General features: G+C 41.6%; 2 protein-coding genes and 1 long non-coding RNA gene across 3 annotated transcripts; 2 read left to right on the top strand and 1 right to left on the bottom strand.

Moving 5' to 3' along the window:
- Positions 1-18,754: 18,754 nt before the first annotated feature.
- Dusp19 (dual specificity phosphatase 19) lies at positions 18,755-34,488 on the top strand. The gene is made up of 4 exons (XM_085680903.2): positions 18,755-19,123; positions 23,109-23,155; positions 28,264-28,416; positions 32,885-34,488. Exons 1-4 carry the CDS (start codon positions 18,901-18,903, stop codon positions 33,089-33,091), a joined length of 630 nt encoding a protein of 209 aa, XP_085537029.1. The 5' UTR covers positions 18,755-18,900; the 3' UTR covers positions 33,092-34,488.
- On the bottom strand, positions 31,911-32,984 carry LOC146890372 (uncharacterized). Its single transcript, XR_014998774.2, has 2 exons — positions 32,847-32,984; positions 31,911-32,770 (listed from the first exon to the last, which is right to left on the bottom strand). It is a non-coding gene; the product is annotated as an uncharacterized LOC146890372 (long non-coding RNA).
- A 10,651-nt stretch (positions 34,489-45,139) lies between the features above and the next one.
- Positions 45,140-65,220, top strand: Nup35 (nucleoporin 35). Its single transcript, XM_048425993.3, has 9 exons — positions 45,140-45,278; positions 48,415-48,585; positions 50,705-50,832; positions 52,900-52,954; positions 58,537-58,678; positions 61,723-61,792; positions 62,520-62,648; positions 63,528-63,692; positions 64,638-65,220. The coding sequence occupies exons 1-9, from the start codon at positions 45,239-45,241 to the stop codon at positions 64,713-64,715; spliced, it is 978 nt and encodes a 325-aa protein (XP_048281950.1). The 5' UTR covers positions 45,140-45,238; the 3' UTR covers positions 64,716-65,220.
- Positions 65,221-71,778: the final 6,558 nt, after the last annotated feature.

The raw sequence follows: 71,778 nt of genomic DNA on the forward strand, positions 1-71,778 counted from the left end.
GAATGGATTATTTTTAGAAAAAAAACATTGTTTCTAGGAATGTCCTGTTGATAATCTCTTTTAAAGTGAACTTGTTTGTCACAACTGTAACATTTGACATTTTGATTTTTCCTCAAACCTCTGGAAATCACCTCTCCTATCCATGTAGCATCATGTTCATGAGAGTCTATATTAATTGTATCTCAGATTCTTTACTCCTTGCCTTTAATGGCCTAATTATCCATTTGCATAGAGAATTGGCATTTTTAGAAGCCAGAGATTTTATTATTATTTGTCTAGCTCCTGAATTTGATATCATTCTGTTTACTGCTGAAGTCAATCTTTGTAAGAAATCCTTAAAGGCTTTCTTTGGGCTCTGTATAACGTTAGTAAATGACTCAATTTTCTTTCCTATTTCTCCAATTCTGTCCCAAGCACTCAAAGCTGTTGTGTGGCATAAATCCAGAGTGCAGTCATCATATACAGTTTGCATTCCTACAGTAAGTAATGTAGTATCCTTCTCCAAAACTTTGATCTTGGAAGACTTCCCTATCTCTAGCTTTAGTCTGTTTTTCAATAATCTCAGTTTCTTCTTTGAACCAGGGACTCCTTTGTAATTGTGCACCGGTCTCTAAAACTCCATTAACCAAATCTTTCCAGTTACTAGGGATAATTCTATTACAAATTGACCATGAGTTTGTCATTTGCTTCACAAAAGGTGAAAGCATGCCATTTGGGACTATTGCTTCCTTGAATCTCCTTCAATCCTACATTGGCACAATAGTCCAGTTAGCTGTAACAGAGACTCTGCCATTTGGCAATTCCTGTAAGGTTCCTGGATATATTGAGGTTGGTTTTCTGAAAAACTTAGGCTGTTCCTTCCTATTCTTATAATTATTCTGTCTGGGTTTGAATCAGTGATCTGTTTTATTAGATTTTTCTGAATCCTATATCTTAGCACTGAGATTAATCAATTTTTAAATTATAAGACAAAAATCATAATACTGATAATGTTCACAATTGACATCACATAAATCCTATCTAAATTAGATATCCTCTAATTTGATCATTCTATTTTTAAAATGTCTAGCATTATCATCATACAGAGACCCAAATCCCTTCATTATAATGTTTTTTCTCAATTTTAATATGGAGGAAAAACTCTTTCTTTTAAGTAATCCCTCCCTTTAAGAATTCCCATTTGTCTTACCAAATCTACTAATGAAGTTGATGAAGATGTGAGGCTGATTGCTGCTGCATAGAGCAGTAAAAGTCTGGCTGGATTTCAAGGAGAGTCTGCAACTGATGGTGGAGAGAGGGGAGGGAAGAGGAAAAGAAGTGGAGCCAAGCGGCTAGAGAAGTCTTGTCTTTACCAAGGCTGGGTGACCACAGACTAAGCAGGCAGCCTCTCTCCTCTAATTTTATATTCCCTCTCGTGCTGGAATTAAAGGTGTAGGCCACCACCACCTGGATTTATTTCTGCTTTGGTCAGGGTGGCCTTGAACTCACAGAGATCCATCTGCTTCTATCTCCCCAATCCTGGGATTCAAGGTGTGTGTCACTATGACCTCCAGTGGCTTTAGCTTTGCCTCTGGTCTCAGCTGTGCCTCCTCTGTCTTCCCTCAGGATCACTTTTGGGACTGAAGGTGTTGTTGGATCAGTTGCTAAGATGGAGAAATGATTTTGGACTGAGGATAATGTTGAAAGGAGGAGGCAAGTGTCATCTTCATCAAAATAGCTCATCCAGAGCTTTGTTCTTGAAAACCTGCATTCAATATCAGCACAGTACGATGGAAGATACAAGTGCAAGGTTTGAGAGGAAATTGGAAAATAGACCTATGTTTCATTTTAAGCTCCTGCAGTTGCTTCTAGAGAGGGTAACCTTACAGTAGTTATATAAATTTAAACTATATATACCTTAGAAATGCAAATTACATAGACCTGAAATCCAGTTTAAGAAATACATTTTATTATGTATGGTGGTGCGTGCTTCTAAACTAGTCACTCAGGAAGCTGAGGCAGGAGGATTTTGAGACTGGCCTGAGTGTAAGATCCTACATCAAATACACGAATAAGTGATAGGGGTGTGGCTCAGTATTGGAGTGCTTCCTTCACCTGTGTGAAGTTCTCAAGCCAAATCCCAGAACAGAAAATTCAAAAACAAGAAATGGGGAGGATAAAGGGAGGTGCCACGGACCGGCTCAGGGGAGCCACTCAGACCGTGGGAGAAGCAGGGTCTTGGTACACAGGAAGGCACGAGGTCAGTGACGGAAGACAGACACAACACACAAGAGAGTGGTTGGAATCTGCTGTGATTTTACTGAATTCGTGTTTTCATTATATAGTATTCAAACAAAGAACAAATCAGAAGGTCATGTATCATTAGTTGGCACAGTAACAAAGCCTGTTTTAGTCACATCAGCGATTTATAAGAAAAGCATATTATCAGGGACAGGTGTTAGACATAAAGCATCCTTAGAAGAGGAAATCTTGTCCTTGGGAACATAAACCTCAGGCAAGTGGTTTCATCTTATCTAAGAATAGAAAGTTTCTGTCTCATCACTATCATTGCCCTTCTTCTTTCTAACTCTTTATCTCATCTAGTGACCAAATATGACTAACAGCTCTCTGCACTGCTGAAATATACTTTTTGTACCTTCTTATGCAGCAGACACCGTGGAAGTTCGGATCTAGCATGCCTATTCATAAAATTCAGAGTATAATGTTGTTTGTCCATCAACATTAACCCATCTATTCCCTTGCTCATCATACACCCCCATGTTGACAAAGGTTGTGCTGTAGTCTTATACATTCCCATACTGTGCTTCCCTATCTCGGAGCTGTTCCTGAAGAGATAACATATATAAAGACTATCATCATTATGAAAAAGATTGTGCAAAGCCCATATCCCGCATAGTCAGCTAATCGAGAAACCCGTCTATGCCCCAACGGCGGCCAATACTGGGCTGTCTGCCATTGACCTCCAGGAAGCCTAGTCCCATAGGACACGTAGCTCCTGTCTGGCATAATGACGTATGTCATGTCACACAGACAACACTGGAGTTGGTGTGGCAGGGAGGGATGGAGTATAGCTGGAAGCTTTTAAGCATTCTGTCAGTCCAACTGGACCAGTTTCTCTCCTACCCACTGGTTCCCACAGCTGCTTATTAAGTAATCATTCTGAGGCTTAATATTCATTGTAATTGTTTGGCCAATGGCTCAGGCATATTACTGACTAGGTCTCACAACTAAATTAACCCATTTCTATTAGTTTATATTTTATCACAATGCTCCTGGCTTGTTAACTCACATCTTACTTCCCCAGCAGCTACATGATGTCTCTCTGACTCCACCTTCTTTCTCTCCATAGCTCTGATTTCTCACCTGGCTCTATTTTCCCTGATCATCAAATGATCAAATGATCAAAAAGGCCAAATCAGCTTTATTTATCAACCAATAAAAGCAACACATATTTATAGCATAAAGGATATCCCACATCAATGGAGGCAAGGAACTGTAGAAAGATTATAATCAGACCTCTTTAATAGGCTGTGCCTAACAATAGCAAGCAACTGTAAACAACCTAAATATTTAACAGCAGGGAGATATTTAAATATATGCCGTCACAATAACAGAGTGGCATGTAATCAAACTTTAAAATATAAGTCAAAAACACCATGAAGCTTCTCAAGTTGTGCCTCCTCCATCTTCCATAAGGGTTGCCATTTTAAGTGGAATATGTGTGAATATGTGGATCTGATGAAGACCTTGAGTGTTGTTTGCCTTTACCAATATACCATCTATATAAATAGAATCCTACAATTATGAGGAGGCCGCTTGTGGATTCCTGGCTGCTCAGCCCCGAAATAATCACACAGAAACTATATTATTTAAATCACTGCTTGGCCCATTAGCTTCCCCAGGACTATGGACTTTGATGAATTAGGCCTTTGTTTTAGTTTTGGCAGGTGGTGCTGTCTACATGTTGCTTTACAGCCTGAGCGATACTTCCACCCTGGAGTCAACTGAGGTAAGGTCTCAGGGCTCACGAGTCTGTGGCCCTGTTACAGCCGGCCCTCAAAAATTTTTAAAGTAAGCTCTGAGACATTTTTTTCAAAGACAATTATTCTTAATTCCCTCAGGTAGGCATTGATGTTTCAAGTAATATTTTCAATATGAGGCTATGTTTTATTACCATTGATTAATAAAGGAGTTGTTTCGGCCTATGGCTTAGCAGAATTAAGCCAGGTGGGAAATCAGAACAGAGATAAAGAAAATGAGTAGGCAGAGTCAAGGAGATGACATATAGCTGCTGAAGGAGACAGACACCCAGGAACCTTACCGGTAAACCACAAGCCATGTGGTAAAAAGCAAAATAATAAAAATGGGTTATTTTAAGATATAAGAGCTAGCCAATAAGAAGCCTAAGCTATTGGCCAAGCAGTGTTGTAATTAACTTAGTTTCTGTGTGGTTGTTTGGGTCTGAGTGGTCAGGAAAAGAAAGAGTGGTCTCTGCCTACCCAAGAAAATATCACTGTGACGTGATATTGAAAATAAGAACCTCAAAATCCATGGAACAAGGTTTCTACTTTCAGGCAACGTAGAGGGTTGAGTAGAGGAGTCTGTGCCTTCAGGGGTCCATCCTTCTATGGACAGTTTCTTAGTCAACTTATTTGAGGACCTCAGAGTATTTCCTGCTCTCTGTGCAAGGGTGGAGGGGAAATCTGAGGTTGAAACCCCAGCAGAGGAATGTGAGGGTATGTTTGTAGAATAAGCACATTTTATTTTAGTCGGGGGGTATCAGTGGATTTTTAATTAGTTTTTTAAGAGTTTCTCACAACGTGTTTTGATCATATTTACCCCTCCTCCAATGTTTTCTAGATCCAGTTCCACTTCCTTACCCACCCAAACTTTGGGCCCCTTAAAAATAAAAAAATTAAGACCAAATTGTGCTACCCATAAAACTGTGTGATGGTGTTTGCCCCAATATGAGAACTCTGAACCCTTTTCAGTCACTCCCCTCTAGAAAAATTAAGATATTTAATATATTTAAGGTATTTAAAATATTCCAACCTTTAAGTAAATGCAACTATTTCCAATAAAAATAAATAAATAAAATCAGACTAGTGTAGTGAGGAGCTGCGAGCAGGCCTGCTTTTCATCCCACCCGGCTCCGGCACGGCTAGCTTAGCCTCGGAAATAACAACACACAAATTGTATTCATTTAAACACTGCCTGGCTCATTATCTCTAGAGAGTTAGTTACTGGCTAACTCTCACATCTTGATTAACCCATTTTTAATAATCTGTGTAGCACCACAAGGTGTGGCTTACCGGGAAAGATTGAGCATGTCTGACCTGGTGACTGGCTCCATTGTGTCTGCCTCATTGCCCTCTTCCTAGCATTCTGTTCTGTTTACTCCGCCTACCTAATTTTCTGTCCTATCAAAGGGCCAAGGCAGTCTCTTTATTAACTAATGAAAATAACAATAGATAGAAGACCCTTCCACATCAGACTAGGGCTGGGAAAAACCCTTGGCCTTGCTAGTTAGTGTTTGACCCCAGAACCCCCATAAAATGTTGAACTTGGTAGTGCGTCCTCATAATCCAGGCTCTGGGGACATAGAGATAGGAGGATCCCTGAGGTTGCTTACTAGTGGGTCCAGCCTGATTAGTGAGCATCAGGTCAACAAAAGACCGTGCTTTGTGTGTGTGTGTGTGCGCGCGCGCACATGTGTATGTATATGTGTGTATTATTTTACATTCCAACCACACTTTTCCCTTCCCATCCCGTCACCTTCCCCATCCACTCCTCCCAAAGGGTAAGACCTCCCATGGGGAGTCAACAAAGCCTGGCAGATTAAGTTGAGGCAGGACCAAGCCCCTCCCTGGTACATTAAAGCTGAGCATGACATCCCACCATAGGGAATGGGCTCCAAAAAGCCAGCTCATTTGCACCAGGGATAGATCCTGGCCCCTCAGCTAGACCAAGCTACACAACTGTCTCCCACATGTAGAGGGCCTAGTTTGGTACCATGGAGGCTCCAAAGGAAGCAGGCAGCCCTCCTGAGGATGACACCTGCAGTTACCCTGAATCCTCAGACACAAATATGCACCCTTCCATCACAAACACACGTTTTTAAAACTAAGTCTTCATCAGATAGTTAGGGCAGTTCTAAAACCCGCCTTAGCGACTGAGGCGTCAGCCCCCAAAGCGTGAAACAGGGTTGGAGGGATGACTCAGGCTGAAGGCTCCTGCTGCCAGTCTCACAAGCCTAAGTTAGATCTCCAGAGCCCACACAGTGGAAAGAGAGAATCTATTCACACACTAATGTGAAATGGGATATAGAAAATAGCTCTCTCTCTAAACCCAAAGACGCTCTTAGACATATTTGCTCTGCAGGTTTGCATGTGTCTGTTGTCCGTGTGCTTGTTGGTTAAGTAATGGACCAGGTTTTTCTAAATTGTTTTTTGCTTCTATGGTGGAAATCTATAAGAATGGGTAATCGCCAATTAGGGGCCCATTGTTCGGAAACACGTTTATCTGAGAAATGGTTGCCATGGAGATGAGCACAGTTGTGTGACTCTACAGCTGACAAGTCAGAATCATCTGAGCTACTAATTTAATTCAGTAATGACCTCTGGGGATAGAGGGACCAGCAAAATCTGCACATCTTAAAATGTGTGATGATGCAATCTGAGTCCAATTCTAAGGCTAATAATGTACTTGTAGCCAGACAATGGTGGCGCAAGCCTTTAATCCAAGCATTCAGGGAAGCAGAGGCAGGTGGATCTCTGTGAGTTCAAGGCCAGCCTGGTCTGCAGAGTGAGTTGCAGGATAGCCAGAGAACCACAGATACACAGAGAAACCCTGTCCTGAAAAACAAAAATTACTTGTAAAATAAGAGCTCAGAGTGGTGGTGTGTATCCATAATGCCTGTGCTTGGGAGCTGGAGCAAGCAGGCCATTTAATACAATCCTTTGTTACATAACCAGTTCAAGGCTAGCTTGCCTACAAACAGAAGAATAAACAAACAATAAAATACACTGTATAGATTAAATGTTAATGTCATGTTCACTGACTAGACACAGTCATGTTATCTTTGATAGGCTTCTGTAGTCTAATGATCTTCAGCAAAGACATCACCCTAGCCATTTTGAAGCAAGGCACCTGTGTTGACCTGTATAGGACCCTCATGAGATGAACACTCTTTTATGGAGTGAGGTGAGAGCAATACAAGACTCAGGAGGTTCAAGGGATCCTCATTTGAGCCCTCTCCACCCCAAGATCCCAATCATGACTGTTGAAGAGACAAGCCGTTGACTGGGGTGGGCGTCTTGGTGGAGTTTCTTAATTAAACACCTCTGTTCCTGTAAGTGACACAAGTAACGTCCCTGGTTCACTCGACTGAACTTGGAGAGAATCCCTTCGATCCCTTGGTACTCCTCTGTCTGTAGAAAAAAGATATTTCTTTATGCTACATGGATGTGTATACACATGTGTACCTGCTGTCCATGGCGGTCAGACGAGGAAGTTCAAGCTCCAAGAACTGGATATATGGATGGTTGTGAGCTAACCATGTGGGTACTGGGAACCAACCAAGGTCCTCTGCAAGAGCCGTGAGTGCCCCGAGTCATTTCTTCACCCCCATTAATTATTCTTTAAAACAGTGCCTTGTGAGTCATTGCTTTTTAAAGGGGTTTTTAACAAAATCAAGTTTTCCATGCCCCTTATAATTAAATTAATACTTTAGTTTCCTAGCTGGTCCTCAGATACATTTTCTTCAGCTCTTGTAATAACATTTGATCGTGACATCCTCAATGATCATAAACACTATAAACCCAAATAACTCTACATGGTTTTTAGACCAGTCTGGCCTCGAAATCACAGGGATCCGCCTGCCTCTACCTCCCAAGTGCTGGAATTAAAGGCGTGCGCCACCACCGCCCGGTGTGACTTTTAATCTTCACCGTCAACTAAGACACACAACTGTGTGGGTCTGCAAGGACATTTCTTGAGAGGATTAAATGAGGAGGGAGACCTGGTAGCACAACATTTTCCAGCAGGGGCCCAGAGGGAAAAACACTGCTGACTTTTGCTTGCTCGCCTCCACTCCGGCTGGTGAATGTGTCCAACCTGTCGCGGATGCAGTGGCTGTCACTTCACGATAACCCTAACCCGGCTTTCTCATCCTTCAGCGTGAACTGAAGATGGATATCTCTCCAGGAATCTTGCTGTCCTTCTTTCAGAATCAGATTTCCACCAACTTCTCAGCCTCCCCGGCATGCAAACAACTCTTTCGGACGGTCTGTATCCTGTAACTCAATCTACTAAATCCCCTTTGTACTAATATAGTCGTCCTTGAAGATATTCGTCTAGGGACACCTGATTAGTACACTATGTAAATATTAATTGAAGCCTGTACTTTTTATACCCAGGATGTGTCCCTGCAAACATGTTTTAAGTTTTACATCTATGATTTTGCTAAAAATGAAGATTTCTTTCTATGACTTCCTTTTTTCTTTTCTGGGTTGTTTTTTTTTTCCCAAAACAAAATTTATTTTATGTACATGGGTATGCATACGCCTGACTGTGTCTGTGTGCAGCACAACAGTGCAGGGGCCCATGAAGGCCACAAAGAAACCATCACATCTTCTGGAGCTGGAGTTACAGAGTGTGGTGAGCTGGTGGCTATATGGGTGGGTGCCAGGAACCGAACTCTGGAAGAAAATGCTCTTACCTGCTGAGCTGTTCCTTCAGCGTCTCTGGATTGGTTTTTACCCCTCTCCTATGGATCTGTCGGTTCTTAAAATACAGTGTTTCTTTTTTTTCTTTGTTTTTGTTTTTGAGTTTTATCAATTAGAATGTACATTTTAAAAAAATTTGCTAATTTTTCTGAAAGTAGAATACATCTTATAAACAACAACGTCTTAAATCTGCTGTTGTTCACCTGGAAATATTTCTTTTCTGCTAATGATACTATGCCAAATAATGGATGATCCCTAAATTTCAGTGAAATGTATTTTTCTGTACCTTCCTAGCCTTTGATGAGGCACTATACTCATTGCAGATACTCCAGAAATATATTGATTGATTTCCTGGTCATGAGGTTTGTTGGAGCATAAACCACTGTAATATAGTCCACATAATTAACATATATATCATATAATTATAACATATAAATTAACATATCATTAATTTCAAAAGTAAGTTATAAAAATGTCCTTTTTTGAGGAAAGAACAGATGAAAAAGAAATCGACAATTATGCTAAGCCTACTTTTATATGTATAAAGTGTATCTCAGAAAAATTAAAATTCTGAATTATGTCCTAAGCCAAATTTCTCTACATTTTGAAAAGGCCTGCTTTTTTTAGGCAACGCAAAGTACTTAAATATTACCCTGAACGCTCAAATGATTAATATTTGTAGGGAAGACAGAAGTATCTATTTCTGTCCTATTGTTTCTTTTTACATTATTATATAACATAAATAAAGCCATGTAAAGAAGACAAAACCCCATTGTGGGACTAAAATGTCCCGTTAACAAGTTCATTTAGGAGGCCTTGAATTCACAGAGGAAATTTGCACTCAAAGTGGCTTTAACTTAACTGATTACTGAATGCCTGTGAACAGATCAGGGAGCAGGTGCCAAAAGCCGCAGGAGGAGCTCTTCCCCTGTGTTCATTTCAGGCTGCGCCTTTGCTTCCCCAGTGATTGCAGATGGGCTCGCTAACGCGGGCCAGAGACTAACGCAGTGAAGGCTTCTGGGTGCAGCGTTCACAAAGAGACTTCACCCATGCAGTCATTCTGAATTAATAAAGATGACATATTTCCATGGCAGACTGTCATGCAAAAATGTCAGGCCGCAGAGGGAACGCGAGATCTGTGGCTCACTAGTTTTTGCATTTTAGTTACTTTGTTGAAACTGAGGTTTTCATCTAGACTAGAGCCAATGCTGGGAAAATGCCCGGTGTTCTACTTGGCATAGGCGGTCTAAATCTGCCAAGACAAAGGAAGCCAGACCTGGTGGCACAGGCCTGCACTCCCAGACACCCAGAAGTCTGAGGCAGAAGAACACCGGTTCAAGGTCTGCGTGGACTGCGGGTAGTAAGTTTAGAGTCAGCCTGAGCATCTCAGTGAGACCGCCTCTCAAAACAAAGCAAAACAAAGCAAAAACCGGGCTGGTAGAATACTTGGCTGGCATGTTCAGGAATGCAGGCTTAATACCTAGTGCCACAAGAGGAAGGGGGAAAGAAGAGGGTAGAGAATATGAGAAATTATCTGGAGAGCAGAGAAGCGTGTTATCGAGTGTATTTGCTTCTCGTTTCTTCCTGCTCTTCATTCCCAGACCCTTTGGCCCTTTGTTGTGTGACTTCTCCTGAGAAGCTGTAAAGATAGTCATCCAGATAGAGAGGGTACAGAGGGCCACAGAAAGAATTCCATTCACGTGCAGCTCAATGAATCGATTGGTTTATCAGAGTAATTCAGAGACAACTGTGTCCTCAGAACACCACTTACCTTACCTTACCAATAATACCACTTACCTTACCAATAATACCAATAATACCACTTACCTTACCAATAGCAACCGGAGATCACTCCGCCCCATTGGCCCATCTATTGTACATTGTTGATACTTCTTCAGGAAAGGTTGCCCTGGGAAACCCAACAGCTTTGGGAACCTCAGCCTTCCCTCCATGAGGGAAATTTTTTTTGTTTTGTTTTGTCGAGATGGAATCTTTATGTAGCTGACCTGAAACTCTGTAGACCAGACTGGCCTCTGCCTCCTGAATGCTGGGATTAAAAGCCTGTGCCACCACACACCCAGCTCACAAGGGAATAGGCTTGATTTCATGAGACTCTGATGTGGGTAATGGCAGCCAGTCTGGCTCATGATGGGCTTCCACAAACTCTACCCCTTCCTTTGACTCTTACAGTCTTTCCATTTCTTTTCCACAATAACCTCCAAACTGCGTGTGTGTGTGCGTGTGTGCGTGCGTGTGTGTGTGCGTGCGTGTGTGTGTGTCTAACATTTACGATTCTTCCTGTGCTACAGCGCTAGACACTCTCAGCAGTTGGAGCAGTTGTCTTAGTTGTCTTAATGTCTTAGTTCCATTGTTGTGAAGAGACACCATGACCAAGGTAACTCTTATAAAAGAAAGTACTTAATGGGGGGGGCTTGCATATAGTTTCAGAGGGTTAGTCCATTGTCATCATGGGGGGGGGATCCTGGCAGCACATAGGCAAGCATGGTGCTAGATAAGTAGTTGAGATCTACGTACTGATTTGTAGGTAGCAGGCCTCATGCCAGTGACATACCTCCTCCAAAGAGGCCTCACTACTCCCACAAGGCCACACCTCCTAATCCTTCCCAAGCAGTTCCACTAACCAGGGACCAAGCATCCAAATATATGAGCCTGTCAAACCACCAAACCAGAAGGTCATATGCCTTCACAGTAACCAGTTTACTGCAGAATGGAAGCCACCTTTGACTGATAACAGAAGTAATATGCAGGCGTCTTGGGGCCGATGATTTCTTCAGTCACAGACTTCTGCCAGGGCTCTCAGTACCAAACGTGGGTTCCTTCCTATGTGCGTGCCTGAGCTCTACTTGGAAGAGTTGTTTTCATTCACAGAAGTTATGCACTAATTGCACAAGTGAACACATCTTACCTAGTGTATTGTAGCATAAAACATGCCAGACAGTCATGAGGGAGCTTCCAGCTCTGTCCCACCCTGATATTTTTCATTGTTCTACATGGTTTGGTGTCTTAAGCAATAGTGATAATAGCCTGAATTCTGATTCTGGGTGGGGGTAATCAATCAATGACTACTCCCAGCATTTGGGCTTTTGCACAGTAACCTTATCTTAAAGTTCCTTTTCCAACCCATGCAGACCTCTCACAATGCTAGCTTCTTGTCTCTACTAATGTCACTAATAATATTCACTACATGAAGAAAGCTCAACTTCCTTAGAAAACTTTAAGGTTAAAATATGTTGTTGTTTAATTTTTTTTCTGTAACATAACTGCTCATTTAATTCCCCAGGTTGGAATATGGTATAATGCCAAAATAATAAAACAAATGAAATTACTAGTCATAAATAAAAGTTATAATAAATTGGATATTGTGGAGGTTTGAATAAGAGTGGTCCCTATAGGCTCATATGGAGAATGGAATTATATGAAAGGATTATAGGAATTAGGAAGTGTGGCCTTGTTAGAGGAAGAGTTTTACTTGTGGTGGGCTTTCAGGTTTAAAAAGCCCATGTGTGAAAGTTTGAATGTAATTGGTCCCCATAAACTCATAGGGATTGGTATTATTGGGAGGTGTGGCAACTGTCTGCAACTCTAAGATCTGATACCTTCACACAGACGTACATATAGCCAAAACAACAATACATATAAAATAAAAATAAATGTGTTTATATGTAAAGGAAATGAATATATGATCACTTCAGACAGAGATGGCAATGAATCTATTCAAGTCCCTTTTGGTGAATCAATGGGTTACAGAAGCCTGGGTGACTCAAAGACGGCTGCACCACTGAGGGGACCCCCCAGTCTTCTGGGGGACTCATGAAGAGCTGCACAGCTGGGGAGTCCCGCCCAGAGTCAATGCTCACATGATATAATTTTAGGAAGGGAGGAGCCTTGTGGGCCTCCACCCCTCCACAAGGGAGTGTTACTAGCCTGACCTCATCCTAATCCTTAAGAGATCCTGCTCCCGTTAAAGTTAGCGTGACTGTGTGCAGCCCAGAGGTTAAACGATGCTCCTGAAGGGAAGGGCCCCTCTCCCGGAATGGCCCCTTTCTGATCACAGTGGAACACAGGTGATGCCTCCCCATGGGTGAAATGCATCCTTTTCTTTCTGGTCTGGTTCTCATAGCGTTTGCTTCTTTCTTTCCTGCAAGCACCACAGGCCCAAGTATGGTGCTTCTGCCCACACCTCTGTACCCAGGCTAGCTTTGCGAATAATTTTACCAAAAATACTTCCGATACAAAGACTCTGCATTGTATGCTGAATCGAGGGATCTGGGATCACAAGTGATGTGATATTTGGAAAATTGGCTTATTTCCCTCTGGACCTTATTTCCTCTCCCAAGAAACAACACATGAAACTAGATAACGCAAAAAGATCAGTGCTCTGATGTCTGCCCTAGTTAGCCTAATCTGTCAATTTGAATACACTTAGATCTCCCCGGGAAGACTGGCCTGGGGACGTGTCTGTGGAGGGCCCAGTATTGTCAAGAATGACTACAGCTATCTAAATGTAAGAAATAATCCTATACAACCTCTACAAAATGTGTCAAGTCCACAGATTCTTACGTTGCAGAGCTGTATTAAATCAACCTTGTTACTAAAACTTAACAAATCCCAATGTGTGACCAAGGGCTACTCCGTTACTATCCAGATTAAATGAGCTTTTTCTATAAGTACAGTGTATCTGCTTCACTGAGTTATCTGGCAGCATACATGGGATGGTGCTAGTACAAGGCTGGACATAATACCTGTTTCATTGGGGGTGGTTCTAAATCTAGTGATCTAATACAAACCTAATAGTCTCATTGTCACCTTGATGGCATTTATTGGCATATGACAACACAAGCCACATTGTTTCAAAAAAGTTTTTTTTTTTTTTGGTTCGGTCTCAGGAGTCTCTGTTGCCACTCATTCCTGGGCCTCTTCTCACATCTCACCCTTGCTGAGGGCTCCTCATTTTTCTGATGCCCAAATAGGACCATACATGAGACTTCTCTGCCACTTGTCTGCACCAGATCCCCTCATTCGGTTCAGTAACTTGACTGGCATCGTTAAGCTCCAAAACATCTATTTTTAAAAGATAACTTCTTGGGAAGTTCAGACCCTGTGAATAGTTGCCCACTGGACGCCAATACTCCAACAACAGTTACATTAAACATAGTGTCTTAGTTAGGATTTCTATTGCATCACAGAACTGTTTGATGAAAAAAGCAGGTTGCGGTGGAAAGAGTTTATCTGGCTTACAGTTCCACATCACTGGTCATCGTTGAAGACAGTCAGGACAGGAACTCAAACAGGACAGGAACCTGGAGGCAGGAGCTGATGCAGAGACCACGGAGGAGTGCTGCTTACTGACTTCATCCCTTTGCCTGCCTTTAAAAAATTTTTTTCTTTTTTTTATTCTTTTTTCATATAATGCATCCCAACTGCAGCTTCTCCTATCCTCTGTTTCTAGTCCCTCCTCCCCCAGATCCACTGCTCTTCAGTTTCCATTTTTAAAAAAGCACTTAGCCTGCTTTCTCAGAGAATCCAGACCCACTAGTCCAGGAAGGATGCCGCCCAATGGGCTGGGCTCCCCCATCAATCACTAATTAAGAGAAGGCCTTACAGCTGGATCTTATAGCGGCGTTTTCTCAGGTGAGGTTCCCTCCTTTCAAAGAGCTCTAATTTGTGTGTTAAGTTCACATAAAACTAGCCAGAACACACTGACCGTTACAAATTGCTTCTCATTTCTGCATTAATCTTTTATTAATAAATGGCGAATTTATTATTCAGCTAGTGATTTGGAATTATCCAAATACCTTTTGTATTGATCCTATTAGCAATTCCTTGTGGTTTGATTCTCATAAACAAACTGTCCCTGGTTGTAATGTTTTGATGTATGATGTTTTTCCCTTATGATGATGCAAAGGTGATAATTGTCTGTGGAAAATGTACTTTGAAACTTTATCTTTGCCTCGAATAGCAATGTGAGTTACTACGCTGTCTTGCAATGCTGGACAGAGGCACTGAAAGCTGTCAGCTGGCAGTCAGCCAGACCATCTGGAGGGGAAAAAAACAGACTAACAACGTTCTATTAAGGGTGTGTGACTATGCTCCAATATTCAATAGGTTCAGTATATCCAATGTATTTCTAGCCTAACAGTATGTCAGCATGAGATGGATTTGGGCATAGCTTCATCTTAAGGTGAGGAACACGTTTATGTAGAATATGCCTTGTTATCTCCCTTTCTGCTGCTCCTCTGGCCCAAGCAAACGCCATCTTACTTTCTCACTACGGCAGCGGCCTCCTCACTAACTTACTTGCTCCTGCCTCTTTTCCTTCTGCAGAATAAGTAACATATTGCTTTTCAACTCAGCTTCATTTGAAGCAGATTGAGGTATAGTTTAGCATTCATTTTTTTTTAAAGTGTTTTTGGGGGTGGCTGGAGATGGCTCAGTGGTTAAGAGCACTGACTGATCTACAGAACTCAGGTTCAATTCTCAGCATCCACAGGGCAGTTGACTTGTAACTCGAGTTCCCGGGGATCTGATACTGTGCTTTGATCTCTGCAGCTACTGCATGCGTGCTGTACACAGATACACGTGCAGGCAAAACACCCACGCACATAAAATAAATAATAAATCTTTTTAAAAAGGTGTTCTTGGATCAGTACATGTGGAAGGGGAAAGGAAGTCATGTGATTTTGTAGACTTTTTGACAGTCAACCACATACTGTCCTTTAGAGTTACAGTGACCTTTTAGATTTGTCCCAAGTTAGGCGAAGATGACCCAGCCACTAGGTTCCCACATCAGTCATTCATGGATACCATCCACTCTGTGAGGGGTGTGCTCTTAGATAGCTGAGGTAGACCTTGAAGAAACTGTCACCTTTAGGGCTTACTATACCAATGGCCTCACTGGTGACTTCTGACCTAAGAATGCAGGGCAAAGTTCTTGCTATCTCTCTGTCCCTATCTCCTCCAACATTGATTTTTACTAGCTCACTAAAGCCTTATTAGCCACCTAGACCCACACCTACCTCTCCCACTTCTCAGCATTCTGTTGTCTAGACACTTGCTCAGTGCATGGCACAGACATTTTGTATGACTCTCTTACCCAGATACCTCTAAGGCTGGCTTCTGCACGTTACTCAAGCCTGTTTCAAAGTTGTTTTATTGGATGGGCCTTCTCTCACCAATCTATAGCTAACAGCACTCTGTTCTTTCACCATGGTGTTTAGCATTTAAATAATGTTCCTCCATGGTCCTCTCTCTCTCTCTCTCTCTCTCTCTCTCTCTCTCTCACACACACACACACACACACACACACACACACACCCCTACCTGCTTGCTCCCTCCACTTGAATACATGCTCCACAAAAAAGAATTTTTTATTCCCCCTAATAATCATAACAACTATAACAGCACCTTATGGCGATGATTACAATAAATTTTTTCCTTACATTCTAGGACAGTGGATCTTTTGCTGGACATCACAATCAGAGTTAATAATACACCTTGAGGTCACTTAAGACTTAAGACTGCTATTCTACCATGTACTCAGCCTGCTTGTTTAAACTATTTTAATAAAGCAATATAACAAATAACCAGCTAGGGTATATCTGTAATTTAAAATCATGTACTCTTCTGTGCTCCTGGTCCATAAAGATGCATGTGTATCATCGGCTGAAAACAGCAGAGGTTAAAAGCAATATTCTAAAAGGAATATCCACCATAAATGTTGAACGAGCACTTGGATACTGACTGATGAACAATGATATTTGTAGTACTGCTTGTTGTTTGGGTCACTTGGGGCTGATACTGAACTTGTAAACTTTGTTAAAGATTTCTATAAAGTATATCATTCCTCCCCATGTGATGTTTTCTGCAGTTTTCAGAAATGATAGACACACAGATTGAACACACAGACACACAGATAGGCCCACAGGGACAGACACAGACAACAGATAGACTCATAGGGACTGCCACAGATATAGACACAGATACAGGAACCGACACAGACAAGATACAGGGACAGGGACAGGGACAGAGTCACAAGACAGCCTCCAGGCAGGCACAGATTCAGACAGGATGGAAGACACAGGCAACATGAAGTAGAGAATTCAAGTCTGGGCTCACTCTTGGTTAAACAACCCCAAGGGGAAGCTCTTTTCTTCTCTTCATGTGACACGGATGCATTATTGGTGACTCAGAGTTAGTCACTAATGTGTTTAAACTATGCAGCACCTGGCACATATTGGCGTTCAGTTGATACTTGTTGTTATTATAGCTACTGTTGCTTTGAGGGGCAAAGCTGGATTCTGTAGTAAAGAAAGCTGGGTGGCGGTGGCTCAGGCCTTTAATCCCAGCACTGGGAGGGAGAGGCAAGCAGGCATCTGTGATTTCAATTCCAGCCTGGTCTACGGGGTGAGTTCCAGGACAGCCAGGGCTGCTACACAGAGAAACCCTGTCTTGAAAAAAACCACAAGTAAACCTAACCCAAACAAACAAACAAACCAAAAAAACTGAGGCTCTAGACTGGAATGCACCCAGGCTTTACTTGTGGTTCAAAACATAGCTGTGAAATACTCTCCCTGCCTCCAAGTTTCCCCAACTGTAAACTGTGGATTTGTATCAATAAATATTTATTATATATATTAAGCTCGTGGTGAGGTAAAATGACATAATGTCTAAATTATTGTTAAGTCCCTAGTGCATAACACAGGGTGTAGAAGTTGTTACCAGAGTGCAGTATGCGGTAAGTGCTCACTGTCAGATAAGTTCATGAACTGATTTTTGGTGAGAGCTGTTTTGGAGGAGCCTGAGATCGACTAAACGAGACAATTTACACTTCACTCTGGAGTTCCTGCCAGGTATGGTGAGAGCAAAACTCCACTCAAAGGAGAAATTTTTGGTTCCTCTCTCAGGCTGCCATAACAAAACACTATAAACTGTGTGGCATAAGCAAGAGAAATTTACTTCTTGTGGTTTGTAGGTCAAGATATACAAAGTCAAGATGCTAGCCTCGGCAAGGCTCCTGGTGTGCTCCTACTTCCTGGTTTACTGACACCCACTTCTCCCAACTTCCTTTATCCTCCTTTATCTGGTCCAGGGTAAGGGAAGGAAGTTCTCGTGCCTTTTCGTGAAGCCATTAATCCTGCCATATGTTTTAATACAATATTAATTATCCTCCCAAACTATCAGGACACTTGAGCCTGCAATTCCAGTAATTCCTATAATTGTGAAGAAACACAAAAAGTCAGCCCATAAATTTAATGACAGAAAGTTTTAAAAGCAACAGAAACATTCGTATGTAATGTTGGAGAATACATTTTTTTCTAAGTCTTAACTTTATACCTTGTTCTCAAATTATCATAAAATTGCATTATATTAAGGGTCAATAAGGAAGATTTCAGTTGAAAAAAAAATCTTGCAGTTCGTTTGCAAACCAAATCATCTTTAGCAGGTAGAATAGTCATCCTATTTATCGGTTGGGAAATTTTTGTGTTTGTATACTTAATTTTTCCCAACTACGTCTAGAATTGCTGCCATGCTTTCTGTATAAGGCGTGCAAAGTCAGAAGACACACATTTTCAGCCTTGCTAATCTATAGAAACCTATTTAAAAACGACCTTTTATTTACGCTGTACTTCAGCTGGCGCTTCACTGATACACTCAGTGGTTTTATCTAGTCAACGTTTGTCCTAGGAATAACAGCAGTGGGAAAAAAGTGGGGACAAAGGAGGAGCAGCCCCCGGTGGCGACCGTGGCTCAGCAGCTATCTCCACCGCACCATCGTCAGGAGTCGGACCGTCCCGGAACACATGGCCCTTGGAGAGCAAGGAGACACCAGCTATCCCCAAGGGTGTCTCAGAAAGACCACAGGGCGTGCAGAACTCAGCAGGGACGAAACATCAAAGACCAGCCCGGCAGAGGGGCGGTGATGGACCCGGAAGACCCAGAACTTCCGGCTGCAGGTGGGAAGCAGCACCCAATCAGCCCCTGTGTCTCAGCAGCCAATCAGCTCTCGCCTTACAGCGGCGCTCGGGACAGCGGGGCTGGGCTTCCCGGTCTGTAAGCCGAGCGGCTGTCACCTGCAGGGTTCAGCTCCAGGTAGTGACGCCCGGTGAGGGCGGTGTGTCTTTGTGTCTGTCGCCTTTTCTCCTCGGCTCATGTAATGCACTCCCTGAACCAAGAAATCCAAGCATTCTCCCGGAATAACCTCAGGAAGCAGTGCACCAGGGTGACCACACTAACTGGAAAGAAACTTATAGAGACCTGGAAAGATGCCACAGTTGAAGTTGTGGAAGCGGAGCCCGGCGGTGGGGGTGGTTGTGGCTATGTGCAGGACCTTAGCTTGGACCTGCAAGTTGGCGTTATTAAGCCCTGGCTGCTTCTGGGTGAGTAGACTGACTGGCCACTGCCTTGTGGAGTCCTCTGAGCGGGATTCCTTTGCCGTCAGCCTCCTCTATGCGTAATAATCCCCCATGCACAATAACACTATCAGCTATCCTGATGGAAGGTTGAAGTATTTACTTTTTTAGGTTAGGATCAAAATAGAGATGTTTCTTTCACCACAGCATTTATCACTTTGACACCTGATTCTAGAATTTTAGAAGAAATGTTCCTGATTTCTTAACTTTCTCTGGAGGTTAATGGGATGCTGTATTTTCTTGTATTATGAAAATACCATATCCTTTTAAAATGCAAATAAGCAAAAGATTCCTTGACTGTTGGAAGGACGCTGAAAGCTTGCTTCCTCTAGCATCTGCTCATGGTGTCTGTCTTTGCTGTGCTGAGAACAAGGCTTCTATTTTACATCTGCAGGTCTGATGGCCTCATGTCTTGTGATATGGAAATACTTAATTTGTATACAAGCATCGCCTACAGATAGCAAAAGAAGAAAGCATGTAAGAGAACTTACTTGGGGTTTTTTGTTGTTATTGTTCTTTTTGTTTCTGTTTTGGTTTCTTTGTAGCTTTGGAGCCTGTCCTGGAACTAGCTCTTATAGACCAAGCTGACCTCAAACTCACAAACATCTGCCTGCCTCTGCCTCCCGAGTGCTGGAATTAAAGGCCTGCGCCACCACCGCCTGGAGAGTGAGTACTCACTCCCTTGTTACCTTGTTGATCTAGTATGGTGTTCTTTAGAAACCAGCCTATCCCGTAGATCTGCATTACTTCACATTTATGAATGAGAAAATAACACGTGGACACAGAATCGGGAGTAGACATACCCACAGTATGAAGTATACACAGCATACAATGCTTTTAAAGATCTCCAAGTTACAATTGGGGACTGGGCTTTAAGACTGGGTAAGTAGTTTGCACAGATAACAGATTCAGTAAACTGCAGAATTGGGCATCAGGTCCATATCTGATGGACTCTTACCCTCTGTCATTATACTGTGTTGTTTGTAGTTAGACTTACATTAGGTGGTGCAATGAATTTATTCTCTCTAGACCTCCAAAGCCATCTGCCTAAAATATTTTTTAGTTTATTTATTTTATGTGCATATATTGTAAGCATGTCACATGTCCATCATGTGTGTGCATGGTAACCTCAGAGATCAGAAGAGGTCATCGGATTCCCTCGATCTGGAGTTCAGGACGGTTGTGAACCACCATGTGGGTGAACTGGAGTTCAGGACGGTTGTGAACCACCATGTGGGTGCTGGGAGCTTAACCTTCGTCCTCTGCGAGAGCAACACATGCTCTCAGCCACTGAGCCATTTCTCTAACCTCCAACCTATCTGCTTTACCTGAAGTAACACCCGATAAAGTTGTCCCGGCATTGTGAATGTTTCCTTGACAACACTCAAGCAGTGTAAGTTATTGTTATACCATGAGAATTAAGACTTATCATGCACGATTAATAAAAACCCAGACACAGATATTGGGGTCCAATCTGAAGATCAGAAAAGCAAAGTGGTTAAGCCACTAGAGAGCTGTTACCTCTAAGAAATCCTCAGACTGAAAGAGAATGAATTTCAGTCTCATCCTGCTTTATATTCTTCTCTAGTGCTGGGATTAAAGGCGTGTGACTCCCTAGTAGTGGGATTAAAGGTGTGAGCCACCATGGCCTGGACTCTAGTGGCTTGGTTTTTACCTTCTGGTCTTCAGACAAGCTTTATTTATTAAAATACAAATGAAATATCACTACAAACTCTCTTTAAATTGATTGAATAAATAAGACCATCTAGTTTTGCAGCTCAGAGGAAAAAAAATATACGATCTCACCAAATGAACAGCAAAAACTTAAGTGAATGGTTTGACTGAGCAGGACGGCTCAGACCTCTTTCACTGTATCCAGAATGATAATATGTATATGAGCACTTCTCAGTTATTTGACCTCCTGAAGCTGCTTCTGACCTCCGCAGTCACACGCTCTATCTTCGTCCGCCCTTGGTCTCTGTCTCTTTCTCTCCCCTTCTCTCTTACACTTACAATAAATGGGAAAAAGTAAATGAATAAATAAATAAATGCTTTAAAAGACAGAATCTTAATTAGCTGCAGTGATAACTGTTCCAGAAGCTGAGGCAGGATAATAGCTAGTTCAAGGCCTGCCTGGGCTACAGAGTGGGACTCAGCAGTAGAGTACATACCTCAATACCTCAAGCACGGACTGTTTATGTCAATGTGCTTATAATGTGGAAGTCACAGAACATATGCCAACCGTCTCCGAAATAGCATCAGCCTGACCTGTCTGTTTCAGGTATGAAGGAGAGAGGTAGGAGGGGGACTACCAAGGCAGTCAGTGTGGGGTGAGAAAGGAAAGAATCTCATTAAGCCATGTTGCAGGTTTACTATTTTAAAATACAAACTGATCCGAGTAATTCGCTAAAAGATGGTATGTTCACTAAATATTAAATTAAAACTAAGTTTTCTGAACCATTTGCCATCCAAGACATGGTTAAGATTTACTATAATTGACAGCTGAGAATTACTGTTTAGTTATGAAGTATTTCAAACTGGCAGAAAATTACAGAAAGATGAGAGAACAGACAATTCCTGTACCCACCGTCTACATCTGTTAAAGGCCCACCTTTTGGACGTCTAACTTCCGAGTAGAAAGAAGCAGAAAGCGTGTTTAGTAAGGAGCCTCCCAGCCGGGACCCACTGTGTACTTGTGGATCCTCAGTGTTCTGGAATCACGCAAGGGAAGCCGGTTCGTCAGACAGGGAAGGGCAGCAGGGAAAGCCTTGTGTATGGAAACGGAGCCACAGGAAAGTAACATTCTTGAAATCCTTTGTTGTAAATGTCCTGTTTGAGCATTTGTGAAACCTGCTCTATGCTAACTGGCCATTCTCAGATAGGATTTGCTTACAAACATCTCCAAGTGTGGGAGAGCAGGGAGCCGTCTTCAACAGAAAGAGACCGAGAAAGGCAAAGCCCTAGTGGTGTACTTTGTAAGTGGGTGTGGGTGGGAGCCATGGACCTCAGAGTTACTGAGTGTTCCCTCGCCAGCTGGCCTGCGCTTACTCTGTGGGTGTCTGACTTTCTTAATACCCTTTTTTCTTTTTATAAAAGAAAAAGGTGTTTATTTTAAATAATAGAATTCATGTGAGAAAAAAATCACCTATAACCCCACATTTAATGTTTTGTTCCATGTACTTTCTGATTTTAAACACGTTTTTGTTTTTTATGGTACATTTCACACCATGCCTGGATTGTATGTGGGTGGTAGGGATCTAACTCAGGTCCTGTTTTAGCAAGTACTTCACCCACTGAGCCATCTTCCAGGCCCCTGTAACGTGTATTTATTTCCTAACATACTGAGAATATGTATCCCATGACTTACCTATTTTAATTTTTATTTCTAGTGGTACATATTGCTATACAGATTTCGCTATGTAATTGTACCATCTTTTTTTTAATATTTATTTATTTGTTTATTATGTATACAGTATTCTGTCTGTAGGCCAGAAGAGGACACCAGGCTTCATTACAGATGGTTGTGAGCCACCATGTGGTTGCTGGGAATTGAACTCAGGACCTTTGGAAGAGCAGGCAATGCTCTTAACTGCTGAGCCATCTCTCCAGCCCCCATGTACCATCTTTTATTTATCTTAGCACCTATATTTGACGTGGCGTTGTTTTGCTTGCTGGTTTTGTTTTTATGTTATGTATTAACATCCTTAGAGGTAATCACTACAACATCTATAATTTTAGTGTAAATTATTCAATTATAATTTAGATATATACAAAAGTTAAATTTTCGTGGTGAATATTACCAAATTTCCCTTCCAAAAATTGAACTGATATTCTCCCACATTGATTTTTTTTCCCACGCTGTTGTGTTTTTTAGAGAATCCTTACATAAAATTCATGTGAAAATTCAGAACAATGGTATTTGTATTCAGGATCATATGATTTATTTCCTCAGGGTCACAGGATGCCGCTCATGATCTGGAGCTACTGAGGAAATACAAGGTAAATGCAGCGACGGATGCTTCAGGTCTAGAACTGCATCCAGGGGGGGAATGTCCGTTCTCCCATTCCATGGGGAAAAACTGTATTGTTCCAACTTTCCCATGATTCCTTTCATCTGTGCAATTTGGGCTTCCATTTTAATAGCATCGACAAAAATAATTGCACCTGCTTTAAATACACAGCTGTGTAATTCAGCTTTCCAGTTTCACGTTCCTCTCGGGTTCCTTCACACAATCCCATGGACTTGACCCTGGACGCACATCTTTCCTGCCTATGTGTGAGCAGTTCTGTATGGGGTAGACTTTCCCTCCACCTCTGCTTATCAAAGACCCACCCATTCCTGAGTCCCAGTTCTTACACCAGCCTCCGCTAATACTGCCTCTTACCCGCTCCCTTCACACAACTGATTGGATTTGTTGCTTGCTTTCAGTATTTCCTCGAAGCAACCATTAGCTGTTTGCTATTGTGTCAAGCACAGTTTCAGTTCATGTTGAGTAGTTTGAGGAGCAGATGAGGTAGGTTCCTGTTCACTTGAAGCTTTGCTCTGAATGGTCCCAAAGAAAATAAAAACCCTATGCAATGGTATAGTGTATGGTTCAGTCGGGAAGTTCCGAGTGATGATGCCCCTAACCCTGGTTTGTTTGGTTTGAGACTTGGGGACTCAGGAAAAGCTTCTTGGAGGAGGGAATCTTGAATTTTTCTCTGAGGGGGTTGAGGAAGGAACAGACGTAAGAGGATTCAGATAGAAGAGATGGTATGTGTAGACAGCTGAAAGCCAGAGAAAAGAAAGGTTGATGCTTTCAGGGACAGAGGTGGAGTTCGAAAATAGTGTGAGAATAAAGGGTACCAAGATATGAGCAAGAGAGGCAAGTGTGAAACAGATTGAGAAAGGCCACATAAACCAGTGCTGCACTGTTTAGACACCATCTAAAACATGGTGACAGCCAATGACAAGTTTGCACAGAGAAATAACAGGATTAAAGGTGGACTTTAAAGAGATTTCTCATTAGAAGCAGCGTGAGAAATAGGATGGAGACTTGTTTGAGCTAGAGATGGGGAGACCAACTGTGGAGTGACTTCAGTCCTCTGAGGGAAGCTGAGACTGGCTTAGATTCGAATGCAGAGGGGTAGGGAGAAGGTGGATTTGAGGTGTTCCGAGAGGTCAGAATCCTCACGATTGGTTGGTTCCAGGGAGAAGACAGTTCCTCCTTGACTGACTGTTTAGGAAGGATTAGGAGCTGTGGCCCTGTTGGAGGAGATGTGGTGCGGGAGAATTGTCTGTATTCTGTCAATCATGTTTTAAGTAAACGCTGATTGGCCAGGCAGGAGGTGTAGGTGGGAAAACAGACAGGAAGTGGAAAGATGCAAAGAGAGCAGGAGACTTATGGGGAGGAGGAAGTTGATTTCTCCCACTCCTGCCCAGATCTCTGAAGCGGTAGGATGTGATCTGCCAGCTGAAAAAGGTACTGAGCCACATGGCTAACATAGATCAGAAAAATGGGTTATTCAGGATGTGAGAGTTAGCTAATAAGTAGCCTGATCTAATGGGCCAATCAGCTTTATAACTTACAGAAATCTCTGTGTGGTTGATTCCTGCTGGCTGGGGGAACTGGGCAGGACAGAAACCCCCAACAAACAAACAACCCCTTATGTTACAGAGATGTCTCACTAGGGGTGGCCTTTGAGGTTTCCAAAGGTCATGCCAGGCACAATCTCACCCCCTCACTCTGCCTGCAACTTGTGGATCAGATTGTGGTGAGCTCTCAGCTACTGCTCCAGGGCTCTGCCTGGCTGGCTGCTGCCATGCTTCCTGCCATGATGATCGTGGACTAACTGCAAACTAACTGCAAACAAGCCTCCAGCTAAATGATTTAAGGGTTACCTTGGGCATGATGTCTCTTCACAGCAATAGCACAACAAGTAAGAGAAACTGGCAGGCAGATTTCAGAAGACTGAGAAGTAGAGGGGCAGTGAGGAAGCGGTGGTAAGAGAAGAGGTAACAGGTGGAGCTTAGAAACATTGAGTATGTTTTAAGGCTAATGTTAGAGTGTTGGGGGGGGGAATAGAAGACTCAGGAAAGTCACTTAAGAAAGGTTCAGAAGTAGTTGTGTGGTTCCAGGCATAATATAGGTAAGGTGGTGAGAGCTGATGTGAAGATGTGCAGGTTGCTGTGTGACCCTTACAGAGAAGATTATCTTCTCTCAAAGAATCAAACAAGGCAGCGAGAAGATTGGTAGGGTATTGACGCGATTCATGAGACTCTTAATCTCAGGGTTGTGGGTTCAAAGCCCTACATTGGGTGCCATTCTTTTGACAGGGATTTCTGTCCTGCCTGATCCCACAGCCATTCAGTCCCAAATAAACACACAGAGGTCTCCATTAATTATAAACTGGTTGGCCTATTAGCTCTGGCTTCTTATTGACTAATTCCTAAATCTTACAGTAACCCATAATTTTTGTCCGTGTTAGCCATGTGGCTTGGTACCTTTATCAGTGAAGTGTTCTCATCTCACTTCCTCTGTGTCTGGGTGACAACTGCAGACTATGTCTTTCCTCTTCCCAGAATTCTCCTGTTCTCATCTCCCTGCCTCTTCCTGCCTGGTCACCCTGCCTGTACTTCCTGCCTGGCTATTGGCCAATCACTGTTTTGTTAAAATACAAGTGACAGGGTACGGACCATTGTCCCACAGCAGTAGGGTACCCTGAGTGAGCTGATTTCAGAGATTATCGTCTCTCAAAGATTCAAACAAGGCAGTGAAAGGATTAGTAGGGTGCCCAGGAAATGTCAGAGTCGAGACATTTTCCTGAGACCTCATGACAGCCAACAACAGCACAGATCAGAAAGAGTGTTTAGGCCAAGAGAAACTTGGCTGCCTCCCCTGCAGGGTTGGGGCAGGGTTGAGGCAAGTGGTACGTTGTGTAATGTCTTCCTCCCAGTGGGGTCTACTTCATCCTCTTAGCTCTCACCACTTATCTTATTACCACCAAGACTTTGAGAATAAAAGACTCCATTCTTATGTTTGTCATCCACAGCTCTGAGGGAAAAAAAAATTGATTGAGTCGAGGATAAACATGTTATGTGATAAATACTTGGAGTTATTTCCCCAAAATAACAAATAACGAATTCCTTAGCTAGCCTGGCAGCGTGGTTTGTTAATTTACTGACCCGTGTTTAATCTGGCTTCTGTTTAATCCCAGATCTTATGCCAGGAGCTCTTGCACAGAACCAGTTAACAAAGCTAGAGAAAGTTCCGGTCTCATTTTCACTAACAAATTCGTGCTATACAGGGTGATGTGGAAAATGAAAAACCTTTGCATCGGCAAGTGATTTTTTTTTTTTACACTGCTCTTAAAGGCACAGTTGGCCACTTCCAGCTTCACTGTCTGTGGGCTAAAAAAGGGGCATCTCTATCGGATCCTGCTTCCTGTCCGCATAGTCGCCCTCTTAATAATGCCTAGGGGCAGTGAAACTGAATGGAGTTGCCTGGTAGAGAGTTTCTAGGAAAGTGTAGGGATGTTGGGAACCACATGACTAGCTTATGTGGATCGCACTAATTTCAGAGCCTTGCCTTGGAGTTTGATCCAGGAGAGTGATGTAGCTGTTAGAAGTTCTCTTGGGGAGAACAACTAGGGAATTTATGTATGGATGTAATCACAATAAGTAAAAATTATAGTAGTGGTTGTTGTATTACTAGGATATTTATTGAGTGCTTAGATCAATAAGTAAAATTTGCATAAAGAAACCTCAAAAGAGTATGAGAGAAAAGCGGTGAACATGGTTGCTGTAAGAGTAGGAAAAAATAGAGACACAATGAAAGCAAACCTCTTCATCTTTCCTCTTTCTAGCATTTTGATTTCAGAGACAGAAACATATGTTGATTTGCAGTGGAAATAATAACGCCTAAGTAAGAGGCCTGAGACAAGCTGCATGCCTGGTAAATACGAAGTAGGAATAAAGAATTCTTACTGTCCCTATTATGGAAGGGATCCCATCCCAAGGCAGCATCAATAAACAGCTCTCTCACTGAGTGGTAGAGGTACGCTTTCTTGAAAAAGAACCTTTTCAGCTGGGTCCCTTTCATAAGCCCCATAAACGCCTGTGGTTCATTGCAATAGAAAACCAAACCAAACAAACAAAAACCACTGAGATTTTTTCTTTGTTTTTTGAGACAGGGTTTCCCAGTAGCTATGGAGTCAGTCCTGTAATTCGCTCGGTAGACCAGACGGACCTCAAACTCAGAGACCCACCTGCCTCTGTGCTATGATTAAAGTCGTGCACCACCACTGCCTAGCACATAGACATTTTTGTACGGATATCCTGTAGCACAAATAATAAAAACTCCAAATATTGGAGTTCACCCTGAGGATCAGAAAAGCAAAGCAGCCAACCACTAGAAAGACCTTTTACATCTACAAAATATTCAGTCTGGAAGGGCAAGATCCTGTCTCCATGAATCCTCAGACTCCACACTCCACTGAGTTTCAGTCTCTTCCCCTTTATATTCCTCTCCCCACCCAGCCATATTGCTCTTGTCTCCACCTCCCTAGTGCTGGGATTAATGGCTGGGGTCACCTTTGTGTGAGCTCTGCTTCTCTTTTAGACAGATTCAGTCTTGTGTAGCCCAGGCTGGACTTGAACTAATGGAGATCCATCTGCCTCTGTCTCCCAAGTCCTGGGATTAAAGATGTGTGCCACTACCCCCTGACCTGTATAGCTGATTAGTGTGACTGCTTTGCCCTCTGATCTTCAGACATGTTTACTTATTAAAACAAATAATATATCACTATAATAGTCACTGAGGTGTTTTCCCCTAGTAGATATTTTAAGTACTTTCTGCTAAGGTCATTGTTCACTCAGTTCTTATGATCATTAAGTTCAGCCTGGTCAGAATTTTCACAGTGCTTCTAGTCAGGGAGTCAGAGTACAGCAGAAGCTTCATGCATATATTATTAAAGAGCATTGTTGCTGAGGGAGGAGGCAGAGAACATGTACCAGTCAGTGAGTCGTTAGGTTTTCATTATTCATATCCCAGAAGTTACAATTACGGTCTGCTTTTAGATCATCTAATTCACAGAACTTAAAAACCATCTCTGTTCTTCCCTTTAAGGTGACCCATATTCTCAATGTTGCGTATGGAGTGGAAAATGCCTTCCTCGCTGAGTTTACATATAAGACCATTTCTATACTGGATGTGCCTGAAACCAATATCCTGTCCTATTTTCCAGAATGTTTTCAGTTCATTGAGCAAGCAAAACTGAAGGTGAGTTTTATTTTGATATAGTTCTTCAGAAGTAGAAATTCAAAAACAGGACCACCATCCGGTTTTTGTATGTTTTACTGAATTTGTGAAGGACCATTGCGAAGATTTCCTTCTAGTAATACCCATCAAATCCTTCAGGGTTTTTGGTTCTCTAATTGTTTTTTGTTGTTGTTGTTGTTGTTTGTTTGTTTCTTGTTTGTTTTTGGTTTTTTGAGACAGGGTTTCTCTGTAGCTTTGGTGCCTGTCCTAGGACTAGCTCTTGTAGACCAGGCTGGCCTCAAACTCACAGATATCCACCTGCCTCTGCCTCCCGGGTGTTGAGATTAAAGGCGTGTACCACCACCGCCCGGCATTTGTTTTTTTTTTTTAATTAATGAGAAGTTTATTTTTCATATTAATTTAGCTTTGTTTCTTCTGAGTTCTTACCAAGAAACACTGGGATACAAACTCCCGCAGTTTCTGAATTTTCCTGCGTAAATATATAGTTAAATATCCTCTGAGGCTGTATTAGCACCTACATACATCCTGGCAGATTTGTCAGAAGCCAGATGGACCAAAGGGTACAGTCTGCTCTAGTCCTGTCAGCGGATTCTTGGCGATGAATATTCATTCATTTTCATGACTAAGGCGCAGAGATTGTGTAGCTGTGCATATAAAAAATGATTGATTGATTGATTGAGGCAGGGTCATGGAACTTAGGTGAAGCCTCAAACTTGCTTTGCAGCCAAGGATGATGATCTTGAACTTTTGGTTTTCCTGCCTCTACCAGGAGTCACACTAGACTTAGAGATGTGCATTACCATGGCTTTTTTATGCTGGACTGGGCATAGAACCTGGGGTCTTGTTCGTGCCAAGCAAATACTCTACCAGCTGAGTTCTATTTCCGGCCTCTATGCGTTTTGAACCATAGAATTTTAAGGCAGAATTCATGTTGCCGTATTGAGATAATATAAAATCCTAATCTGAAACTATCTACTGGTTTTGTGACTTTAGAAGACCAACACAAGATATTATTTCAATATTAAGTTTGATTTATGCCAATGACCTGACAGACAGGACTTCTAGGATGACTATTACCTAAAGTTGTACCTGAAATGATATTTTTTCTCTCAATAAGTAATTCTGTTTTATATTTTAATTGTAATTAAGTTTATATTTTCCAGTTAATTCCTTTAGTTTTAATGTATTATGGAATGTGTATACATTTTTGATGAAGAATAGTATCAGAGGATTCACACTCATAGACCTGTTTGTGGTAGCAATATCAGATCCCCAGGCAGGGTGGTGGATGTGGCTTATGTAGTAGTCTCTTCCCACAAGAACTAGTCAGAAGTCCCATGGGGACTCTGGGACTAGGAGCACATCCCTTGCAGGAGTCCGTCCCCGAGTCCCACCACCTCCTAACCTCACAACAGGAATCAGACTTTGAAACCACGAGCTTCCAGGGGACATGCTTAAACCGTCTTCAAATCACAGCACCATACTGAATAGGCATGAGTGTTGTCTAAGTGACCCGTGCTGCAGACGTTTGCTGGGAAATCTCAGCACGATAAGGAGGTTATCTTTCTTCAGGAATTGTCACAGTCTGACTCTCCAAAAAGTTGGAAGTATTTTATTATATTTGATTTTTAATATATTTAAATTTTTTTCTTTGAGGATTTTATACATGGATACAATGTATTTTAATCATGCACCGACTCCCACCCCACTTTCTCCCTCCAACTCCTCTGAAATCCTCCCACATCCCCCTGTCAAATTCATGTCCTCTTTTGTTTTTAATAACTCACTGAGTTTAATTGCTGTTGCCCATATACACATGGACATGGGGCACCCACTGGAGCATGATCAACCTACCAGAGACCACACAGCTAAAGAAACCTGACTCTTCCCTACCCTAGCACCTGTTGACTGTAGGTAGCTCCTCAAGTAGGGTTAAGACTTCATGAATCACTCTGCACTCCCTGTTGGAATGTTACAGGGGTTGGAGACCAGGCTTAGCCGTTGAGAGAGAGTTCTTATTTCTGCAGAGGACCCAGTCTTGTTTCCCAGCACTTGTATGGTAGAGCATAGCCAACTCCAACTCCAGTTCCAGGGAATCTGTCTTAGTTAGGGTTTCTATTTTGTCAGAACACCGTGAACAAAGCAAACAAACAAAGCAAAACAAAAGCAAAACGGCGTATTAGGGAGGAAAAGGATTGTTTGCCTTTCATTTCCATATCTGCTCTTCATCGAAGGAAGTCAGGACAGGAACTCAGGGAAGCAGCCTCGAGACAGGAGCTGATGCAGAGGTCATAAAGGACTGAAGCTTACTGCTTTGCTCATTATGGCTGGCTCAACCTGTTTTCTTATAAAAGTCAGGACCACCAGCCCAGGGAATGGCACCACCCACAGTGGGCTAGTCCCCCCACCACATCAGTCACTAATTAAGAAAATGCCTTATACCTGGATCTTATGGAGGTATTTTCTCAATTGAAGTTACCTTCTTTCAGATAACTCTGGCTTGTGTCAAGTTGACATAAGACTAGCCAGCACAGACTCTAACATCTTCCTTTGACCTCCAAGGGTACTGCATAGACATACATACACATAAAGTAAATAAATTTATAAAAAAGAAAAGTAGTTATATAAAATAGTGAAAGAAAAATATTAAATTTTAAAACAGGTAAAATTGAGATCTGGAGATTAGTCTGAACTAAGTAATATACATTAGTAATTTTCAAGTTTTGTAATATAATTTTTGAACATTCTAAGTCATAAAAAATTAACTGTTAAGTGATGACTCACATCTTTAATCCCAGCACTTAGACAGAGGCGTAAGGATCTCTGTGAGTTCAAGATCAGCCTGGTCTACACAGCCAAGGTTACACAGAGGAACTCTGTTCCTAAAAACAAAACAAAACCAACTGGTGGTACAAAGTGGAAAAAGAAGTTAGGTTAAGGCAGGAAGACTGAAGTACCAGGTGAATTTAGAACCACCTTGGGCTACTTAGTGAGAACCTGTCTTAAAATGAAAAGAAAAAGCTGGTGATAGAGTGCTTGCCTAGTGTGTGCAGAGCTATGGACTTAATTATTAGCACTGCAAAATGCAGAAGAAAAGCCACGAAGAACAAAATGAGAGGGGCTGGAGAGATGGCCCAGCACACGAGAGCACTGACTCCTGGAGGAGCAGTTAGTTCCCAGTACCCCGGCAGCTCACATCTGCAACTCCAGCTCCAGGGGAGGGGACGCTCTCTGCTGACCTCCGTGGGGACTCCCAGTACCCCGGCAGCTCACATCTGCAACTCCAGCTCCAGGGCAGGGGGCGCTCTCTGCTGACCTCCGTGGGGACTCCACCCACATGTGCATAAACCCACATGTGTGTGCACATGTGCATGCACACACACATAATAAAACATAATTTTTAAAAAGCGGGATAGGTCCCTGATGTGTAGGTGTTTATGGTGGATGTTATTTTGCTTTTTCTGTGTGGAAGCAAAGCGCAAAAACGGATCATAGACAGCTGAGACAGACTTGTTGGTGTGAGGAATTTCAAAATATTAATTTTGTTGCTAATCATTCTTGAAAAGAGATACCCTTGCAGGTTTGATACAGTGGGTCAAGACAGTATTTTCATCACAGATACACAGATGTGGGGAAGCTGCCTGGCAAACCTAAAAAGATAGTCAAATGGCCCATTACAACCGTAGTGTGATGTGTGCCTGGTAGCTGGGGTTGCTAGTACGATGGTCCCTCCTGTCCCTTTTCTGTGCTGTACCAGATGAAGAGTGGAGAAATGAGGTTGCTGAAATGTTTAATTCTGTGGTGTGTGCTCGTTCACTATAGATCATTAACTTTTTAAAAGCCCGCAGTCGGCCAACTGTACACTGTTGGTCCATCAGATCGGTTACATTCATTATTAATGCAATATTGCCCAAACCGGCATCCATCCTGCATTGTGTCCACTTCACTTGTAAAGTATCATTTACAAATAACCTGAGAAGTTTTCTATTTATGGACCTCACATCTGGTGTATAATTACCTTTTCCGTTTCATGGTAGGTTGTTCACACCATCATTTACTAGCTGACTGGTTAAGAATATTTTTAATTTACTTCCTTCAGAGTCACAGTCCCCACAGCCCCATTTCCTTCCTTGCCAATGATTTTGTACTTAGATTTCCAAGCCAGGGACACCAGTTATTCCTATACAGATGCTGGTAAGTTGCTAGGTTTTTCTGTGTACTTGGCTGGGTCACTTGAGGCCTTGTAGACGCTGCCATTTGAGAATTCCAACCACATTGTCAGAGCCTCTCAGTCCTGGGGGACAGCAGGTGTTCCATGATGGATTTGTCCTTGTTTTCCGCAGTGAAATTTATTCTGTGAAATAAATAGACAAGATGAATTATCTACTTGACAGTTTTGAGTCTGCTAAACGTGTAATTAGTTCAATGACCTTTCTCGGGTGGATAATACTGTTTGCTGTCATTTCAGGATGGCGTGGTCCTCGTTCATTGTAACGCAGGGGTTTCCAGGGCTGCTGCCATTGTCATCGGCTTCCTGATGACTTTTGAAGAAATGGAATTCACCAGAGCTTTATCGTTGGTGAAAAGTGCAAGGCCGTCCATATGTCCGAATCCTGGCTTTGTAGAACAGCTTCGCGCCTACCGAGTGGGCAGAGAGAACAGCGGAGGTGACTGACTGCCCACAGTGGACAGGGACCGTGGTCCACGATCTGTGCTCTAGCAGAGACAGACAAACAGCTGCTCCATCGGCCTCACCTGTAAAACTTCTCTTTCCTGTTGTCTTTTGTCTTTTGCCGGTGGAAATGGGAGTTACTTGTATTGCCCCGAATTAGTATATTAATACATTTTTAAGTTTTTCCGTCACTTTGTTATTGCAATATCTGGCTAAGTATTTCTTTGCATTACCAAGATAGTGTATTATCAAATCACTAAATCACGTATGCATAGGAGAAATTTTAAACCTTAAATTTTTTGTTAGAGATAGAAAAGCAATCAATGAAGCCTTTTAATTAATTTTTTTTCTCATACAAAATTTCATGAACAAAACCTTTTTGAAGTGGTAGACTTACTAAGTGAAGACTTACCATTTCAAAAAAAAGTAAAATTTTTGTAAAGATTTTTTTTATAAGTTAAAAAATAATATCTTGGGGCTGGAGAGATGGCTCAGAGGTTAAGAGCATTGCCTGCTCTTCCTAAGGTCCTGAGTTCAATTCCCAGCAACCACATGGTGGCTCACAACCATCTGTAATGAGATCTGGTGCCCTCTTCTGGCCTGCAGGCATACGTGCAGACAGAATAATGTATACATAATAAATAAATATTTTTTAAAAATAATATCTTCAGCTTCTCCCAAAGAGTCCCAGAATCAAAGGCTTATATAAACAGCTATCTAATGCTTATAAATTCATGTAACTTAAATCCTCTTATGAAAAACAAGTTTCTGGTGATATTTGATAACAAAGCTTTCCCGAGGATCAGAGTGCGGAACACGTCACACTAACTAGCCATAGAGGCTGGGCGGTGGTGGCGCACACCTTTAATCCCAGCACTCGGGGAAACAGGCAGACAGATCTCTGTGAGTTCAAGGCCTCTCTAGGCTACTGAAGATCAAATCAGTCTAAAAGAAAAACAGAGCTCACACCTTTGATCCCAGTGCTGGGGATCCAATACTTTTAATCTCAGCACTAGGAAGGTGGAGACAGGAGTGACGGCTGGGCAGAGAGAGGAATACAAGGCGGGAGGAGACCGGAGCTCAGAGCATCCAGTCTGGGGATTTGTAGAGGCAGGACCTTGCCTATTGGGTCTGAGCATTTGGAGAGGTAAGGACTAGTGGCTGGCTGCTCTGCTTCTCGGATCTTTCAGCTTTCACCCCCTTAATATCTGACTCCAGGTTTTTATTTAATAAGACCAATTAGGATTACATTATACAAATTTTCATTTTGACTTTTAAATTTAGTCCTTTTACAAGCATTTTCTTTTATTCATTAGGTGATTGCATAAATGCTGTATGTTATAATTTTATGCTTTTTTTTTTAAAATTAAATGTTATCACTTACACTTTGCCCTTTTTAACCTGGGTGCTGAGTGTTCTGTTTATGGGTTTCCTGACATATGTTTTTGTCTCCTGGGATCTCTAAAATCTATCTTATAGTGAAAGATGATTTCTAAAAATATGATCTTAAGATTGATCTATTTTATATTTCAGTGTTCTACTGGAAAACATTTTCTATGGAATCTATAAAAAATTTAAATATTTATAGGATACTCAACATTGTGTACATTTTTTCCTGGAAGAACACTTTGAACCGTTTTTTTTTTTCTTTAATGTTTCCATGCTAACAAAACTGAATTATGGGGGCTGGAGAGATGGCTCAGTGGTTAAGAGCACTGGTTGCTCTTCCAGAGGTCCTAAGTTCAATTCCCAGAACCCACATGGTGGCTCACAAACCCTCTGTAATGAGATCTGGTGCCCTCTTCTGACGTGTAGGCATACATGCAGAGGAACCCTGAAATAAATAATAAAAAAAAACCCAAAAAACCTAAACTGAATTATGTACATTGTATATTTGCTATATGGTTTTGAGTTTGAGGCAGGGAATTACATATCAAGTGGGAGAGTCTATGCTTAGTTTGCTAAAAGGCCCTGACTTCCATCATCAGCAACACACACACATACACACACACACACACACACACACAAATAAAAATCTTTAAAATGTTTATGTAGGTGCATACTGCAAATTTTATCTTTGTCTAGTTATGAGGGAATTTTTTTATGCCTTTTGAGTGACATTTGTGATGGGTTCTAAAAGGTAAGTAGGAGTTGACTGAAGGTGAGTGGGTTGTGGCAGAGTTTTCAGAACTGAGTCAGGAACACGTGTAAAAGCCAAAAGCAAGGAAGAGCATGAAACGTTGGCATGCGGAGGACTTGCTGAGATGTGGCTGAGATGAGGGAGCACTGGGGCGGAGGGCATGGGATGGAGGGCATGGGATGCTGTCCGTCACTGGGGCGGAGGGCATGGGATGCTGTCCGTAGATGTGGACTGTCGGCCAGATCATCGAGACCTGGTCCAGAGCTTTAGGGATGTTAGTCTTTCAGAACAGCGGAAGGATTAAAGGTTGTAATCATAATTTGCTTAGAAAGTTTTGTTTTACTTTCATTTTTATGTGTATAGATATTTTTCCTGCTTATTTGTCTGTGTGCCATGTGTATGAAGAGTCCATGAAGGCACTGGATTCTCCCATAGGACTGAAATTTCAGACCACTGTGAGCTGTCCCATGTGGGTGCTGAGAATTGAACCCAGGTTCTCTGTAAGAGCAGCCAATGCTTTTAACCACTGAACCATATCCTCAAGAACGATAGTTCATTTATCTGAGGCAAGGTCTTGTGTGTTTTGTTGTTGCTGGGGTTTTTTGTTTGATTGGTTGGTTTTGGTTTTTTGAGACCAGGTTTCTTTGTAGCTTTGGAGCCTGTTCTGGAACTAGCTCTTGTAGACCAGGCTGGTCTCGAACTCACAGAGATCCACCTGCCTCTGCCTCCCAAGTGCTGGGATTAAAGGCATGTGCCACCACCATCCGGCCCATGGTCTTGTGTTTTACAGATGGACTCCAATTTGCTACTGAACTGAGGATGACCTTTCACTTCTGGTCCCCTTCCCATCAGCTCCCAAGGTGGCAGGCTATGCCACCAAGCCTGGTTTATGTGGTTGGGGCTGCCTTTCATGCGCGCTAGGCAGGCACTCTAGCAGCTGGGCTATATCCCTAATCTTCAGACCATTGTTTTAATGATTCAGTCTGTTTGTATTGCCTCGACTGAGTTGGGAGGAAAAACAAGACAAGTAAGGAGGTTATGTCCAGGTTTCGGGTGGTGAAGCCAGGATTAGTTGATGCAGTAAAGATGGAAAGAAGGGGAAGCTAGAGAGATGGCTCTGTGGTTCAGAACACCTACTGTTCTCTCCGAGAACCAGGGGTTGGTTTCCAGCACAAACATCTGGTAACTCACAGCAGTCTGTAGCTGTGGCTCCAGCTCCAGGGTATAGGACACCTTTGGCTGCTGCAGGTGCCTGCATGCACATGCGCATACCTACACACACACACACCTACACATAATTAAAATAATATAAATGAATCCTATAAAAACGGAAATAGATACTTTGAAAAATATTTAGAAAGTAGGTCTTACAAGCCAGGGCGTTGAATTTTCTTGAAAAGAAGAGTTTTCAGCGGGGTGGTGGTAGGGCTCGCCTTTAATCCCAGCACTTGAGAGGCACAGACGTGCAAATCTCAGTGAATTGGAGGCCAGCCTGGTCTACAGAGTGAGTTCCAGGACAGCCAGAACGGTTACACAGAGAAACTCTGTCTCAAAAACAAAGCAGAAAGAAACGAAGAGATTTCAGAATCATCCCAAGGCTTCCAGCTTTAATGAGGTGCTGGTCTTGGAATAAGTATTCATTCCTAAGTTGGCCTTTCATATTTGATTTGAGGTATCCTTGAGATATACAAGTCAAATATGGTATGCCAAGAGAGTAACTTGATGGGGCTTTTGGTTACTGCTAAGAATTTGCAGTAGGAGGCCGGGCGGTTGTAGCGCTTGCCTTTAATCCCAGCACTCAGGAGGCAGAGGCAGGCAGATCTCTGTGAGTTCTAGGCCAGCCTGGTCTACAAGATCTAGTTCCAGGACAGGCTCTAAAACTACAGAGAAACCCTGTCTTGCAGTAAGAACGGACAGCATCGCACAAAAGAGAGTTTAAAGTCAAACTGAGGTATAAGCTGGATTTTGGAGAACAACCATAGCGGAAGCCATGCTGTCGCTCCTGGGAATGGTGCATAAACGTTTTGCAAATGGAGCTTGTTAGACTGGAGGGCACGGCCTTTTGGAGAGTCCCAGCCATCTGACAAGGACATATGGAAACAACAGGGCAAAATCCTGCGCTGATCCTAGGGAATTCACGGGCTTCAGGCCTCTGTAGCTTTCGCTATGGTAACTCTTAGCTTTGCTTTGTTAGCCATGATTGTGCCTGAGTTTACTGGGAACCAAAGCTCGGGTGTGTTACAGAAAGTGCTTTCTCCAGTTGCTCTGCATATGAGGTAAGCAGGAGGAACTCACTAAGGCTTATTCGTTTCCAAATCATTGCTTATTCAGTTCTCAAAGCAGATAAATATACTCCAGAGAGCTTAAGAACTTAGAAAACAGTTTCTTAGAAGATGACGTTAAAAGCTTACAGGAACACATAAGGAAAAGATAAAGGGCATGAAAGGTCAGACATTTCTCTGGCACCAGGACGTGAACACTTAGATATGCTTCTAATATATCAATAAAGGAATCTAAAACTCCCAGATCCCTTAAATGGAAAGTACATGCAGAAATTGCCAGGAAGAATAGAAATTTAGTCCCAACAGTTAAAGAGTTAGGTATTAATCATGACTATTTTAAGAACTTATAAAGAAGAGAATTATAAATGTACTGCACATAATAAAGGTGACATACAGATCACTTAGGAACTGGTATACACCTGAAAATGATATCCTAGGCATTGCAATACCCTCTCTGATTTCATATTGTTAGAACTAATCACGGGGCTTACATCTCTTCATAACCGCATGTTTGCTGCCAGCTAGGGCACAGTATGAATAAGACGTACCTAGCTGGATAAAAGCATTTGGCTTGTATTATAATGATATGGGGTAAAAGTCAAGGATATCAAGGGAGTAGGAAAGAAGAAGAGAAACGAAAATGAATAAATGTTAATGATTCTTGGAACATGATTAAAGAGAAATGATTTGAGGCTGCTCGTGCTTGAATGCATTAGAACTTGTATTAAAAAAATAGATATGGCCTGAGCTAGTGGGGGCCATGAGTTTGAAAGACAGACCGTCACCGACTTGACATAGCTCCTGGCACAAGAACCCCGCTGGAGCTGGACTCTGGCACAACCACCTTTAAAAGCTGGATGGAGGGTGAGCCAAGGAAAGAGATGTGGTCAGAGAGAGAAGAGAGCAACCAGAGTACACTGTCAAAGGAACTACAGAAGACTTCAGCATGCATGTTAACTAAAGGCATCTGAGCTTAGCTTCATGGAGGAGATGCTGACCTTGGGAAGATCAGTTTGGTAGACAGAGTGATGGGAGAAGCCAGATTTGTTTATTAAATGCTATGTGATATGCCGAGTTACAGTTAAGGCAATACTATGTATCTATTTTGGGGTGAGTAAACCAGTGTATTGTATACAAGGTTGATACTAAACTTTCTACATTTCAAATGAATAAGCTAAATTCTAGAGTTTCCAGTGCCCCATAATTATTAAGTATTCAAAGTTGAGAGGGTTGTACCAGTCCTCAACAAAATACCTGTTTATTAAATAAAATAACTACCAAAGAATAATTGCTTCATTGATTTTTCACTAATAATTTTCACAAAAGTGGAGACGAAAATATATGCCTTTTGAATCTTAGTATTTGGGCTTGTTTGTCTTTTTGTTTGTTTGTTTTGTTGTTTTTTTGAGACGGGTCTCTGTGTAACAGCCCTGGCTGTCCTAGAACTTGTTCTGTAGACCAGAAAGCATACCCATCTGCTTTCGTCTGCCTCCCGAGTGCTGGGATTAAAGGTGTGCGCCACCACTGCCCAACTAGTCTTATTTTCAAAAAAAATTAGAAATTCTCAAACAAAATGATAGAAAATAGCATGTTTATCACCAGCATTCTTGTTGTCAGTCATCTCAGCTCCCTCCTGAACTTGTCATCTCAGGGTAAAACCCAGACACAATTCTTTCAAGAACTGAGACCACCCCCCACCTCCGGAAGTTTTCTCTTTTGATGTCTGTAACTTCCCTGAGTTAGGCAAATAATATTTGACTAAACCTAACTGGTATTTGAATGCAGGACCAGGAGTCAAATTCGTACATGAAAGTTACTGAAGTTTGAAAATTTCATTTCCGAAAGGCAGAAGGATGCATTTAATTGGTTAAGAAAGAACTGGCAGATCAGCCAAGCTTGTGTTTCATTTGATGTCTGACGACATCATCTCTGTCAGTTGTTCCCTATCATGACGTCATCAGCAAACCCTCACGTTTCTGTGTGTTTCATTTATTTAAGACTTTGAGAGATACAGCTGCAGTTATTGTTTATAGGGCTCAAAAAAATGCAGGCCCAGCTGTGGAGGTGTATTTCTGTTGAGATGATCTTCATACTTTAAATCATGGAGATGTTTCGGAGACCATTTGGCCTTGCCTGCTGCGAAGTCATGTGGGTGCTTTGTGTGACATCACAGTCTAAGTGACAGCCCATGACACATCAGCTGCCTAAGGCACACATAACAGGCACAGGCATGATGTCTCCTCCCTTTGCTCTCAGTCTGAAGAAGACAAATTCCATCTTTTCTCTAAAGTCTTCCAAAAGGTGGATATCTTTCCACTTTGTGTTTAATTTTTCTAATTTTCATATCATTTTTAATTATTTGTAGTTGTGTGTCTGTGTGTGGATAAGTGCATGTGATTGATTGCAAGAGCTTCTGGCCTCTGACTCCCCTGGAGCTGGAGTTACAGGTGGCTGTGAGCTGCCTGGTGTGGGTGCTGGGAATTGAACTCTAGTCCTTCGGAAGAGCAGTACATCTGGCTAGCCCCTTGTTAATTTTTAAAAACTACATTTTTAGAGAATAGACAAAGTTATCTTAACACTAGATTGATTTTATATTTGTATATAACTATGTTAATATTTAATTAAGTTGAATTATTATAAGTTGATAATTATTAGTATATATGATAGGTACACAAAAGTTTGTGGCTGTATCAATTTATTAAATAATTTTCGAGATATTATATATTTCTGAATTTTCACAATTTGTTTTCGTTTAGAGGAAAGTTCAAATATATCCAATCTTGAATTGATGTTCAGGTTGAATTCTTCGTAGACCAAAGTTCTGACCTGCGTTTCCTGTACTGTTCAGTGACAGGCCAGCGGGCAAGAGCCTTGAGTTGTTCTAGCTTGAACTTTCCCTTGCTTTTTCCATAACTAGATCAGTATTCTTGTGTTGCTCAACCATGTGCACCATGCATTGAAGAAAGACTTCTCCGTCTAAGCTTGAAAATCGACAAAGTACAAAACAGCACAGTAAGGAGAGTGCGTGTCCTGGATAAATTAGAAATTCAGAGTAGACATGGGGGAAGTCCACGTGACATTTTATTCAGCAGGGTCAGAGGAGAAAATGAAAAGACAGCTTGTGTAATTAAGATGCTTATCTAATGAACGCAGGCTGTGGCAAACACAAAACACCTCCAAAGGGTGACAGGAATCATCAAAAACTGAACAGGTGTTTCTCTTGATGAAATAATTCTAGTTTTGAAACTGTCATTATCCAACAAAAGCACTAAACAGAACTAAAAACAAGTCTTTGTGTATAGTAATAAGCACTTCTGACAGAACTAAGGTTCTTACAATTATGATTGAAAAAAATCTTCAAACATGCAAACATTGCATCAAATAAGTGTGTCAGATAATTATTCTTTGTTCAATATTTATTTTAACTTACAATTAATTTGTTCATACATTTACTGATAAAATGAAAATAAGAAAGACAATGGACATTGTTCTCAAGAAAAATCTATGTTTCAAGACTAAAAGTAAAATCTCCAAAGCAAGCATCTTCTGGCGAGTGAGTGGCTGCCATGCACAAACAGGCTGATCACTGCTGAGATGTTGGGGAGGTCTTAGAGGAAGGGTGCCGGCTGATAGCTGAATGAAGGAAGGCCAGAATTGCTGTACATTGGGCTAGAAAGTGTAGGCGCGCTAGGCAGGCCGACTGTTGCAAGCAAGGCGTGTAATGCGAGGACCTTTTCAGAAGAGGATGAGGGTGTGCAAAGTAGACCTGTAAAGAACTCAGTGAAAATTACAGTGCGAAGGCGAAGGACTTATTTTTAATATTTCTAACTTACTGGTATTTCTAAACTTCTTAATCTTCAGGCTCAGCTTTTTGCTTTCTACCCAGGTATGCAGTAAGTAGTGAGAGATTTGTGTTCAGGATTTTGGGGCATTAAGTCTGTGCATGTGAGTATAGGTGTGCATGCCATGGCACACATGTGGGGGTAAGAGAATAGCCTTGTGTCTTGGTTTTCACCCTTCTACCTTATCTGAGGTAAGAATCTCTTGTTTGTGGCCGTATTTATCAGGTTAGCTGACCCGAGAACTTCTGGGAATTTTCCCATCTCCCTGTAAGAGTGCTGGCACTGAAGACACGTGCTATCATGTGCCTGGATTTTCCTGGGTCTGGGGATCCAAACTGAGGTCCTTTGCTTGTATGGCAGGTACTTAAACCATGAAGCCCATTCCCTATTCCCAGTTAAGTGCTTCCAAGGTCCTATTGAAATCTCTAAAGATGTGGTTCTACTCCCCCTATTGAAAATACTGAGATATTCAAATTTTTCTTTCCAATATATATGTATATATTGGGGTATTATTAGTTGTAATATATGTTGCACATAGTCTTGTCAAAGCTGAAGAAAAGGAGGTATCTGTTGGTAAAGGAAACCAGTGAGATTTTTATTTTCCTTGGCTGCTAAGGATTAAACCCAGTGAAATTTTTATTTTCCTTGGATGCTGGAGATTAAACTCAGACTTAATTATATTCCTATACCCTAGAGAAGGTGTTTGAGCTTCCAGGTAGTATGTATAAAGAGGGAACTTCGGCTAGTGGTGCGCTGGGCTCAGCGGAAGAGTGATGGCAAGGGCGTGGGAAGGCTTGGCTGCATCGTCTAGAAACCGAAGCAGCAAGAAGACTTTTTAAAGATTTATTTATTTATTAGATCTAGTGTTCTGTCTGCACTGCTATCTTAACCCATGATGGCAGGAAGGGGAGAGATCAATGAAAGCCAAAATAACCAGCATGCATCAAGTGCACGGGATTGTTTCTATTTTATTAAAAATGAAATCTAGAGATTAAATGCAAATCCGGTTTCTGGGAACTTTAAGTAGGTACACTGGGGCCGACGTACTGGCAGGGTGATAAGTTGTCAAGCAAGCATCTGGAAAGTGACTCTTGGCTTTGGAGAGATTGGTCATGCGGTATTGGAAAGTATTTACAGAGTATGAAGACCGATAAAGACTTCAAGGGATAAGACTGAGAGTTTGAAGGAGAGGAAAGAGGCTTGACAAACAGAAGTATTTCCCGGCTATAAATAAATAGGATCAACTGTTGAAAAGAGAGGCAAGGGATAGGAAGATACGAGACCTAGGAAGTGTAGCATTAAAAGAACAAAAGACTGTTGGAGACAGGCCGATAGAGGCCTTCTGACACGTCGGAGGCATGAAGATGTAGGGGCTGGCAGGAGCATCTGTGGGGAGGTTTTTAAGAGGAGGCTATTGTTCTTTAAAAATATTATGATGATGGGATGCCCCGGGCAGCCGGCGAGCCAGGCAGAGGCTGTGGCCAGGGCAGTGTAGGGTCCCCGGGCGAGCGGCAGAGTCAGGCGGCTGGATGCGGTGGACGGCAGAGTAAATGGACATAAGGCTATATATAAAGCTAAACATTTATTACTTAAAGAAAGGGAGACATAGACAAACATAGAGAGAGACAGAAAACACATGTGCACACGGCAAGAGACAGACAGAAAAGAGGAAAGCCAAGATGACAACGAGGTCAGAAGTGGCTGGAAGTGGGCGTGGTTAGTTCTTAAAGGCATCGCAAAAGACTAACAGAGGCATACCACATCTTCAAGTCCTGATCAGGAAAGAGCCAGTTGGAAGGGTAAAGACCGAAATGCATGGAGAGAAAGAAAATGACTTTCTCCAAGGAAAACTTTTTAAAATATAATGAAAATGGCAATTAAAATCTGTAACCAACCACCAAAGTTACATGAACTAATCCATAACTCCCCCCACCCCCACCCCGTTTGTTTTTAAGACAGGGCTTCTCTGTGTAACAGTTCTGGCTGTCCTGGAACTCACTCTTGTTAAAGTTAAATTGGGAGCGTAGCCCCCAGCCTGAGCCCCCTGGTGTGAGGGTTGTATTGGTCTGGACTCCAAATCCTAGCATGTCAGGAGGGACCACCCACAGTGGTAAACTCCTAAAAGAGGATCACGTAGTCTCTTTTCCTTCCTCCTGTTGTTCAGGTTTGCGGCTTCCCAGTTCCCCCTTGGGGCCACCTGAGAGCAGGAATCCCATTAAACCTCAATATTTTTTAATTTGGCTTGTTTTGATTTGGCTTGATTGGGATTTTTGGTCGGCTGAGAGCCCGCATTAGGAAAAATTCCTAATAACTCAATAGACCAGGTCAACCTCAAACTCAAAGAGATCCGCCTGCCTCTGCCTCCTAAGTGCCTCTTGAGAACTGGGATTAAAGGAATGAATCATTATACTCAGCATATTTTTTTTAATTTTTTAAAATGTATTATGTATCTACTATTCTATTTGTGTGTATGCCTGCAGACCAGAAGAGGGCACCAGATCTCATTACAGATGGTTGTGAGCCACCATATAGTTGCTGGGAATTGAACTCAGGACCTTTGGAAGAGCAGGCAATGCTCTTAACCGCTGAGTCATCTCTCCAGCCCCCACATTTTTTTTTTGAAGTAAATTGAACCTGAAAGTGTTTTTGAAATTTGAATTCTAATGCTGGGTATTGGTGGCTTTAATCACAGCACTTGGGAGGCTGAGGCAGGTGGATCTCTGAGTTTGAGGCCAACCTGGTCTACAGAGCAAGTTTCAGGACAGCCAGGACTATTACACAGAGAAACCTTGAAGAACAAAAACAAACAAGAAACAAATACCAAAGCTGAATTCTAGGAATCTACCATTTAATGCTGGAATTGCTATTGCTTTTGTAGGGATGTGACAGCCAGCCCCAACCTGATAGTTGTCACTGTTATTGCCTGCCCAGGAAGAAACTGCTTTTCTCAGCTGTTAGTGACACTTTCCCCAGAGCTGTCTGGTCTGTGTCATAATTATACTGGGCTCCCTGTGAGGCTAAGAATCTAAACACAGCACCAGGCAACCCTCAAGGGCTGTTGACCTTTTCCCTGAAATGGCTGTGAGATCCTGTGGCCTGGGGCTGTTACCACTGTGAGGTAATGAATTGCTTGCTCCTACTTGTCACTGTGGGACAGGGATGAGACTGTCTATCACTATACAACAGGGAAGAGAAACAACTGAGAGAAAAAAAGCAGTTTTCTCACCCCGCTGTGGATTCCATAAAGCACAAGATAATTGTAATGTCCACCTTTATAGACCCTTCCTTCAGCCTTCTTTGGCCCAGCATGCTTTTTGGTTTTAAGGTGGTCATCCTTTGCTAGCAGTAAGAGGAATAAATCCATTTAATCCATTTACTTTGAATTGAGTCTCCGTCTTTAACACATTTAAGAGAAATGACATATAGATGGTGGAAGACTTTGAGAAATGAACGTCCGATATCAAGTGCAGAAATCAAGTTGTTGAGAAAAAGGAATATCGAGTTTCATTAAGCCTACTGTCCCAGGTGTGAGGAAAGACGATGGAAGACAGTGCATTGGGGAAGCCACACTAATTAACAAGCGAGCAAAGGAATCTGTTTCTCTGAAGCACAAACGCACATACCAGGAGGCTTGAGGCGTGACCAAAATCATCCACAGAAAAAGAGATCCCACACTCTGTCATGCATCCCCAGCACAACCTTAGACTCGCCAACCGGGCCAAGAAGCTTGCCCTCTTCCAACATGGCGGAAGCACCCACAGCCTCCGCAGAGAGCATGGCCGGAAGTTACGCAACCCCGCTGGCCGCGCGGCCTCAACTGTGAGGAGCGTTTCCGCCATTTTTGAAAACCGGGAAGGTGCCCGCCTGAGGAAGGGCGAACGTGGCGATGGCAGCGTTTGCCGTGGATCCCCAGGCGCCCTCGCTGGGTGAGTGAGTGAGCCGCCGCCTCCCCCGTGGCCCAGCCTGCGCGCCGGGGACCGGTAGGCGGCCGTCGCGCGCCACGGAGGGAGCGGGAAGCTCCGCGGTCGGTGACGGCGCCCGGCCCCGGTGCGGTCGCCTGCCCGGCACCCCGAGAGCGTGCACCGGGGTGGGCGGTCAACCCCGGGTCTTTCAGGAAAGGAGTTGGTGTGTGGAGCATGGAGCATGGCCTAGACCCAGCCTGGCTGCCCCCTCCGCCGCCCTTTGCTTGGGAATGCATGCGGCCCGGTCGCAGGACCCTTGAGTCTAAAGGTTCATCCCATTATTTGTTGGGGAAACTTCCCGAATATGCCGTAGAAAAACAGTCTAGCAAACTAATGTGTTGATCTCCATCCCCGGCCAGTTTTGCGAGTAATGGCAACGGTCGTATTTTTTACAACAGAAAACAAAACAACCACTTTACAGTTGCGAAGACTCACAGGATTGGTTTATAGCTTTTTGAGCTGGAAAAAGAGAGCAAGCGTGGCATATAGTGTGCAGAATTAACTCTGTAGATTCAAGTGACATGTCATGCTTCCCATGTTTTGGGTAAAAAGTTTCTTTTAAGACTAGCAGGGTGGTCGGGCGATGGTGGCGTCGCACGCCTTTAATCCCAGCACTCGGGAGGCAGAGGCAGGTGGATCTCTTGAGTTCGAGGCCAGCCTGGTCTACAGAGTGAGTTCTAGGGTAGCCAGGACTGTTACACAGAGAAACCCTGTGTTGAAAAACCGAAAAAAAAATAGCTAACGAATTGGATTTCTTTTTCAGCTTGTCGTAAAAACTGAAACTATAATGTTATTAATGTAGATATGTAAATACACTGTTGCATTAAAACTTGTTCCCAGGTGTTGATCTAGGTATTTTTCATAATAATTTAGAGATTAGGAGACTTCATTAGTAGGTCCAGGTTTTCTGTTCAGCGATGACATTTTCGAGTGCATGTTTGTTGAGGTAGTCCATACTGCGAGCAGGAACATCCTTGTATCTGGCCTAACCAAGTCTCTGACGTCCCCTGATATTAATTGCTGAGGTTCACATGTGGCACGTTTCCCAGGTATCTGCTGGTATGGCGTTCTCCCAGCCCCTTCTCATCACATGCGCTCCCTGAGGACCACAGTGTGGCACTTAATATTTTTGGGGCAGAGATTGAGAAGTGACATTTAAGACATGTAGGATGCAGCCCTTAAGCTTTTAAGTCTAGCCATGAAGGGCTGGTTAGTGACGGTCTGACTTCCTACTCCTTCACTATGTGTTTAGGGAACCGAGTTTTCCATGACCCAAGTGGATTTTTCTTTATGCATTGTGCAAGTGGATGCATGTGTGTGTGTGTTTTGGGGACTGAATTTAGACTTAGTGGCAAGGGCTTTTACCCAGTGTGCCACCTCACCAGCCTTTGACCTAATTCTTAGACTTGTCTAATTACCTTACCCCTTTGTAGATGGAAGAATGAAGGTAGTTTGCGTTGTTACCAAAAGCCTTGTATTTTGCTACTGTAGTTTTCTAAGTATCTGTTCAAACTATGCCTTTTTTTGAGACTTCTATTTTAATGTTCTTTTGAAATAGGTAGTAGCATCATGTAATTAGTACTTCACAAAAGAATTACAATATAGCTATTTTTCTTTACACCTTATTTTGATACTTATTTTACCCTTCTGAATTGCTTTGGGTTTCCCCTCTTTTTAAACTTACATTGTTAATATTTAGGTCTACAATAATGAAAAAGGGGAAAGAATAAGTAATTGAAAGCTTTGACTAGCTGAAAACAAGTTTTTAGGCTATGTAGAAGTTAAGCAATAGTTGGTAAAAACCACATAGCTATTAATGTCAAACACCAGACTTGTTTGATACGATAAATCGTACAAAGGTTTACTCCCTTAGCCAGAAAATTAGGTGCTCATCAGCAGAAATGCAAATTCTCCATTACCACTTTACTAAGGTTTTGGTATTGTAAGATGCTGGTAGACTAATTAGTGTTACATACCTACTGAATATTAGCTATTAGCTCAAGTGTTATACTTGTTATTATTCTAATAAAAGCTGTGAGTTGAGTCTACGCTTATGCCCAATTTGCTGAGACCCTGAGCCCACACCTCTGTATCCTATGCTTTTCTTATAGCTTAATTTTACTCTGAAATTCAGCTGTAGTTTCCTTATCTTCATAATGGGAATAGCCATAGCTGCCATTTGAGGAGGTTATATTTTTTAAATGTGTATCTGTTTTTGTTTTATGTGCATGGGTGTTTTGCCTACATTTATGTCTGTGTACCACACGTGTGCCTGGTGTCTAAAGAAGCCACAAGAGGGCTTTAGATTCCATGGAACTGGAATTTTGTGAGTTGCTATGTGGGTACTGGAAATCAAACATGGGTCCTCTGGAATAGTTAGTAGTCAGTGCTTTTAACCACTGAGACTTCTCTTTAACTCTAGAAGATTTATTTTGAATTGATGCTTATGAAGTGTTGGATCTCTCTTTAGATTGGCTTTATTTTAGAGACACTTTTGTTGATTATAGTTCTCCAAATGATTTTTCTAATAAATGATAAATGATCTGAAAGTAAGCTTTATCCCTACTTTCAAGGTCTTCCTGAGTTAAAAGGCAAGTTATAACTTTATTATTGTTGTAATGTGTGCATATTACCTTATTACTGAAACAATGCACAGTTTGATGTGTAGGAAGAAGAGACTAAACCCATTGTTTCTGATTGGTCAAGATTTGTATAAAATTGGTATATTGGCTGCACAATATAAACTGTGGAAAAAATTTTCTGCTTGTATTAGAGATTTCTTTTAAAATAATAAGGGTTTCAAATGATGCTTTTAAACAAGTTAAAATAATATAACCAGGACCAGCTGCCAAAGATAAACATTGCTAGCGTGGATGGGTGACGCCCTGGGCTGATCTCTGGCGTGGTGAAAATGAGGGAGCGGCACTGTGAGGACAAAGTCTTCTACATTTGTGAAAGAATCCGTAGTTCTTTTAAAGTAAATTCAACTATAGTTCATAATATTTAAGATTGTTTTGGTTAAATTATTCAACTTTTATCATAAATTGCTGTTGGTTAGATATAACAGAAATGGCATTATTTCATTTTTTGATTAATTTAGGATCTGAACCAATGATGCTGGGTTCACCGACATCTCCGAAGACAGGCGTTAATGCCCAGTTCTTACCTGGATTTTTAATGGGAGATTTACCAGCTCCAGTGACTCCACAGCCTCGATCAATTAGTGGCCCTTCTGTAGGAGTAATGGAAATGAGATCACCTTTGCTCGCAGGTGGGTTATTGCTAATAGTAGTATTATGATATATCAGTATTCCTAGTAGAATTTCAGAGACGTAATTTCAGGTGCAGCATTCTCTCTTACCAATACATTATTAATTTTAAAATACTTTTATTATAAAGTTAAGCCTTAGCCCAGTTTGGTGGTGAGCCCCTATCATCCCAGCACGTAGGAGGCTGGTGCAGGAGAATTGTTGAGTTCAAGGTCATTGTGGGCCACAGAGGGCAATTTAGGCAAGCTGGGCCCTGAAAAAGCCTGTCTAAAAGTCATAGATAGCCAGGCGTGATGGTGAAAGCCTTTAATCCAGCATTTAAGAAATAGAGGCAGTAGTATTAGTAATTCAAGGACATTCTTCCCCACCTTGTGAGTGGAGGTCAGCTTGAGCAATAGACCACCTGTCTAAAACCAATAAAATATAAAACAATAAGCAGCCACCGTAAACCCAAAAGAAATTAAGCTATACCTAAGTGGTGAGCTAGGCTGAATGCTAATCATTTTATATTTATTTCATTAAAGAAAAATGGCCGGTGGTGGTGGTGGTGCACACCTTTAATCCCAGCACTCGGGAGGTAGAGGTAGGTGGATCTCTGAGTTTGAGGCCAGCCTGGTCTACAAGAGCTAGTTCCAGGACAGGTTTCAAAGCTACAGAGAAACCTTGTCTTAAAAAAAAGAAAAAGAGAGTTTGAGCCGGGTGGTGGTTGCACACGCCTTTAATCCCAGCACTTCCAAGACAGGGGCAGGCGTTGCTCAGGAGTTCAAGGCCAGCCTGGTCTACAGAGAGAGTTCCAGGACAGGCAAGGCTATAAATACACAAAAAGGAAATCCTGTTTCAGACAACAACAGTTTCAACAAAACAGGTAGTAATAGTTCCATTTTTCAAAACAGTGTTTCAGAAGAGGACTCTGAATCTAAATACTAATTTGACAATTCATGCTCTTCAGTGACAGCATGGTGCCCAGCGCAGTGGAATCTCTTTCCCTTGCCTGGACTCCGAGTAACTAGACTACTGTTGAAATTTTGCATTTGTTTAAACAAAGGCCAGGGCTGCTTCATTGCTTAGCATTGTTTATGTCACAGAAGTCAGGTCTTTTCTGTCATTATTAAAAATGTTTCTACTATAAGAATTATGAATACAGTCTGTTTCATTTGACAATCAAATTTCTAACTGGGGTGATTTTAATTATTCAGATACGTATATATATAGTGGAGTTGTTTAATACGTACTTTAGGAAGAAATGAGATTATATTTTATTTCTTTTGAGACAGCCTAATGTGTTGTCAGTGTTGGCCATGACCTTGTAATCCAAGTGATCCAGGTACCCAACTCAGTTTCCTGGGTAGTTAGGACCAAGGGCATATGTTAGCTCTGGGATTGATCACATTGTGTATTGAAATGTTAAGCATAGAGTAGGGTGATGGAGGAGGGCTAACTGTCTATTGTTACTTTCATTGGTTAATAAAGAGACTGCCTTGGCCTTTTTGATAGGACAGCAGCTTAGATGGGTGGAGTAAATAGAACAGAATGCTGGGAGGAAAAAGGCAGTCGCCATGACTCTCCTCTCTGAGACAGCCACAGGTTAGAATCCACCCGGTAAGCCACCACCCCGTGGTGCTACACAGATTATTAGAAATGGGTTAATCAAGATGTGAGAGTTAGCCAATAAGAAGCTGAAACTAATGGGCCAGGCAGTGTTTAAAAGAATACAGTTTCCGTGTAATTATTTCAGGGGTAAAGCTAGCTGGGAGGCGGGCGGCAGGAAGCGGCCCACTGCTCCTTTTACAGTAGGGAAAGCAACATTACCTGTGTTTTCCAAACATTAAAATTTCCAGTAGCAATTTATTCTGAAGTCTTCTTTCAAAGTGCAGTCTGTTGCTCACCACCATTGTGACATCCCCTGGGAACTTGTTAGAGGTGTGGTCATTGGTTCCATGTTGTAACTTTTGAATCAGTCTGACGTCTATCAGGAGCCCAGGTGACTCTTACACATATTAAAGGCTGAATTGCTCTAGGAAACAAAGAGTTTGTTATTTCAAAACCATAAATTAAACATACTCGAGAAGAAAGATGAATGGTTAGTTTGCTTTTTCACCTGACTGCTTTCTGTGCACACAGGGGGGTCTCCGCCACAGCCAGTTGTACCTGCTCCTAAAGATAAAAGTGGAGCTCCACCGGTTAGAAGTATATATGATGACATTTCCAGTCCAGGACTCGGGTCGACACCTTTGACTTCAAGAAGACAGGTGACACACAAGTTCTCATGCTCCATAATTAGTCATTTTGTGTTTTTGTGTGCTTAATTAGAAACTTCCCTGATGTCTGTTCTGTAGGAACCATAAGCATAGAATAAGAAGTACATATACTCATGTTTATCATGAAATGTACTTAAAGTGTTAAAAGTTCTAAGGTGGGCATGGTGGCATACACCTATAGGCCTGGTGGCATACACCTGTAGGCCCTGCACTTGGGAGATTGAGGCAAGGCAAAAGGCCTGTCCTATATAGCAAGATCGTATAGTAGCCAAAAATGTAGTAGATACTGGATTGTTTTCTCTCTTAAGTGATTCTGTGGTTTTTATAGGTACGTCTCATTAACCTGTCCATGTTCCCAGCCTGATTATTGTAAATGTAGAGTGTTATTAGGGTTTTAAGTCATTCTATTTGCTTAAGCTTAAGATTTATGCATTCTTTTCTAGGGAAAAAATTAAAATGAAAATTCAGGGTTGTATTTGGAGATTGAGCATTTAATAATGATTTGAGAGCTTTGTTGCTGGTGGTTTTGAGGCTGGCCTGGAACTTTCACAGATAACGCTGTCTCTACCTCCCTTGTGCTGGGCTTAACCGTGTCTGCCAGTATGCGTGGCCTGAGAGTTTGTTTTATAAAATTTTTATTTACATAAGACCATTATCCTTTTATAGACATCCAGTACTTAACTAATTTTATTAAGAAAGCTGCTTTTTAGTATGTTCTTTCTGTAGGTGTTCTGATGATTCTCAGGTATGTGAATGCCTGACTTGCATGTGTGCCATTCTTAATGGACAGTGCTCTTCTGGGTTTGCTAAATCTAGAACATCCTGAATAGGGACCATTCTGCAAGTTAAGTCAAGCTGACGTGAAGTATGGAATGAGAATCACTGCTGCTTCTGGATTCATGACTATTTTAGTTTTATTTTGAAGCATGAGAAGAACTAGCATTAGTTCTTACCTTATTTGAAATGTTTAAAGGAGTTGTAGATCATAGTATAGAAAGATGGTTTTGACTTAGAAGTCTGTATGAATATTAGTAAATAGATGAGGGCCAAAGTTAGTTACTCCAAGGTACCATGCTCAGTTCTGGTTTGGATCAGATAGTTGGTAGTGGTTAGATTTTTTGGTTCTGTTTATAGGAGGATTTAAAAACACATTTATTTATTTTTGCTTATATGTGTATTTCTATGTGGGTACATGCCACTGTGTGAGTGCCTGAGAGGCCACAAGAGGGCCCTCAAGCTCTTCAGGCTGTTGTTAGAAGCCTCTTAAGCTGCCTGACATGGGTGATGGGAGGTGAACTCAGGTCTTCTGGAGAGCAGCAAGTGCTTTTAACTGCTGAGCCATCGCCAGCCCCTGTAAAAGAGTTTTTACATCCTTTAAAATATCCTCTAATGATGCTTAATGATACGTTTCCTCTTTGTAATATACTGATAGTGTTAACCATAAGTTGTCTTTTATCGTCAATTGAATGTGTTCTTTTTTACTTATTTTTCTGTTTTTTACTTTGTGAATTTGATGACTTAAACAAATTACAGTTATATCTATAGTTTGAATATTGTACATTGGGAAATAAAACCAAATAGCTACCATGTTACCATTAGTTCCTATAGAATTTTTTTTAATCCAATGTAACTTATTTTAAATTCTGTTGTAATTAGCTTATTTATTTTGTGTGTGTATGTATGTTGTGTGCAAATGAGTGCCAAGATTGTACTGTGGAGGCCATAGGCTAGCTTGTAGGAGTAGGTCCTCTCTCCCCATCTTTTGGATTCTGGGGATTGAGCTCAGGTGTTATGCTTGGCAGCAAGAGCACTTAACACTAAGACAGCCCAATGTTTCTTATTTTAAAATGTATAATAAAAACAAAGGAAATTTGATCTTTCTGTAATCTGGATTAATGCTGGTCAGACAGAAGACAAAAGGTAAGTACCTTTGGAAGTGAGCTGGTTAGAGACCACTCACTCTCGTTAGTAAGGATGTCGTAGTAGTTCAGTTATCTACAGTAGTGACTGTGCATGGTTAGAACTTTGTGTTAACTCAGCGCTCTTGTTTTCATGCAGACAAACATTTCAGTGATGCAGAGTCCTCTGGTTGGAGTCACAACTCCAGTGACCGGTGAGTCCTCTACTTAAACTCTGCTCTCGGCTCTGATGGTTGCCAGCAGTCTTACTCCAGACTTAGGGACTTTCTGACTTCCTTTAGAAAGGTGATGCTTTGTATAGCTTGCTTTCTGAGTTTATAGATTGGGTAATTTACCAAAAGTATTAAGAATTTAAGAATGCATACCTTTTGAAGTGTTTCCTCAGTTATTAAAAACTATATAAAGAGTTGTTGCAGCTGGAGTGAACACTCAGATGTTGTGAGTGTATCGATACCACGCTGTAATCTAACAGCCACTGAGTATAATTCCTGGGTTTTTAAACAACATTTTACTGTCAGTATCATCCTTAGGACACAATCCTTTATATGTGTTTATTATATTCTCATTGAATGTGTATTCAGCTGCTCAGTATTAAGCTGTGTGAAACAGTACATAGTAGGTAATCCTCAAATAGACAACACTGGCTACAGGATTTATGTTTATAAACAATAAGCGATTATAAAGTTCATTAGAAGCTAATGCATTTTGTGTAGAGGAAAGGGTGGGACTTAAAGTTTTTTTTTTTTTTTTTTTTTTTTTTTTTTTTTTTTTTTAGCGGGACAGGGTCTTGCTGAGTAGCTCAGGCCCTCCTGTTACAGGCTCTTCTGTCTGGACTTGGAGTTGTGTAGAGTAGTATGTCAGTTTACTGTCGGTATCTTTTTACCTGAACAATGGCTTGAGCTGAACTGTGTAAGGTGGTGCAGTTTTCAAGGTCAAGAGCAAGTTCTTAGTGGACTAAACGAGGGCATTGGAAGGGTTCTGTTAAGTTAGAGCAGCTCTCTGTTTCTAGAGGTGACTCACATTTCTTGGCTGATGTGTTGGGACTAAAGGTGTATGCCACCACCGCCCAACTAGCCAGCTTTTCTTGAATTATCCTGTCCACCCTTTCCCTCCGGGCGTCTTTCTCTTCCCTTTTACTCCGGGACTTGCTGTGTGGCTGGGTGGCCGGCCCTGATTTCCTCTTCTCCTTGTTCTCTCTTGCTCCTCCCTCTTCTTCCAGATTTCTCCTATCTCTACTCTCTGCCTGCCAGCCCTTCCTGTCCTTTCTTCTGCCTCGCTTTTGGCCTTTCAGCTGTTTATTAGATCATCAGGTGTTTAGACAGGCAAAGAACCACAGGTTCACAGAGCTAAATGCAGCATAAACAAAAGCAACACATCCTTACATTGTTAAACAAATGTTCCAGAGCATAAACAAATGTAACACACCTTAAAATAATATTCCACAGCCAGGCGGTGGTGTGGTGGTGTACGCCTTTAATCCCAGTACTCGGGAGGCAGAGGCAGGTGGATCTCTGAGTTTGAGACCAGCCTGCTCTACAAGAGTTAGTTCCAGAACAGCTAGAGCTGTTACAGAGAAACCCTGCCTTGAAAAACCACAGTAGCCACAGATTTACATTTAAGACACAACTATCCCAGAGGACTATCACTTAACTAACCACGCATGCTGATTTTGCTAAGTTTTAAAATGTGACTGTATTTCCTTTAGATAGTTTATGATATATCTACAGTCTTCTCAGAATGGTTTAATTTCAGTTTAGAGATTACAGCCTTATCACTGAAGAAGGTCACGGTAGGAAGTCCAGTAGAAACGAGGAAGGAAGGCTGCCTGCTAGCTTGCTTGCACACTCACATTCAACTGCTTCCTTATGCACTCCAGGACACCCACGTCATTTAACAATCAAGGATGTTCCCTACAGAAATGACCACAGGCCAATCTGAGACCCCCTCCACAGGTGGCTCTAGACTGGTTAGGTTGACAGTTATGGCTAACTAGGACAAAAATGCTTTTTCTTCCTTTGGCCCACCTTTTTTCTTCTCTCTTTCTTAATTTTGTTGGCAGTGCTGGAAATTGAACCTAGAGCCTTGTATTCTTAGCAAAGTGTTCTACCAGTGTTCCGTCTTCAGTGTTTGTTCATCTGTTTTCTCTGTGCCATTTGCTCCTTTTGTTGCTATGATACATGCTTTTCTTTTTTATAAAACGGCCAGCTACAAGCGCTGGTTTTGTTTATTTGTTTCATTTTAAGCTGAGATTGTAATTTCCTGGCAGTTGCTGGTTCAGAATGTGAACAGCTGTCATTCTAGGGTTTACCTTCTTCTAGTTGTGTGTCTTCCATTTTCTTTTTGGTGAAACACACATTTGAGTAGCTTTACCATAAAGCTTGCAGAATAAGTAAAACACAAAACTTAGCTTCTTTGTGATCTTCTTTATACTTGAGATTGAAATTGAAGAGACAGGTTTCTTTGTCTTCTATTTTTCAGTGTTCTGTGGAAGTTATCTGCCATGATGATTCGTGCTGTTGTGTTTTCAATTTCACAGCGTACTTCACTGTGGGACTTTCTTCTGTTTTCCGTGGGAGACGTGGATCCTTTAGTTAAGGTGCATCCTTTAGTCCGAGGAACATCTCATCTGGATCTCAAAAGCTTGCTTTCTTCTGCTTTCTCTCTTTGGGGAATGCCTTTTGTTTGTATTTGGATCCCTTGGAGATTTGTAATTCTGTTTTTCTCTTCTCCATTACAATCAATATTTGTATGCTGCCTTTTCAGATTTCCTCAATGAGTCTTTCTTCTGTGACTTCTTAACTTCCATATTCTTCTTTTGTTTTTCCGAATGAACTTAGAAATGTAACATCCTGTTCTTTCTTTAAAGATGTCTTAGCCGCTGAGGTTAATAGTACTCTTTTTAATTCCCATTCTGTTTCTTTTTTCTTTTTTTTGTGTACTTATTTTCTCTCTTTTGTCATTGTTGATAAAAACATGTTTATTGAACATATAGGAAAAAGCTAGGTATGTGGAACCTTTTGCATAGGTAGGGATCCCATTGGTTGGAATTGGGGGCAAGATTAATAGAAGCTCTCTTGTTTCTTACTGCGCTGCACAGTAGGAGAATTGGATAATGTACTGAGTATTTTGTGAGGGGCTAATTGGAGGTCAGTTTCAGATTATGTAGTCCTCCCCTCTTAATTTTTTTCTCAAAGAAAAGTCTTAAGGAAAGTCAAAATTGCCTGACTAGTGTTCTCAGTACAAACAGGCAAATTTCCTTTTTCATTAAATAGATTTTCACTTTACCCTCTCATTGTCTCTTCTATGAGTGGGCTCATTGATTGCCCCCCCCCCCCAGGGTTTCTCTGTAGCTTTGGAGCTTGTCCTGGAACTAGCTCTTGTAGACCAGGCTGGCCTCGAACTCACAGAGATCCGCCTGCCTCTGCCTCCCTAGTGGTGGGATTAAAGGCACATTCTACACTGCCTGGCTTTAGCTCATTGATTTTTGAGGTGTTTTCCTTCCTTCCTTCCTTCCTTCCTTCCTTCCTTCCTTCCTTCCTTCCTTCCTTCCTTCCTTCCTTCCTTCCTTCCTTTTGAGATAGGGTTTCTCTGTGTAACATTCTTGGCTGTCTGGAAATTTGCTCTGTAGAGCAGGATGACCTTGAACTCAGAGAACTGCCTGCACCACTATACCATAAACTTGGACTTCAGTTTCTTTTCTTCAGAGACTAAACCTTTGGCCTCACTGGGTTGGGAGCCAGGCTGTTCTGGAAAGATGGAACTTCATTTGAGAAAATGCCTCCATCAGATTGGCCTGTATGGTGCAATTCCATGATTAATGGTTGGTGGGAGGGTCCAACTCCTGGTGGAACACTCCTGAGCAGGTGCTCTGGGATCTGTAAGGAAGCAGGCAGAATAGGCCATGGGGAGCAGACCAGGAAGAGCTTCTCCTCCAGGATCTTCTAGAGGCCCAGCACCTTATTCCTGTTATATGTCTCAAGTTAGTTTCCTTAGTTTAACAAGGAGCCTTTGCAGCTCAGCCATCTCTCCAGCGTCTCATGTTGTGTTTTAAATGTCTCATTCTAGAAACTGATTTTTCCCTACTAAATTCATGTGCGACAAAGAAGAAAAGACTTAGCTGGTGCTTTAGTTTCTTCCTCCCGCTGTGACAGAATACTGCCATAAAAGTGAGGGAGAAAGGGTTATTTGATTGACAGTTCAGGTTACAGTCTACCGTGGGGGAGTCAGGGCAGCTGTGTATTGACACTAAAGGACTTAGAAAGACAGTTACTAGCTGTCTGAGGGAGTCGAGGTGTTTGTTCACTGTGTCCACTGTCTAGGGTGCATCTGGATACAGTGAGCGTCAGGTCACACACTATCAGAGAAACACCCCCACCCTGTTCATCCTCACTGCAGACACAGGCAGCAAGGTAGAACATATTCAGCACTGTCATATCCTCACATGGGTTGGGATAAATGGGCTTACCAAAATAAGTCTGAGTCTTGATAATTTATATGAAGGACTCTCAGGAACCATTCCAAGTGCTACTGTTACCTGTCTACAGTGACCGTGAGTCGCCTTGCTAGTATAAGCTATTAGGTTCAATCTGAGGAGTCTACCATGACGCTTGTGTTTTTGGAGAAAGTTCCTAGGTGTAGGTATTTTTTCCTGGGAACCAAACAGAGGCCCCATTGAGCTGAGGCAGAGTTCTTAATTACACGCCTGTGCTACTTGTTTTCATGGTAAGAAGGTGTCGTGGCCAAAAATTTCATTGTTCGTTTATCATATCCTTTTGAAATTTCTTGTAATTTTTTTTTGTTTTCATTTAGTTTGAAATAATTGGATCTGTTCTTTAATTGAAAGGTAATAAGGACTTTTGCCCTCTCTTTAATCTGGTTTTATGAAGGACGTTTGGATATTGATTTACCAAGGAAGATAAAATATACTCTAGTCTGATGTGGTTTGATAGGTACATTTTATTTTCATCTTACACAGAATAGAGTATTGGTACCAGAAGTTTGATTTAAAAGAAGTAAAATCAGTGGAGCAATTATTAACTTGGTGGAGAGCAATTATATTAAACTTATGTAAATGCTTTTCGATTAGTATAAGTAATTACATTTTTTAGATTAGTTGACAAGGCAAAAATTAGATTGCTTATTCATTTGAGACTTAATTTTGATTTGTCTTTTTAAAGGTCATAATGGTTGTCTCAACTTGAGCCTTAATTTAATTTCTTGTTTGAAGGTTATTACATGATATAGCATAACTAAACTGTATATTAATGGTTATACAGGGCATAAAAAATTGAATTGGCTTCAGGTTTTATGCTAATGTACCTTTTATTGTCTTTGTCTTATTAAAGGCATATCTTTGTAGAAGGAATTAATTAGATTTTAAAGGGATGGTTGCTTAGGTTTATTTGTTTATGTTTGCGACAGAGTGTCATTGTGTAGCCCTGGCTGGCCTGTAATTTGCTATTTAGACCAAACTGGCCTTGAACTCACAGAGATCCTCTTGCTTTTGCCTCCCAAGTGCTGGGATTAAAGATGTACAACTATACCTGGGAAGAGAGAGGGAGAGGGAGAGGGAGAGGGAGGGAGGGGGAGAAGAGTGTGTGTGTGTCTGTCTGTGTGTGTGAATGTGTGAATATACATGTAAAAATAGTGCCTATAGAGTCCTGAAGAGGGCATTGTCAACTTTTAATATACTTTGCCCTTTAAACTAAGATCTTTGTTTTAAAATAAGCTCATGTATTTGTATTGGTAGCTAACTTCCTAACTTCACTAATAATAGGGCAAAGCATGTTTAGTCCAGCAAATATTGGTCAGCCACGGAAGACGACACTATCTCCTGCCCAGCTGGATCCTTTTTATACTCAGGGAGATTCTCTGACTTCAGAAGATCACCTTGATGACACTTGGGTGACTGTGTTTGGGTAAGGATTATGGACCTTATACAAAATTACCCCACCCCAGTATTTGTTCATATTGTTGAAAGACTTGGCCAGCAAACACATACACTTACTACTAGATCCCACAGTTATGAACTGTTGGCGACAGTTACCCCGTTGTCTTTTTTGTTGCTGATGTGTTTCATATTGAATTGCAGACATGTAACATGAGGGCCGGATTGTTGGGGTTTCTGTCCTGCCCGGTACCCCACAGCCGGCAAACCCCAAAGAAAATCACACAGAGAGTCTGCATAAGTTATAAAACTCATTGATCCATCCATCAGCTCAGGCTCCTTATCAGCTCTTGTAGCTTATATTAACCCATTATTCTGATCTATGTTAGCCACGTGGCTCAGTACCTTTTTCAACGGGGCAGGTCACATCCTGCTTCTTCCGTGGCCTGGGCAGGACTCTGGGGAAGAGCTTCCTTCTTCCCAGAATACTCCTGTTCTCATCGCCCCGCCTCTGCTTCCTGTCTGGTTGACCCACCTATACTTCCTGCCTGGTCAATCAGCATTTATTTAAAACATGATTGACAGAATACAGACAATTATCCCGCACCACAGACAGCAGCGCGTGTCATCTTTGTGCATGCCGTCCACATCCTGGATATCGTTAGCTAGAACTTAATTTTTGTCTCATAAGAACCATTTTGCATCATTTCCTAGTTGTGAAAGGCAAGACTGACCCTTTAGATTCAGGATCCCCTTTCTGCATTTTCTAGGGGCTCTTTCTGTTCTTTGGTAGTCTTCTTAGCTGGCTTTAGCTGTCAGTGCTGAGATTTGTTCATTATGTTCTGTGTGACAAAAGTGGCACCCTCTTGTCAGTATTTAATAGTAGAAATAGGATGGCACTTGTAGATTCTGCAGAATAACTTTTGTTGCCGAAATAACGTAAGCACCTTAGAGACAGCAGTAAATCTTTACTTACATAGATGAGGAAAACGGACTATAGATAGCAAAGTGGATTCTTTAGAGGTTCATAGCTCATTAAGTAGCACGAACTTGAGCAGAAACAGAAGCCTTTGATTCCAATTTGGTCTCTACACTAAACCACATAACAGATTACTTTTCAAAAGTGTGATTGCCAGCCGGGCAGTGGTGGCGCACGCCTTTAATCCCAGCACTCGGGAGGCAGAGGCAGGTGGATCTCTTTGAGTCGAGGCCAGCCTGGTCTACAAGAGCTAGTTCCAGGACAGGCTCCAAAGCCACAGAGAAACCCTGCCTCGAAAAACCAAAAAAAAAAAAAAAAAAAAATGATTGCTTTACTTATTTGGGCCTTACTATGTTGGTTTTGGGAATAGAATATATAAAGATAACACATAGGGTTCCTTGAAGGAAGAATAAATAGTGGACAATAAGTGTTTATTTGGCCTTATGCATTTAACTTATTTTAACATTTAAAAATTGAGAAGGTGTATGGGAGTGCATGGAGGAACGTCTCACATCTGTTTTTGTGCCCTGCTGTAACTGGCCTTTCCCTTTGAGGCATGATGGCTACTGCTTTGAAGAGGTTTGCACGTCAGTGATTGCTTTAGTGAGAATGGGGCAGCTGCATCCCTTTGTTTTCTTGGAAACCCTGCAAAGCCCCATGTCACTGGCATTTGAGCTGACTACTTGATTTTGCTTTTCAATGTTTAGAATTTTCTATTTTCATGAAGTAGAGCAGTGTTGAGCATGCTTGTCATTTCTTAGTCTGGTTTTTTTTTTTTTTTTGGGTTCAGGAGTGTTAGTGTAACTTTGAAGATGTCTAGTAGTTAGAAAAAGTATTTGAATTACTTCTAGTGCTTTAAAAAATATTTAAGATTTTATAATGCTTTATCTCATTACTTTTATGTTTTAGCTATTTTATATGTGCTTACTGAAGCATTCTTTTAAAGGAATAAAACATTTTGTTCATTTAAGGGAAGTCTTTCTCATATATTATGTTCTTCCTTTGCTTCTTTAACTTTTTTGTCAGTTTGGGGTCATAGTAAAAAATAAACAAAACATCCATTGTCATAAATGATCATCGTAAAAGGACTAGAATATTAGATTTCCCGAAAGTCATTGTGGTACTTAAAAACCACATTTTATTTATTTAAATGACATCTTTACATGCATTATCTACCTTTTCATTTTTGTGCCTTATTTATTTGTTGTTTTTTTGGAATGTAATATCTCAAACTTAGAGATATATAAATAAATAGAAATGAAATTTCAGTTCTGAGTTCAGTGTTTTATTCACTTTGGAGAGTTGGTTAAGACAGGATCTCACTCTCTCCCTGACTTCTGGCCTTTGTTGGCCTTGAACTCGGAGCTCCTCCTGCATCTGCCTCCCGAGTGCTGGGATTAAAGGCCTGTGCCATGGCCCCTGGTTTACTTATATTGATTTTAATGTGTTTAATTTCACCTCTCCCCTCATGCCTGTTTAGACATATATATAATTGAAGTTTCAGATTAATTTATATTGGTTTAAAATTTTTTTCAGATATTTTTCTATACTGGTAGTAGCTTGTACTATTTTTAAATAGTAAATCCCTTCATTATTCTGACTATAAAATAATTATGCCTTATTGTAAAATATTCAGAACGTGTAAGACTTGATAAAGTATCCTCTTAAAGATATGGCTATTAAATATTTGAATATCACCTTCAAGTAATTTTGGAGTAATTTAATCATTTTCATGTGACTAATATCATTCTTGTTGATGCTAGTTTTATTTTTGAGTATCATCCTTTTGAGTCTTTTTTTTTTTTTTTTGGCTGTTATTGATGCCGAGTTTTATTTTTGAGCACTAAGTTCCAGAAGTCTTCAGGTGATACAGTGTTACAATTAGAAGGGTCCCTCTTCGAGTCATAATAGCCCTAGCTTATAACTACGTCCCATAATGTGTGTTTGCAGACCTGCATCTGCCTGTGGATGAGCTGTGGGCGTGGGGCGTAAGAGAATAGCTGAGTGTCTGGACTCTAGAGGAAGTGTGGGGTGGCAGTTTGCTTCTGTGTTGGTGATGGAAACTGACGGCTTTGTCTGGGCCATTCTTCCCCCAGGTTTCCACAGGCGTCTGCTTCTTATATATTATTACAGTTTGCACAGTATGGGAATATCTTAAAGCATGTGGTAAGGCTCGCTAATATTTTCTTCTTCAATTAAGATTTTGGTTACAGAGACAAAAGTTATAAATTGAAGAACACTACTTCTGTCTGTTTTTCTAAATTTAAATTTAATTTTTATTTTCAAAGAATCTATACAATGGAGTGTAGAAGAGTCAAACTCAGTAGCATTTGCTGAGAAGGAATAGTTAAAGAGTAGACTGAGAGTTTTAGGGACCTCCCTCCCTTTCTTAAATAGTCACAGCCTCCTAGGATTAACCATATGTCTCATGTTACATTAATGTTGTTCTCTTAAGCTTTATGGGCAGAGGAAGTGGGAGCCCAGATCTGCTGGGGACTCGTTAAGAGCTCTTTATCCTGCAGCAGCCTCTAGAGATGCTTGTCCCATGCTCAGGTCTTGCCCAGATTGCATGTCTATTATTTCAACAAATATATCACAAAGTCATGTTCATGAATATAGTGTTTTAAAATTTCATAATAGTTGCTAATATAACTTCTGTAGGAAATAATTCTTTTAGAGTTCCTTTTACTTTTAGGTAATATTTGCCACATGCTCTATTTAGAGAATTGAGATCTGGGTAGGGATTATTGAAGTTTTTTCCGTAGGATCTTTCTGAATTTTAATACGCAGCTTTTTACAGGGAACCAAATAACAAAATGAAAGTTAGTTTTGTCCTTGTGTTTGTATGTTTGTCTGGGCTTCGCACCTTAAGTAATAACTCTGTTCTTTGCAGATGTCTAACACAGGCAACTGGATGCACATCCGTTACCAGTCTAAATTGCAGGCCCGGAAAGCCTTAAGCAAAGATGGGAGAATATTCGGAGAATCCATCATGATCGGTGTCAAGCCGTGTATAGATAAAGTAGGTTGTAGTTGATCTAAGGGAGGTCTTAGTAGTGACAGTGTTTGGGCCATAGCCTCGCTCTGCTTGTTTTTGTTACTTTGAAATGATATGTATGGTAGTATGGTACTGCAGGAGGCCACAAGTAATCACAAGATGTCAGAGACAGTCTGTCCACATCCTTTCATTTTTCAAAAATAGAGAGGTCTGCAGAGACTAAGTAACGTGTAGAGTTGTTGGAGTGAGGCCTGGAGTTTAGACCTCAGGACGCTCAGAGTAGCACCAGGTTCAGGAAGCCTAAGGTTGGTGCTGTGTCTGCACAGGTGCCAGCTGATGGTGAGCCGTGAGGAGCTGAAGCTTTCCCGTACTCATTTCTGCTTCAGTTTTTACAGCTGACTTTATATGTACTTTTTCAACATTAGTGAGTAGAACTTAAACTTTTCTTTGTAGCTTAAAAAATGAGTTTGAACATACTTGAAAGTAAGTATATGCAAGCCTCAATCCGAATACCACATACAGGCACTTTATTGTTGCCAGTGCACACGGACATTGAGCACAGTAGATGGTGTTTCTGTCTTAGACTCAGTCTGAAGCTGTGCAGTACCCAGGACCCCTGAGTCCTCTCTTCTTAGGGACAGCGATGGCACAACAGCAATTGTACAGTTACATGTAAAATAATTAGTCTTTCTTTTTTTTTGTCCTTGATGACTTATCATAGGGTAGACTGAGGCTGTTTGATGTGGCTGAGGGTTAGGTCTCAAACTAACTAAGGAATATACTGTCTTTTCAAAGTTTATCTGAAAACTTTATATGACAAAATCGGTTGCATTTTTAGTAAGGTTTTCTCTAAAATATTACATAGTATTAGATGGTGTGTCCTGTGTCTCTTCATTTCTCCAGAGTGTCATGGAAAACAGTGACAGAGGAGCCTTGTCATCTCCATCTGTGGCCTTTACAACACCCATCAAGACTTTAGGCACCCCAACACAGCCCGGGAGCACTCCTAGGATCTCTACTATGCGGCCCCTTGCTACAGCCTACAAGGCCTCCACTAGCGACTATCAGGTATTTAGGGGCAAGTGGAGGGCTGGGGGTAGGGGGCTAATGTTTGTACAATTAAATGTTTCCCGTGGAGATTGAGTGTGTGTTTACAGTTAAATGTTTCCTGGTGCTTTTCCTTGGTGAAACCTTCAGACTCTGCATTTCCCATTTTAAAGTTAGAGCCTTCGCCAGTTTGGAAGTTGTCTTGAACATTGAAGCAGTTTCTTTGTTTGGGCTGAGGACATAGCTCTGTGGTAGGGCACTGATCCAGCGTGATCCCCAGTGCTACACAGCAAAAGAACATTTCTTAAAATATCTTGAAAGGTTTTTTCCCTCGGTTACAGTTGTATGCACACCAGAACCTCGATAGCATGAAAAAATATTAAACTTTATTAAAAGTTGATTATAAGATCATAAACAAAAACAAACAAAACCCCCTTACAATATAATAGTATCAAGAGGTGACTTGCTTTAAATATCAGAGATGACAGAAATTTTCATTTTAAAAAGATTTACAGCAGTTTATTACATTCTCTGAAGAATAGTATGGAATTATAATGCTAACTTTGTTGTTATTGTCCACTACCAAAGAACTAGAGTCCTGGATCTTGGCACAGGTCCTGATACCTGCACAGTGTGTGTGCTCGTCAGATTAGTGCTCGGGTTTTGTGTTAGAATCTTCTGAAATTTGGAGATCATTACAGAATTGGAATTTTTATTGTTATATTTTAGAGCTGTATTTTAAATTTCTCATTTCTTGTAGTGTTTGGGTTTTCTTAGTTTTCTAATCGGAAATGTTAATGTTAAAAATCTATATTTTATTGTCAAACTTCCATAGTTGGGTTATAGAAGCTCATTTTGTTGTTTCTATTTTAAATTAGACATTAATGGTAGAATTGATTGCAATTAAAGAAACTGTAATGTAACACATTATTTTTCTCCTCTTTGTTGTGGTGTATGTTTTAATAGGTTATTTCTGACAGACAAACACCAAAAAAAGATGAAAGTCTTGTATCCAGAGCAATGGAGTACATGTTCGGCTGGTAGTGCAGTGAGAGCTGGACTGAGCCACAGTGGAGGACTGCTGGCTTCCTTGGGTTAGTTGTATAACCACTTCCGGCAGTGTTGGACAGCTGTCCTAGATATGGCTTTAACTCCTTTGTTTAGGAAACAGCCCGTTTGCAGCTTGCACTTTAAAGATGGCTGAGAAACCTGAAGAAAAGATTGTGCAGATAGCATCTCATGCTCTCTGTGAGTCAGTGCATGCTTAGCTCCGTGTGCTCAGCGTTGGCTGCGGTAAACTAAATGGTTGAGCTGGAGTGAGTCTCTTTAGCGGTCATGAGAAGACGGATGAATTCATGGAGTGCAACAGCTGCTCCACCAGGACACATGATTATAATTAGCAATTGGAATTACGATATTTAGTTTAGGTAGTATTTAATATCTTGATTATCTTTTTATATGTCTGTGGATTGTCAACTTTGATGTTCTTTTTAAAAACCACCTATTACAACTGTTTCTTAATAAACTTTGTCAATTTTTATGTGCTGAATATTTGTTGGGAAGATTGATTTATTGAATAAAAAGTTTTAAGGGTTCACTGAAATAGTAGAAACATGCCATTAACTTATATCTAGAGTCCAGATTTTATTACCATTATGTTTTGTCATCTTTGATTTTGCCTTTTATTTTGTTTGAAGCACTTCTCAGATTTGAGTTATTTTTATTCCAAATACTTGAATACATCAAAAATAAAAGCTGCATTTCTGTAGAGTTGTTAAGTTTGTTAATATGCAAAAGACCGATCATTTAAAATTTTTGTATCTTTGCCCAAATTAACTATTTATTGTGTGCTTTATTCAGATCATGGTCTTAATGAGGTTTCCACGGTATTAATGGTGCACTATAAACTGTAGAGTTGAACAGTTCCCTCTCTGGTCCTCGCCACCCAACACTCTGGGCCTTGGAAAAGCTGCTCTGTGAGTTGTGTTGCTCTCATGCTCCAGTACCTGGATTTGGTCAGTTGCTTTAGTTGTTGAGCTTGTACCTGAGTTCTTCCCAATCTTAGCCATTAGGTCTAGAGAGAATTAATTATATTCTTCTTTCATCTTTTTCATAATAATAGATACATGATGTGGGATTCCCCTCTGTATGCTGTGAATACCATTAGTGAATAAAGAAACTGTCTTAGGCCTGTGATAGGATAGAGTAGAGCTAGGCAGGAAAAGCTAAACTGAATGCTGGGAGAAAGGAGGTGGAGTCAGAAGCCATGGAGCCTTGCTGGTCAGCCATGAGCCTTGTGGTAAAATATAGAATAATGGAGATGGTGCCCTCTAAGTTATGGAAAGTGAATAGCTTGTATATGCAGCTCCAACAGCTCCTCAGAACAGCTGGACGACTGGATGGATATTCCCTCCTGTAGTCAGCGTTTTGTCTTTGCCTCACCAGACCAAGGATTTGATGAGATTCATTGTGAAAACTCAGCCAAGTGGGTAGATTTTGGAAGTTGACTGTGGCAACGGATTCTGATGTGCCATACAATGGCCTGTCAGTCCCTCTCTAAGCTAACCCGAGCTTTCTCTGCACTGCTAGCTGTTGTGGGGAAGTACACTAAGATCCAAGGTGGTAAGCTGAGGGGAGGTCGAGGTGTTGGCATTTTAGCAGTGAAGGCCTTAGGGACTTGGCTCCCTTTCCGTAAATTGGACCCTGTTCTGACCATATTGTGAACTGCTTCTCTGCTGATTGATTTGGTCTTCTGACTTGGTATATCTGATAATGCGCAGTTTTCAATGGGTAGCTTTGATCACATATTTGTTATTCCATTGTGTGATTGTTAGAGCAGTAGCAGTTACTTTTCAGTTTTTTACAGGAAGGTAAATCTCCAGAAAAACTAGCTTAGCTCTAGAACAGTAGTGGTTTGTGTAGATGAGTTGTGTAATCATCAATTGCCAGGCACTCCACATCTCTAGAATATTGGGATAGGCTAGGCCATATCATTGGCCTGAATGGTGGGTGGGTCTTTGCATTATAGCCTTAATTTGCTCTAGGGCCCTCCCACTCTGCCCCACTGAAGTTTTTTGACACCCAAGGTTTAGATCTTTTAGTTCTCCAGCAATCCAGAATTATGTCCTTTTCAGCAGTGGGAAGTGCTAAGGGTGGGGGGTGGAGGGGCTATTCCGTGATCACATTCCCCTCACAACTTCAGAAATAGGGCAAACCCAGTGGCTTTTCTACCCTCCAACAAGCATGTGACTTACCAAGGTATCCAGAATATTTATAAGCATGTGGGTGTTCAGCCTGCATGTATGTATGTTCACCATTTCCATACCCAGTGCCCTGGAGTCCTGAAGGGTGTCAGATCCCCTGAACTGAGAGTTACCGATGGTGTGAGCTACCACATGCGGAGTTCTGGGGAAGAACAGCAGAAGTGTTGGAAGCCTCCAGAAGGGTGCTAGTGGGAGATACATCTTACTATTTGTAAATTAAAAAGTGAAAAATGTTCTGAAATTGTTTGGTGTATGTAATCTGTGTACTTGTCGCAAAGAGAAAAGTGAAACAATGTTGGGGGGCAGCATTGTTACCTCCTTTTCTTTAACTGGCTTTGTGTGTTTATTCAGCTGTGTATTTATCAGAATTGTTTTTAAATGAGTTCTTTTCTGAATTCTGTATGTCCTGTTCTAGTTCTGACTTATGCTTGCATTGTTTCTTGATGTTTCTTAGCACCACTTGAAACAGATGCTTGCAGCCTTGTTCTTCTCTGGGATGTCTCTCTGCTTTCACACAGGTGCCCGTGCTTTTCACCATGATGCCTTAGGAGACTGGATCTTCTCCTTTTCTTCTCCTCCCCTCCCCTTTCTCCTCTCCTCCACATCTTTCTTCTCTCTCTCTCTTTTTTTTTTGTTTTTGAGATAGGGTCTCACTATGTATCCTTGGCGGGCCTGGAACTTCCTGTGTAGACCAGGTTAGCCTGAAACTCAGAGATAATGCTGGCCTCTACCTTTCCCACTTGTATCACCAGTCTGAGCTGAGATTTGATTTTGATACATTGTTCTCACTTCTCTTTATGTAGAATTCGTTTTCTTGAGTTTTTTTTTTTTAAGAAAGTGAACTCCATCCCTGGAGTTCTAACTGCCTGTTGGTCTCTTTCCTGTGACTTTCTTATAATATTTGATGTTTGGCAGCCGACTTTTAGGGTTTTTTGGCTCCATTTTACTCACCCTCATATAAAGGGATCTTGTCTTTCCTCCATTTCTGTTGTCATTATTCTCAGTTTTAATTCAGTCTAGCCACACTGAAGACAGATCTGAAAAGAAGCAGCTCCTGTTTCTGTGCTCTTCCTGTACCCTCTCTTGGCAGAGTCCAGGATTCAGCTGGCTGGGGGAAGAAGTGACTGGCGAACCAGTTCCCACATCACAAAGCCGAGCAAAGAAGTGGGGTTTGAGGCTGAGGAAGTGAACTACACGGTTCTGCTTTGAGGACTGCCTTCCATTCAGTAATGTGCACTGTGCTACTATATCTGCATACATTTCCATAAGCTGCTTTGGGGCTCCTTGTTCCTTTGTCTTGCTACTGTGTTGTTCCTACCATGTGGCCTTGAGCCTCTGTCTCTCAGTTTTGGTAATACACTCCCTCTGTTTGTGTCCCTTCTCAGAGTCTCACACACCTAAATTCATAGGAGGAATAATTTCAATACAGAAGTAAATGACAGTATCAAAATATACTAATAATATCTGATGCTCAGTACTGGGGTTTAGATTAGATTAGAGAGTACGGCTCTTGGAGGGAGTATTGTGTCTGGTAGCGTAACTTCATTCAAATGATGTCTATACAGATTTGTTACATCTAACATTATGTAAGTATAAATAATGATTCCTGTGGCTTTTAAAACATCCTCAGTGTTACTGATCCCTCCTTCCTTTCCTCTCCTTCTGTACTGTCTTCCCTGCCCCTCCCTAACTAAAGCTCTCCCCCATTTTTCTCTCTTTGTATCACCTGCATCTTGATATTTCCCTTGGAATGTCTCCTACCTCCATGGTCATTTTTTTATTTTCCTGGTTTCTACTGTTGGGGGAGTCGAAGCAGCTCCCCAAACAGTGTAGGCTATCACAGTTGCCTCTGTTTACTCCCTGGAAGTCCTGTTGTTGAAGATAACACACACTCTGGAGACAGGATCTGACCTGGGTGGGAATCTCCCCCTGAGGGCTTCCTTCATAGTGCTGGAAGGTGGTTTGCAAACTACCAAAGGAGAAAAGCAGTCAGTAGTCCTACCCAGCTGTAATGTGTAAAGCCTGTGAGCCTCAATGACATCATGGCTTAAACATGGCTGCTTAACCAGTACTTCAGCAGTGACAACACTAGCTGTCATGCCAGCGTGGATGGGTGAAGTCTTATAAGGTCCCACACCTAGATGGAATGCCTCTGTGCTGTAAGCATTTAACAACTACTGGGAGATAATTAGTGTTCCCCAGGATGATCTCCCTAAGCGATTATGTTATACTAGCTAGAGACTCCTAAACATACACATACATGTAAAACTAAGTGGACTCAGCAGATACATACAGTTGCATGTATATGTGTAATGTAACACTTAGGCCATGGATTTGACGGAGTCGGAGAGGAAGGAGGGATTATGGACATACTTGAGTCTTAGATTTGAGACGCCCTGGAGAACTGGTGGGTTTTCTGGGCTCCGGTACAGCTCTGTTGCTTTAAAACGTTTTAAGAAATTATTTAAAAGTACTAAAAAACATAAACAATTTAAAAGCCAGATGGTTCTGTAAACCAAAACTTTATGCAAAAAATTGTCTGAGTATTATCATTTGATCATGTTTGTTGTGGATGTTTAAATGTTAAAATCTGTTTAATGCTTCCCATTTCTTGGTGTTAGTATATATGGTTGAGGCCGAGGTGTGCACATGTTTTTGGGGAAGAAAGTTTTGATTGATCGGGGGCATGAATAGCTATTTAGATCCAAGTTTCAGCAAATAGGGAGGAACCAGATGGCAGAGTTCCTGGATTGAGACTCCGAGCGTTTCCCTGAGAGACCGCTCGGTGTAACAAGTTTCTTGGGGACTTTTGCGTTGAGTCTGAAATTGCCAAGTTATTTGCTTGATTAACCTGTGGAATATCTGTAAATGTAGATTACCTGTTTCTTCTAGCTGCTGCGTAGATGCTAGCTGGGAAGTTAAAGCCCCTTTCTCAAGTGCAGGTGTGCCTCCACCTTGTGGTGACTAGTTAGAAGTGTCTAAATAGCTGAAAACGTGAGGCGAAATGCCCGTGCTTTTGGAAATACTGAAATATATCTACGTCTTTGTACCTTTTTGCCATTTGTGAGGCTTGATTTTAATTTTATAGTACATAACTATTATAAAGGATCAGAAATATACCAAGGTAAAAATGAGCAGGTAAAAATAAGGTTTTTTTTTTCTTTAGAGTTTTTTTTTTAACAGAATAAAAGAATTGAAATATGGAGCTCTATAGCTGCATATTACTTGTGTTTTGATAAACAAAACTTGCCTGAAGATCAGAGGGCAAAGCAGCCACACCAGCCAGCCGAACAGGCCAGGGAGTGGTGGCACACACCTTTAATCCCAGAATTCCAGAGACAGATGGATCTCGGTGAGTTCAAGGCCACCCTGGGCTACACAAGAGCAAATCTAGGTGGCAGTGGCCCACACCTTTATTCCCAGTACCCCAGCACTAGGGAGGTGGAGCCAAGATTGATATGGCTGGATAATGAGAGGAATGAATACTAAGGGGAAGAGACAGGAACTCACTGGAGTGTGGAGTCTAAGGATTCGTGGAGACAGGATCTTGCGCTTCTGGTCTTAAGATTTTGTCGTGGTTGGCTGTTTTGCTTTTCTGATCTTCAGCTTGAGCCCCAATGTCTGTCTCTGGGTTTTTATTTGTGCTACAAGCCCTTGTTTTAAAAAGTAGAACTAAGGAGGAGTTATAATTTAGTGTAGCCGGGAGCTCTGCTGAAGGCCAGTACAGCTTCTTCAGTTGTTACAGTTCAGCCCATGATTAGCTGCCCCAAAGCCTTAAGTTTGTGGAGAGGTAGTGTATCATGGTGGAAAGGTGTGGAGAAGTCAAGCTGCTCGCCTTATGATGGCATCATACTGTGTCAGGGATGCCATCAAGTTATAAGATCAATTAATTCCCTGAAGAGGCTGAAAACTCATCGTCTAAACTCTTTCCCTAAACCCATCACGTGGCAACCAAACTACCTGGGGCCATATACAGACTTTGATGATGTCCATAGGAATCTGTACCTGGAGCAAGTGAGCATCGTAGGTGTTCCTCTCAGCATCACAGTATCCTGTGCAAAGTGAAGATCTGTGAATGTTTTTCTTAGACAAGCATATGGAGCAAAGTCATCAAGTAAAATCAGTCTTCTGTATCTAGAATGAATTAAGCATGGGGAAAAGTGAATGTCAGCGTATTCATGAAATTATCAAGACCTGGATAAGGGAAGACAAAAGCATAGTGGAACATGATTGGTAGGTATGAAACGTTTCTGGTTGAGAACTAAAGGCTCCATTTAATCAATTCTATGGAATAAAGTCCCCCACTCCAGTGTCAGAACTGGAATCATTAGGGTGACTTAGATGGCTAGTGGGTCAAGGAGTTTGCCACTAAAGCTGACGACCTGAGCTCATTCCCCAGAACCCATACGATGAAAGGAGAGAAGCAAATGTGGTAAGTTATCCTCTGATCTCCACATTCACACAATAAATCAACATGCAAAGCAAAGCTAGAGGGTACAGGAACAGAGGATAAGAGACTGGCTGAAGATGCCAGTGTGAACAGTAACGCTGAGGGTTCCTTTCCAACACATGTCTTGTAGTGTCAACAGTGGGGCCATCCAGTGGACACAAATGTTCATCAACAGTACTCAAGAGTCTAGGAATGTGGACTGGGAATATGTGACCAATAGTCAAAGATGTAACCATCAACCAAGTGTGGATTCTTCATTCAGAAAGAAAAGGCAAAGCTGAGTCAAAGGGAAGTAGAGATTAGGAGACTGACTTGAGCACCTTAAAGGCTGAGTGAGACTTTGCTCCAACGGGTTAATCTTATATTCTTTCTAAACCCCAGGGTAAAACATACA

The sequence above is a fragment of the Myodes glareolus genome, chromosome 21, assembly GCF_982192425.1.
Source record: "Myodes glareolus chromosome 21, mMyoGla1.1, whole genome shotgun sequence".
NCBI lineage: Eukaryota > Metazoa > Chordata > Mammalia > Rodentia > Cricetidae > Myodes > Myodes glareolus.

Excerpts from the sequence above, each read along its gene's own strand:
- Dusp19 (XM_085680903.2), top strand. The coding sequence starts at position 18,901 with ATGCACTCCCTGAACCAAGAAATCCAAGCATTCTCCCGGAATAACCTC. Across the intron at positions 19,124-23,108 it reads TAAGCCCTGGCTGCTTCTGG|GGTCACAGGATGCCGCTCAT; the intron begins GTGAGTAGACTG and ends TTATTTCCTCAG. Across the intron at positions 28,417-32,884 it reads TTGAGCAAGCAAAACTGAAG|GATGGCGTGGTCCTCGTTCA; the intron begins GTGAGTTTTATT and ends CTGTCATTTCAG.
- Nup35 (XM_048425993.3), top strand. The coding sequence starts at position 45,239 with ATGGCAGCGTTTGCCGTGGATCCCCAGGCGCCCTCGCTGG. Across the intron at positions 58,679-61,722 it reads ACTTGGGTGACTGTGTTTGG|GTTTCCACAGGCGTCTGCTT; the intron begins GTAAGGATTATG and ends TTCTTCCCCCAG. Across the intron at positions 61,793-62,519 it reads GGAATATCTTAAAGCATGTG|ATGTCTAACACAGGCAACTG; the intron begins GTAAGGCTCGCT and ends TGTTCTTTGCAG.